We start from the raw sequence: 68,571 nt of genomic DNA, 5'->3' as shown, positions 1-68,571 counted from the left end.
ATCCAATAATTGTAGAGGCTGAGTGTGTATATAATTGTTTTCTTGTTGTACTATTTATTTTGTAATATTAATTAGAATAGTCAAATCTTGGCTCTTTGAGTCGTACCATTTAATGGTAGTAGCGTCTAATGGTTTGGCTAGTGATGTTCATAAAACATACTAATATAAAGTAAATTATGTACCTAATATAATCTCAGTTAGGTTAATTGTAGACGTCGTGTAAAGTAAACCAGTGGAAAACAAAACCTCATAGATGCATTTATGTAAATGCTGAAGATTCAATATGCGAGACATAATAGAGGAATTATCTTTTAATATGAGCTAATTTAGTATGAGAAATTTAAATTAATTTATATAAAAAATATACATGGAATCTAAATCTTGTTGTTTTATTCAAACTACTTTTAATATTATTATTGCGAAAGTATCCTGTCTGGCTGTCTGGCGAAATACGATAGGTTGCACCAACTAACTTTAACTATAACAGTGTTACTTTAAATTCGGTAAAAGTAGGTACTGTAGTGTTATGTATGACAGTCTACATTGCAGTTATATAAATATTATTTGTTTCCTTATAATTAACTGCAATACACTTTTGAGCACTAGATGGCGCTTTTAGGACTTTCTCCGGTTAAAGTTAAAGCTAAAGGACGCCATATTTAACTATAACCATAACTTTAACTTTAACCACGCCTCTGGTGCAACCCAACCTTAGAAGTTAGATGTATATATTAAGTCTATGGTAATTGGTTATTTAAATTAAGTATTATCAGAGAAGTTAATTAATTACCTAGGGTGGGTTGCACGGGCTGCATCAGAGGCGTAGTTATAGTTAAGGTTATCGTCAAATATGGCGTCCATTATGGACTTTTACTAGGGATTTGACAGTTCATTTGACATTTTTTTATGGTTATAGTCATAAACTTATAATATACTGTCGTAATAGTTATAAGTTAGTTGGTGCTATGGTTGATGCAACCCAGTTGGTGCCATGGCGACTGCGTAAAAACGTTTTTTTTTTGTTTCCCTGTAAAGTGGCCCATTCACTATCCTGCATTGCAGTCCGTCGTGCCGTCCGCCGGGCGCCGGCTTATGTAGGATTGTGTATGGTGTCGCAGCCCGCAGGCCGCCCGCCATGCAGCCTGCAGGCTTGCGACACCATTCACTATCCTGCATAAGCTGGCGGCCTGCCATGCATGGGCCCTTTTAGGGGCCCCAAGCACAGAATAGATCAGTGTTTTTCAATCTTTTTGATTTCACGACCCCTTTACAGATTGAAATATACTGGCTACCCCCTCGTGTCATAGACATCCAAAGAAATAATTTTATTAAAAGGCTACCTACGTTAGGTAAATAAAAATATGAAATATCATCGAACGAACGAGCTTCAAACACATAAGTATTATAAAATATGTTTGCCAAACCGTTCAAATTATAATTTGTAAACGATCAAAATAGTTTGAGTCAAACCAAAATTTACGGGTTTGAGTCAAACCGTTTGACCGTCTCGGGGCCCTTAAGACTTTTACTAGACTTTCGACTTGACGATGATCTGGAAAAACTACTATTTTGTAACCTATTTATTACGACTTCTTTCCCTGCCATAATATTTTACTTGACAAGTTGACACTGGCCATGGTTAAAAAGCCGAGCGCCATAATAAGAAAAAAAATCTGACAGACGTCAAAGACCAAAGTTCAAACCTTAATTTATTTCTCTTCTGTCATGGCTGTATGGGCAATGCTCCCTTTGCCTGTCCCGATCGGGACGAATTAACAAAAAAAATAAATCTCTTCTGTCATTTTCTAATTTCGTTGCCGCAGCCGATGTCAAATTGTATTGATTTTTAATTTTCTGTTATTGTCGTAAAATACATTGCGAAATGTAAAACATAAATTCATCAAGCCATGACAGCAAACGGAAATGGTGGTAACTACGCACCATTAAAACAAGGCCTCTCCGACTCCGAATCTGAGGACGATCAGAAACTAAACAATGCAAAAACTATGGGCTCCGATAGCTGCAACAATTTAGATTTCAACAGTGGTCTACAGTCGTCGAAGAATTACAGCATGAGCGACATGGACGAGTACAACACGAACGCGAATACCGTGGAGAGCACCATGGATAACGTGAGTTTCCTGCAGTCGGACATGTCTACGAAAATGTCATTTCCCCGCCGCTGCGCATTTATTGCGTCTATCTTGGTTTGTTTTTTCACGGTCATAATTTTCTTGTGGTGCATACCCTGCTCGAACGTGGGCAGCTGCTCCAGTAACGAGTGGCAGGAGAAAACCGTGAGCTGGGAAAACCCTTACGATGAGATCGAACTGTCGGGCGCCGTGCAGGTCGTGGACGGGGCTCTCCCTCACACAAAAAATCTCATTTTTATATATCGAGGCAACCACATGAAGGAGGAGAAGTCAAACAGTAATGATAATGTTAACGGTGTTATTTTAATTGTGGGTAGCACAGGGAAAGTCGGATGGTACACCAGGGAGTCAAGAATACCCACAGAAATCAATTGTAATCTGATAGATGTGAACAGGGACAAGCAGAAGGACTGTATTGTGTCTGGCACTGAGGGCTTGTTCGCTGCCCTCAACCCCCTATCGGGTACTTACTACTGGTACATACACAAGCAGGGGAAAATTTATAGTAATATTGTATCAATAGACTTCCCCATTGTCATCAAGGATACAGATAAGGATCAAGTGAATGATCTCCTCACAGTGGCGTCTATCCATCCTAGTACAAACCACAATTCCTTGCTCGCAATCTCAGGAGCTACGGGCAGCATCATCGGAGAACCTATTCTCCTAGAAAACTGTGGAATGGTTAAACTGCTTAGTGACTCTGATCCCATAACATACATGTGCAAAAATGGAACATTGGAGGAATTTCACAGAATACCCTATAGCCTATTGTACAAGAAATTATTTAAATTGGACCAACCCACAAACCAAACTGTATCCACACCGAAAATCACTAAAAGAGTGAATGTAAATTTGAAGAAAAACATTGGAAATACAAGGGAAATATTCACAAATGGGCCCGGAAAGCTAGTTGTGGAAAATTCAGGTGAGTGTCCCAATTCCTGTAGAGTGAGCCTAAAGTTGATGCTGGAGAAAAATGGTACCACAAATGCAGCCTGGGAGTATTCTGCCAATCACATATTTGCCATGCGACCCAGCTCTTTCGCATTTGCAAACACCATACGGGGTTTTGTGCTGAAACTATGACAGTGGAACAGTGCACACCTGGCAAAGGGTGCACTTAAAATTGATGAGGTGAGATACAATGTTCAAAATCAGAGCCCGAAGAATTCATATGATACTTTCTACCGACCTACGATGAACGTAGCCTCCATATCGTCCTTTATAAAGTATCAGAATTTTACTGCTCATGATATCTCCGAAAGAATTGTGTTAGTGTCATTTGATAAACTTCAAGCATATGTTCATGTTAATGTAAGCCAAACAGATGTTGTTCAAATATGTAATAGAGGGATAGTTGAGGAAGGATCGACATTACCTTTATGCCAACCAGATTTGGAGTATCAAGAGAAATCTTTGATGATTGCAGATATTGATGGTGACAACTCGCATGAACTCATATCCTATTTCAGTACATTTGTGGCTCCGGAGTCGTATACTCCAAAAAAGACAAACTCTTACGATAATTGGCGTCTCGTGTCTGTTGTGAAAGTAATCCGCCTGGAATCTGAAATACCAAAGTTATTTATTTCTGAAAATTAAATTTATCTCTGTACGTTTTATAGTATTGTCACGTTAAATCATGCCATATAACCATGCATGTATGTAGCCTTACCATAACATATAATATGTCATAGCAAATGTAAAAGCTTGTTCCATTTTTATAAATCAATTTTATGATATCCATTATCCAATCCTAATTATTCAAATTCATATCATTATGGGACATTTATCTAGAAGGAAAATTATATTCATTACATTGTCATCCATTAAACCGTCACCTAAGTGTTCAATGGTAAAATGTAATCTTTGAGGAAAATTGGTCTTAATAATGTTATTACTGTAGAATAGTACTTTTTATATCTAGATAGTAAATAGATATTAAAACTATTTATTTCCTTAGTTAAGTGCAATGAAGTTTTGTGATTTTTTTTATAAATTATTACTTATTTATAGATTTAAAGAAGCTTTTTGTGTCATATAATTTTTTTGACCTAAACATACTTTCTGCAATAACACTTATTACTTATATCTACTGACCGAAGAGTTTTTAAGTACATATTAATTTTATTTATGAACTTGCACAATAGACAAAAATATATCAGTAAGTATTTATTTTATTTAATAATTAAGAGAATATTATTTATTAACACAATATTTTATTATTAATAGAAAAATATTCGTGTTTGTCTAATTGTCTAACAATATAAAATTGCGGTTAAAAATCTTAAGGAATCTCATGTATGAAATCTAACAATATTTTTATTAACACCTAGACTTCAGAATTCAGATAGAAAATAATTATGTGTATTTTTGTCTGTAGCATATTCTCAGTAATCTGATTGGCAGCTTTGTATTATAACAAAAAAAAACTTAAGTATTTTTGTTATACTTAATACAAACCATAATAATTACGATTGCTGTAAACATGAACTTGATCCCATTTGATGTTAAAAACGATCAAAACGCTGAAAATGCCTCCTATTTTGAGCGTCTTGATCTTAACATCAAATGGAACGCGGGGATAGTGCATATTCTTTGTCATCTTAAAGTGTCAATTCTATTGTTATTTGTTATGCCTATTTTGCCTGATGAAATGTATAAATATTGTGCCTTAATTTTGGCAGTAGAGTAGGTTTGATTAGTTGTAAAAAAATGTATACTCTTTAAACTTGCGTTTTGTTTACCTGTTCTGTCTTTAAAGCTTAAAAGTGAACTAATAAAACAGTCATGTTCAGAAATTTTATAAATTCGCACTACCACTCTCAGAGACGAATACGGAATATCAATTACTTAAAGGGGCGACTAACCCAAAGTTTTCCATTTTATAATTCATTTTTAAACCTACTTGAAAATAAGCCCCGAATTGTTTCATTTTCTAAAATTAGATACTACATTATATTTCCAAGAATTCGATCTGAGCAAAAGCACGATATCATAAAATTTTCTCGATAGAAAAAAATCACAAAGATACATCTAATTTTCACGAATTTTTTATTAATTGCCATAACCGTGCATTGAACTAAGTTAATATTTTAACACATTGTATAAAATTCTATCATTGACAAATCGACCTAGCGGATTTTTAAAATGTTGTATATTTTTCGATTTATTGAGAAAAAACTAATTTGGCGATGAATCCGCGTCGTCCTTTTTCACCTGGCATATGAAAGACTGGCGTGAGTGTGAAGAGAAAAGGACGATGTTTGATTTTTTGGGTTAGTCGCCGTCCTAGTTAATTTCAATTTAATGAAGATTACACTATGCATTGTCTGTGTAACTCTTCATTTAAGCATTGAAGTTTAATCATCGTTAAATGTTTCCGAGAGTAGCCGTTAATATAGAAGTAAAAAATATAATAAAATTATGGTGCGAGTCACTACTTAAGTCACACTGTGCAGAGTCAGAGTGTGAGAGTGCAGAGAGAGAGAGTTTTTCGCCAAAGCATAATATTATTCATTTCTATTTTGTTGTTCTTTAATTTAAGTACACATTTCTAATATAAAAATATGGAAGCGTGGAACAGGGAATGCGCGCGTTTTATAGCAGAGTACGAAAGCATATTCACTATGCTGTAGTCCAGCTATCCCCAACCCGCGGCCCGCGGGTCGCAACACGCATGGGGCCCACCGGAACTTTGTCTGTGGCCCGCGTGGTGTTAAACCATTTTGAAATTAACGCCCACCAGCAAAATAATGTAAGGTCGTCGTTAAAGCCGTGAATTTTTTTCCACTTTTAAAATCGTTAATTTTGAAGAACGTTATTTTTTAACTCTAAAAAATGTTCGTTGCGGCCCGCAAGCCCAAGATCAAAACACGTTTGTGGCCCGTGTGAAAAATAGGGTTGGGGACCACTGCTGTAGTCCAAAAACATGCCGCATGGCGACAATTCCTCTCTGCCCCAGAAACCGTGAGTTGAGCCTATAACATAATATTTAGCAAATCACTCATAAAAAATATTATGAGCATTTACCTGTTATTATCAATAGTTAATTTGAGTTTATTGATGCAATTTATTTTTGACGAAAATAGAAAACCTGTTTTTAAGAATGCTTTATTAAAAAAATAATTTTATTTAATAACAGTTTTAACAAAAAACGTTTTTGACAGAAGTAGCTTTAACAATGGCTTATTTATATTATAAAAAAGAAAAATAACCAACTTATAGTCCGTCAAGAAAGTGAAGAAATTAAAAAGTGGCGTCTTCGTAGTGTCATCCCTTTTTTCTTAGATTGATTTGAAAGAGATGACACTACGAATTACGGTGTTGCCACTTTTTAATTTCTTCACTTTATTGACAGACTATACTATACACTCAATGAGGGTCAATACACTCAGTTGTATTTTTTAAACTTAAAAAAAGAACATACACAATATTAAAATCAAGATACCAATGTGTAAACTTACTGCACTAGTACTTTCATAGGATTTTTACTTTAAAGTACATAAATACACTATAATTTTAATATAAAATGTTTTACTATAAGTACCTAAGTAAATAAAGTAAAAACTTTAAATTTCTCATATCACCTATATATATCTTGTTTCAGTGTTGCTTGTTTAAAATAACGATTGTGTTTTTAACAATCTTAACTATCATTATTTTAAAATTCAGCAACAGTTGAGATATTTGAGAGATATATTTCTATCACAGCAAAGTTAATCCTCACAACGCGCCATGCAGCACAATAGAATTTTTTGTACACGAAGCCGGAAGGTTTGCCACCTTCGTGTGCCAAAATCTTTTCTTTTCTCTTCTTATTAAGTTTGTGCCTTTATATTAGACGCTAAAAATCAAGTACTTAATTTCAGCTAAATTGATATGAAAAATCAGGTGCCTTACTCCCGAAACTGATATCAACTTGATACGAGTCTGATTTCGATTTTGTTTTTGATGTCATTGTAACGCGTAGGAATTCCGGAACAAAATCGTATCAAAATCGAGATGTTGCCATGGCGTCTTGTCAACGTCGTTATGGCAACGTTGTATTGTTATTTAAAATTATTAGAAGGTTACGAAAAATATGAAATACTAGCTGTTGCCCGCGACTTCGTCCGCGTCAACATAGTATAATAACAAAGATGGATAGTCCGCTAACAAATATGAAAAAAGTAAAATATAACCTCCTCCTTTTTGGAAGTCGGTTAAAAAGTAGCCTAAGTTACACCTTACCTTACTACATCAGCTATCTACCAAAAAAAGTCCCGGCAAAATAGCTCCAGCCGTTTCAGAGATTAGCCGGAACAGACAGACAGACAGATATTACAGACAAAAATTGTAAAAAAATTTGTTTTGGTGTATGTACCTACATACATTCATATGCATGTAGTAAATAACGGTTGTTTCAATATTACAAACAGACACTCCAATTTTATTTATATGTGTAGGTATAGAAGATGTTACATATTAACAAAGATTATGTAATGATTGTATTTTTTCGTCATACCATAAAAATACATTTCTTTAGAACTTTAGATAGATGTGCCCATTTTCTACTTTAGTGGGTTTAAAATGGTTATTCTCGTTAAGGAACATCTTGACATTAAACAAATATGTAAATTCTCTTTTGTAGTTACACTTAACATTGTCATAAGTATACATATTCTAGTATAAAATTTGTATCCCTGCATGCCGACATTAAAAGTTACTTTTGTTTGGAAAATAATGGTCCGTTCGACGCACCTTACTTATTTATACGTGGGAGAGCCGTATAAATAAGTAAGGTGAGACCGAAAGAGATCGGAGAAATACCACGTTCTCACAGAAAACCGGCGTGAAACAGCGCTTGCGCTGTGTTTCGCCGAGGAAGTTTACCGAAGGCCCAATTCAGTTCCTTATCCTCCCCTATTCCCTTCCCTTTCCTTCCCATCCCTACCCTCCCCTATTACCCTATTCCCTCTTAAAAGGCCGGCAACGTACCTGCAGCTCTTCTGATGCTGCGAGTGTCCATGGGCGACGGAAGTTGCTTTCCATCAGGTGACCCGTTTGCTCGTTTGTCCCCTTCTTTCATAAAAAAAACCTAAGTATAAAATATAAATGTTGTTGAGATTCCTGGAAGAAAATCCAGGAATCACAAAAGGGTACATGCGGGCGAGCCAAGCTAAGCACGATACCAAACTTAAATGGGACCGTATAGCTGTAGAGCTTAACTCCATTGGAGGTGCCATCAATCACATTAAAAAAGCTTGTAGGCGAGCTATATTATTTTGTTAAAATAAAATAAAATTTTGTTATCAGCAAAAAATGAAACGACACCATAGCAATCGATACCACAGTGACCCTAAAAACGTTTACAATACCTAACTCGGCAACAATCGATCTCAATCTATGTCGATGCCTCTGTTGCTACCGTGAAATTTGACGTTGTACACGATCTGAAAGTCGATTCTCAGACAATTTTGTTTGTCGCGAGCACCTAAGATTTCGATTTGGGGAATGTTTCGATGCTGATTAGTTCGAAAATGAGCCACAGCCCGATTGTGCGCTAGCATAGCTGTCAGGAATAGCAAAATCCATTGAGGTTGATTAGTTTCAAACCGATCCGCAGCACGATCGTGCGCTATTTTAGATGTCTAAAAGTGTCAAAAACCGTTGAAATCGAAAATCGGAATCGATATCAGTTTCGGGAGTAAGGCCCCTGAAGAAAAACACAGCTCTACTGCATCTCTTTGATTGAGCATAACAAAGAAATTTTAAAATATTAATAAAAATTCATCTTAGAGCGAAATTCCTCATTCGTCATATTGAAATGCAAGCTATAGTTTCAAGCATTGAACGCTGCAGTTCTATAGTCTGGCCGTGGAGCGCGTAGCAATTCGCACTATCACAGATTTCGATTCATAGGCAGGTGGCTGACCTACGTAATTTGGTCGCGTTATGTCAAACCCAGCCGACAGATCACAGCTAATGTTGAATTGACAAATCCCAACCAAATGACGTATAGTCTGTCAAGAAAGACATGACAGGCGGGAAAATTTTTAAATGAAATGAACTTTATTAATTCGTGATAAAAATGTGCAAGGTGTACAATGTACAAAATGTACAATATTTAAAATGTAATAAGCGTTCTCTGTGAAAATACAAAGAAAAAAATACACCTTTTAAGCGTGATTACGTTTAAGAAAAAAATTCCGCCTGTCATGACTTTCTTGACAGGATATAGGTCCGTCAACTGCCTATGAATCAATTCATCTACTACTCATACTCTCTTTCATTTGTTAATGTTATCGTGTATACTATGCAATGAAAAAGACTACGGATAATAAAAACTAAGGAAACGTAACTCTCATACTTCAACCGTTTTGAATTTGGTTCCTTTTCGCACACTAAAATATGGCAATAGCAACGATACACACTCAAATTTACGAAATAAAGCCGTTAACATTAATTGTCACTTCTATATATAATTTTACAAAATTGTGTATCGAATACATGCATAAAGTATGCATGTATTCGGACTCGTGGACAAATTTTTTGACACAGTTACTCTTCATTAGTTTTCATTATTCGTAGGAAAAATGTATATTTTTGGGCGCTAATAAAAGGAGGTAAATTTCTAGGCAGTAAGTAGGAGTGGTTTAATTGTACTAAGTTCGAACCCTTGAATAAAGTATCTAGAAACCTTTGACCGAATTCAGATAATTAAATTTACGGGTAATACTTTTAAGACTTTTTTTACACGTACACAACAGCCGTATTCTACGAAATGAAGATTCAGTATGACTGAAATCGGTTTTAGTGTTTACTATGAAAATTGTAGTATTATTTTATTAAAGTTTACGCACTCAATCCAGTTCGAATTAGGATATGACGTATGAAACCGCTATCTAATCTAACTGTGGAATATTTTGCGAATGAAAGAGAAATATTAACAAGTCAATGCGACCGCAAGTCCCTATTTTCCATTTGTAGCACTAGAGCGCATAATGCGGCATAGGTAATACTTCAAGTTAAAGGTTTCAACTACAGCAACGCTTCGCACAATAGAGCACTTTCAAACAAACTACTACCCATCCTAACTGTCACGCGTTTATCGTTCTCACACTCACTCGGTTCTGTGAGTGAGAGCGTGACAGTTGACAGCGGCCAACTTAAGTAGTAGTAATTCACGTTCCAATTAGCAGTAGCACACTGACTGCCGCGCTCAGAGATTGAACTGTTATTAAATGAAGAGTTTGACATAAGCCCCATAATATTGTTACGGACCTACGACATATAGTGCCATCTAGCGTCAAACCAGCGAAACTTATCGAGTGAACACAGACACCATGAATCCCCTACTCGATTCTAGATGGCGTTAGGTGCGCGTGCGCGTTAGGTCACTATCAGTGACACTGCGTGGTAAAAAGAGACGTGTGATACATGACAGCAGAATCAATTATTTTCATCTGTTTGACGTCCAGTTAGCACTTATCGGCACGTTGACAATTTAATCTCTTAGGAAGACGCTTGTGTAAGTGTATACGTAAACAAATTTTTACACACACACGTAAATCAATTTCGGTTTCGTTTGACAGCTCGAGATTGTTGCTCTATTCCGCTAGGTATATTAACTTTATGGTTAGTACATGAATGCTTAACATCTGTCAAACTCTTTATTTACAGTTGAGTAATTATTATTCGTTTCTGAGTGCGGCAGTGAGTCGCATTATGCTCTGAACAAAAATAGCCCCTATTTACAGTATGTTAAGGCACAATAATCTTCTGCGTCTCGTAGTTCTCTGGCAGGATGGAGTACGGTTTGGGTTTGACGTGTGGATTGGTGAGCAACTGCTCGGCGATGCTAAAGCCCGATTCGTCGTATAACTCCACTGTCAGCTCGTCGAAATCCCGCGCCCTGAAGCAGAAATTGACACTTTTCAGACATTTTGCAGATGAAGGGGAAGTTTTTCTTAGTCTCTTTGGTGGGGTGAGGAGAGTAGATCGCGATCAGATTATGACACGTTACGGTAGCTATTGTACCTTTTAGGTACACATTATACCACCCAAAAAGGCAAAGTTACGTCATTTGGTTGGGTTATAATATCAAGCCCGACTGAGAGATTACGATTCACGAGCAATTCGCACAAGTCACAATCCGACCAAACAGCGCTGCTACCGAATCAATTTCTTGGATGAAACAAATGAGTTGAATACCCTTCTACAGTTTTGCCGTAGTCTATGTATACAGTACTCACACGACGCGCGCGTCCAGCCGCTTCTCCTTAGCCAGGTGGTCGAGGGCGTCGCGCGCGGCGGCGGTGGCGTCGGGCGAGGGGGGCTCGACGGTGACGCCGGCCAGCGTGCAGCACACCGCCTGCGCCGCCAGCGAGCACCACCGCGGCGCGAGCGCGCGCACGCACTCCCACCGCACCCACACGCGGTTGCCGTAGTCTATGTATAGCACCTGGAACGTATACGTATTAAGAGAAGTGTTATACGTTCGACTTTTATACGTGGGAGAGCCATGCTTCGGCACGAATGGGCCTGCTCGACCAGAGAAATACCACGTTCTCACAGAAAACCGGCGTGAAATAGCGCTTGCGCTGTGTTTCGTCGAGTGAGTGAGTTTACCGGAGGCCCAATCCCCTTCCCTATTCCCTCCTCTACCCTCCCCTATTCCTTTCCCTTCCCTACCCTCCCCTATTCCCTTCCCGTCCTTACCCTTCCCTATAACCCTATTCCCTCTTAAAAGGCCGGCAACGCACTTGCAGCTCTCCGATGCTGCGAGTGTCCATGGGCGACGGAAGTTGCTTTCCATCATGTGACCCGTTTGCTCGTTTGTCCCCTTATTTCATAAAAAAAAAACAAAATAAAACTAATATTTCCCATACAACAATCATAATTTTTTTGGCCTTTAATTTTGCTCGATATCAATAATGACAACAGGCAGGCAATTCAGAACTCTAGCTATAACGGTTCTTGAGATACAGCCTGAAGACAGACAGACGGACAGACAACGAAGTCTTAGTAATAGGGTCCCGTTTTTACCTTTAGGGTACGGAACCCTAAAAAGGTGACTTGATAAGTAATGGAATTGAAGAAACTCTTCGAAATTTACAACGACAACCAAAGGAGATACAGTGGTGGGAATGTGTGGTGGCCAGTGGGCCAATGCCCATATAGAAATTACATTGTGGGTAAGTAAGTAAACAACTTCGAGCGTTATTTTGTTCTGGTTTAATTGTAGATTATGAATCTGAGAATAAGAGGTAGGTTAAAGAGGGATAGATGCCTACATTAAATCCCGTCTTCTGAAGTCTATCCTCTATCTCCGTCACATGTTCCTTTCCCCTGTCCGGTTGCCCCCATCCCCTGTCCACGCCAAGCGGTCTTCGAAGAAAGGATTTTTCAAAACGATAAGTATCTGAGGTTCAAGTTTCCTGATTTTCTAAATCTCGATTTTAATAACATACATACACGCAGACGAAGTTGCGGGCAACAGCTATTTCATAAAAAAAGACTTGTCTGTATGTGTGTGAGTTAAGCGGGGAATTGACTACCGGGCCGCCCGCTACGGGCCGCCCGTCACGGGCAGGTCTGTCGCATGTCTGCTCGTCAATTCCTAGGTACGGGCACAGACATGCCCATTGGCCCGTGCCCGCAGCCTGCCCGCGAGATCGCATTTTTCCCGCGCGGGCACGGACAAGTCTGTACATGCATGGTCGCGACGGGCGGCCCGTCGTCATTCGCGCCATGGAGAGAGACTGGAGTGCACTTAAAATATTATTTTAAAACATATTATTATAAACAATACAAACACTAAACTTCGGAATGAAGGAACAAAAACAATTTTGACATTCGTTTATTTCCATTTACCGGTCGTATCCTTGTTTGTAGAAAGTTAAAAGCAAGGATTACATGAACACCGATCTACGTAATGCCGCTAATACAGCGAACTTATTGAAAAATCCAAAGAAATCAATGACGATGCTAATCTATCATTTGTTACAAAGAAGATTGAGTCCATGAGTCCACGACCGAGCTGTAGCCCTCTATCTATTCGACTGACTTGCCTGTTCTGTGTGTGTTCAATAGGGGCAAGCGGCAGACTTGTGCCAGACCGGGCGGCCCGCGGGCAGCTCGGTAGTGAATTCCCCGCTTTAGTGTCTTTGTCGCATCGTAGCATCCAAAAGGAAATTCGATCTAGTTTTTTAGACACGCACCGAGCGGCGGCGTCCACCTCAGAGCTATACATTTAAAGCCCAATATGACGGATGACAGGACCGACGAGAGATCAGGCGCTGGACAGACTTTTCAATTATCTTTCGTGTCACACAAAAAAAAGAGAAAATAATATGTCCTGAATTGTCCTAACCAAACCTTGGGAATGGCATATTATTTCCAACGCCAAGAGCCACGCTCTATACCACTAGAACTTGCAAGGTTTCAGGGCCCTGATTCTTAACACGCCATTCGAATTCGATTCGGAAACTTTACCTCACAACGCTCGCCGCTTGGTATTGACCAATAAAAAAATATATATAATAATATCTATGGACGCTTCACACCACGTCAGTCTGGCCCCGTGCTAAGTACCTAAAGGACTTGTGTTATAGGTACCAAACAAGGGAAATATATTTAATACTTTTATACTATACATATATTTAAAATTTTTATTATATCATACACATATTTAATACACATCCAGACCCGGGGACATTGAAAACTTTTTGTTCCGTCGGCGGGATTCGAACCCGCGGACCCCCGGCTTGAGCTGCCAACGCGCTCACCACTGAGCCACAGAGGTCGTCAACAACACCAATGACCGAATGGATTCGGAAACTTCATCATGCGGCATGGTTTCCGAGTTGGAGTCGAACGGAAATCGTTAATCACCCTGCTGGTTTCAATGATCTATCACGTTACCTCAATGTTCTGGTCTCCGGGCGAGGGGGATATGACGCGGGCGCGGTACCACTGCTCGTCGGGTGGGTACAGAGCCGCCACCAGCTCGCCCGGAGCTGGGGCCAACTGAAATGGAATTATGTAAATTAACTACATAAATGTAAGAAATGACAATGAAAATAGTAAAATGTTATGAGGGTAATTATTATCAAAGAATGTTACATCTCTTCGGACGATGCACCATGCACGATGCACGATGCACCATTTGGTATAGCTACAATGTTATTTCGAAGATGAAAAATAGATGATGAGTTTGGTAACAACAACATTAGAATTTAATATGTAACATAAGATTGGCGATGTATATATATACGTGGGAGAGCCATGCTTCGGCACGAATGGGCCGGCTCGACCGGAGAAATACCACGTTCTCACAGCCCCACCCTCCCCTATTCCCTTCCCTTCCTTACCCTCCCCTGTTACCCTATTCCCTCTTAAAAGGCCGGCAACGCACTTGCAGCTCTTCTGATGCTGCGAGTGTCCATGGGCGACGGAAGTTGCTTTCCATCAGGTGACCCGTTTGCTCGTTTGCCCCCTTATTTCGTTAAAAAATAAATAAATCGAAACGATCTATCGCAATACTCACAGTGAGCGGCTTCATGGCGGTGCGAGATGCGGGGCTGTTCATGTCCTGTACCAGCTGTTCCAGCGTCGCCGGCGGCAGCACCTCACCGAAACGCGGCGGGGTTAGCTCTGAAACATATTATGGGGTTTTTGGAGTTATGTGGGTTCCAGCTTCTATAGAACCTTTATGTGACTACCGTAAGTCGTATTTCGTTACAATCAATCTTGTAACGAACGGATCAGATTGATGAAAAATTGATGATTGATGAGAAATTGATGTCTAACCTACGTATAACATAGTCATGTCACCAGGACTTGGAGCCCAAATCTATAACATTATTATTAAAACAAAGTACTTGTTGTCTAAAATATATTTATAATTAACCTAAATAAGCAATTTTCTGGATATATTTTCTTTTTCAAAACTTTAAAATGGCTGCAGTTTCTGAACCCACCGCTAGTAAAATAATAAACGCTCTTAGTTAGCTGTTATGGAGTCCTACTAGGACTCCATAACGCTCGAGTGACTACAAAATTAGCACCATCCCCTCCCCTACTATAAACAATAATTTGAGTTCAAAACAAATTGGAAAGATGTAGCTAGGTATTTATAGATTTATGTATTTATAGTATTGGCAAGCAATTTATAAGCAGAATAATTATTAGATATCATATGAAAACAGTCTTAAAGCATAGTTTCTAATAGCCACAAAATGTGTGGGATTTGATATTAGTATTCGCTAGCGAAGCAATGACTTATGTCAAATCACATACATTTTTATAGGGTTTACGATAATCGCTTGCTACTTGTCTACTAGGGGGTTAGTTTAATGGAAAAGACAGAAGTAAAGAAACAATTATTCTTAATCAGAAAAACAAACTTACTTTTGTAACAATATAAAAGGAAAGGATAACAAAAATGGAAGAAACAAATATTAAATCTCCTTTACAAAATAATTATGCAAATATTGATTTTAACGGCTGGTCCCATTTTTATTTCTGTAAGCCATAGAGAAAAATATAATATGAAATATAATATAATAAAATAGAACATGTGAATATTGTGAAAAAAGCAAAATAGCAAAAATTAAATTATACTCTTCTGCAATAAGCTAATTAAGCCGTATGAAACTAGCACAAGCACTAGCAGATGTCAAATGAAACCGCATAGATCAGAAAGAATAGACCTAATATCTTACCCAAATAGTGTCAAAATAGTAGTATTATTTCTGACTTCTGAGTCTGGTATGAAGCTATAATATACATAATAATTATGTAATACTAAAGCTGCCTTCACATTAAGTCGCGAGTAGTGCGGCAGACGCGCGACTGCTATACTAAAACGAGCCGCGCGGCTCGCGACCTAATGTGAAGGCAGTCTTAATGAAGTATATAGCTTCATACTAGACCAAACTGTGCCTGAAATGCACAAGTTTTAACGATACATGTGTACCAGGTTTAGTATATGTCATTGGTAGAAACTTAAACAAAAGTACTAGAAGGCAGAAACACGCTTCACCAAAGTTAGGACCACATTTCACCCAAGATAGGACTTACGCGTCACCAAAATTCGGAACACACTTCACTTCCGTTAATCACAGTTCACCACCGTTAATCAAACTTAAGCCGTCCCCACACTTCACTGTTCACCACACTTAACCGTTCACAAGTCACCACACTTTCCCGTTCACCAGTCACCACACTTCACCATTCACCACTGCCACGCACCTGGCTGGTCCTCCTGCATCTGGACGTACAGGGTGTTGTAGAAGGCGACGTGTGTGACGAGCACGCGCACCCAGCAGCCCGGCGCCGGCAGCAGCGGCGTCGGCACGTGGACCGGCACGGAGACGCGGTCTAGCGTCCACCCGTCTGTAGAGACAAACAGTTTTAGTTGTCAGTTACAGTAGGTATATTACTAATATTATAAATCAAGTGTGTCTGTATGTCTGTTAGCTCTTCACGCTTAAACGGAATAAGGTGAAAATTGGTCAGGTATACTTTGACGAACAGGAAAGGACATATTATTATGTAAACTCACAGACATAGATCAAAATAGATACCGCATGTGTAAGAACTTCGCGTGCCATATCGCGTTCCCAAACGACGAGCAATGCTCGTCTTTCGAAAGTCTGTTCTTTAGTCTGCTATCGGAATCGGACGTCAATCGGAATTTTAAAAATGCCTAAATGCCTCATTGTGCCGTATTGAGCTGTAGGAATTCGAAAAGAAACGTTAGCCTTGATAATGGACACGTTTCTTATCATCAGTACGTCACACTAGGTAGGAAAAAAGTGGCACGCTCGTTTTCATACAAATGGATTGGCATGCGGTATCTATCTTGATCTATATCTGTGCGTAAACTCTATAATATGTAGTTATTATACGCGTTAGCTCCGAACATCGCTACAATCGCAGCTGTCGGCGCTCTTCTGTCCCACTCACACGCACGGAAACATTCGCGGCGCGGTACGAGGAACGCCGCGAGCCCCACTACCATACCTACAACCGCCGTGGTTCATACTTTGAAATTCTATAATATCAAGTTAAAAATATTGTAAAACTGGAATACAGTTAGCAAAAAAAAAGTGTAGTTTTTAATTTTTTATATCTTATGTTTGACCGAACAGTTATATGTACAATGTTACGAAATAGAAATCGTTTATTTGCTGAAATAAGGTACAATATGATGCTAAAGTTATTTCATCAAGCTCTCTTATTTTGCCTTTGGGTGGCGTGCAAATTTTATACAGTCATTCAAATTATAGTTTATCTACTTATACTAATACGTCCTATACTATTATGTCATTGTCTATCAAGCCATTTTCTAACAACATCAGACTAGGATAAAATAGTATAATAAGTACTATATAACAACTGCATAAAGTGTTAAAAAAAAATAAAGATATTAGTAAGGTAGCTTATGTTCACATCAACATATTTACCCGGATGCATCAGTACATGTCTCTTCTTGCACCTTGTTCCCTTGAAGCAAGTCTTCTCCGGACCTCCCTTGTAGTGCATGCATATGTCCATCTCGTCTCTGTTACGGTACCCCTGTTGACATTTGATTAATTGTACTAAAACGATTTTTACTTTTGTGGCGGGTACCCACAATTCGTCCAACAATCCTACATCGCGCTATCGAAGTTTCGGAGAACGGCAAGATATATACCACGTCTGAAATGACGTCAGTGGGCTTCGGCCTGACCGAGTATGCTATCTCGCTCGGTCGGAAGATCTTCCTTTTCGGCCGCCTCTAACAACGTTAAACTTTAATTATAATTTATCTAACTATAATAAAAATGGCCTTTGTATCAATTGTGAATGATTTATTAAGTATTATCCCAAGCAAATGAGAGCTCCTCAAATATCGCTTGTGACAGGTAATTTTAAATATCCAAGAACATAGTACGATATTCTCACAAGTATGTACAGCCCAGTCCAGAGGTATACAGCACTGTTCATGCCATATACATATATGCTAGGGACCAATCACCAATCAACTTTTCTCACTAGGGTGATTAAAAAAAATCAAATCAGACTTAAAAGTTTCTTTTGGGTGTAACAGTTTCACTTTGACGACCTCTGTGGCTCAGTGGTTGAGCGTGTCGTCAGCGTCCAAGCCGGGGGTTACGTTTTCAAATCCAGCCGACGGAACAAAATGTTTCCTATGTTCCTGGGTCTTGGATGTGTATTAAATATGTGTATGATATAATAAAAATCTTAAATATATGTAAACTCTTAAAGTATTAAATATATTTCCATTGTCTGGTACCAGACTGACGTGGTATGAAGCATCCATAGATATTATACAGGGTGTAATAAGACCACTTCCGATAACTTTGGGGTATGATTATACTACATTTTCTGATTACGAATATGTATTTTTTTTTTAATTTTTTTTTAATTTTTTAAATTTTTTATTCTTTATTTTTTTATAATTAATATATATTTTAAAATATTTTTTTAAATTTTATTATTTTTACCCCAATAAGCATTTGCAAGCGCGCGGTCAACGTTCTCGTGTTCCGAGTAGGTACAAACCCGAGAACGTTGACCGCGTTAATCAGCTGTTAGCTCCGCCCTACGCACGCTAAGTCGAAAGGTCGTATGCGACGAATGACGATACACTACGAGTTACGACTTACGACAGAACACACAGAAACCCTAATGTATGTCTTTTCAATTTCAAACCCATGAAGGTCACCATGACGTGGAACTTAGAACTCTGACCTCTGACCTCTCATCTAAGCTACTTGCAGTGTTAAGAGTTTAATGGTAGCTCATGTAGAAAAATGTAAGTAACTGTCTGTGCATGTGTAACAACTTACGACAGTATGGCAAACTTCTAAGATTATTAGACTCGTTAAAAAGTTTATCGTAAGTAACGAAACCTATGCGGATGAACTGTTTATCCGCAATCGTCACTTATCAATCGAAATAACAGATGATACACGAAAAAACCTCATACATAAAACTGGCAATTAACTTACGTGAAAAATGTTGAGTTCAAGTGTTCTTACTTCTTTATGCATTTTGAAAATAGTCCTTAACACCAAGCAATAAGACCAGTCACCACCAAGAACGTCAAAAAAACTTCTCGTTAACGAAATGTATCACAATTCACACCACAAAGTATTTTATTACAACTGAAATAATAATCAATTATTAACACTTTACACAATACTACCACGTTTTGATACTTGAAGTAATTGTTAAAAAATCAAACTTATCTCCTAACAACTCTAACAACCTATTACCTCAATGCTCAAATGGCTACTAAATTAAAAAATCTATTTTAATTTTTGAAATAATGTTCGTCGTGTATCGACTTTCGGAAGTAGTCAAAAGACACCGACAAAAGGCGGCTTGCTTTGATCGCGGCGCCGACAAAGCGCGCCGCTCTGCAGGTGCCGACGCACGTGTCGCTAATCCATTTCAAGGACAATCTAAGTGTTGTACCCTATAAATTCAATACTATTTAGTCGATATTTAAATTACCATTAAATAATAAAAATAATTATAACTATTATTTAGTAGATCTCATCTCATTTTTTAAATTCGATACCTACATTATCGTGATAAAGTGATTGTTATACCGTGGTACGCGTTATGCGCGTCTAAAATACTTTAATACCTAATTAATTAAATAACTTTTAATTATTGTCGCTTTTCTTAATATTGAGTAAATATTTGTTTATTTTTAGTTTGACAGTAATCAATACGTACTCGTATGTAAAACAATTAATACGATTTATCGATAAAAAAATTATCGACTACTCAAAATATTCACATTGCACAGGGATACATCCCTATTATTTTACAAAGTTTTTTCTTCAATTTTGTTCAGTCGGCTGTCTAACACGCGCCGTGCTGGTGTAGGTACTGTGACGTTTTTGTTTAAGTTTTGTAATTTTACGTTTAGATGTTGTCATATTATTGCTTGTTTTGTGTATTGTTAACTTTTTTTTTTATGTTTGTAATTAATAACGGGCCGTGACAAGATACGTCCGATGAATGTGCGATGCTTTAAGGAACAGGTGAACATCGTCGTCGATAGACGATAGTGCGGTTTAAACAGTGCAATAAAAAGTGTTTAAAGAATTGGAATGTCTCCTGTAATTACTTTTGTTAAGTGTTGAATAACTCTGCAATCTCATAGACATAATATATACCTAAAGACCAACAAAGAGTGCGAGAGAGAAGAAAATCCTTTATGGAATTATAACAAGATGAAAAGAGAGAGGCAGTCTAATGAAAATTGTAACAACTTTTATTTGACAGGTCGTCAAAAGTCGTCAATCGTTTTTATGCCCTTTCGGTATTTGCAATTTATTATTTAAATCGTATGTTATTTTCAACAAATACTATTATATATAACAATAATAACTTGTGCTGTGAGTGATTGCAGTGTAAATCATAGGAATAATCCTGAAAAATATACATTTCACCCGTAATTAATCTTCATGTCCTAATTGCTACGATGTGTTTATTTTTGCTATATTCTGGTCTTTAGTTCTCTGTTTCAAATAAAATATTGTGAATCCTCCCTTTTACTTTCATATTTTGCGTAACTAAAGGTACTATTGTTCCTATATTACACAAATTTTGAAGAAAAATTTTTCATCAAAATTTCTTACATATACGCTAGTGCTTGAATCAAATTTATCGATATGCTTATCGATATTTTACAATAACATAAATCTAAAATAAAAATCATTTACCTTTATATTTATCACCTTAAGCCCGGCCGCACATTATATGAAATTTCTGATCAGAAAAATTCGGACGCCCGGCGGAACGCACTCTGAACAGAGTACATTTTGTTGTACATTTTGTTGTAGACCCATCATACTAAAAGAATTTCTGACGTGTCAAAATGTATGAGCGGGGCGGGGCGTCCGAATTTTAATGATCACAAATTCGGATAATGTGCGGCCGGACTAAAAGGACATATTATCTTATTTTAACTAATAGTATATTATAATATAGCTAATATAATATAACTACTATAATATAGAGTGACTCTAAAACTAGAGGAAGGTTTATATTTATATATCATAATCATTTGTTTTACAGATTCCCTCAAGATCCTCTAATAAGAGGAAAATGGCTGAAATTAATTGGGCGTGTTGGTTGGAATCCCAAGAAAAATTCAACAATATGTAGCAAACATTTCAATGAAAATTTTTAAAGAAAAATTAGAATAAATACTATTTTGGTTAAAGGAGCTATCCCAACTTTATTTGTGCCAGTAAGTTTGACATACTGTTGCACTTGTTACTGAAGCAATTATTAAAAATAAGCAATTATAAGCAATTAATGCTTTTTAGTTCATTTAAGATTATACTTATATGAACTAAAAAGTATTAAATAATCCTTATTCTGTACTCAATCTTCATAATTTTGAAGTCGGTACCAGTCCTAAGTATATAAGTTGCTGTTATACCTATTCTGTCAGAGAACTGGCGATTAGGTTAGCTGGTACCGATTGCAAAATAATGAAGATTGAGAACAGAATTATACTGAGTACAGAATAAGAATTATTTAATACTTTTTAGTTCATTTAAGTATAATATTACTATTGTCATTGCCTTGGAAGTTGGTTTTAATTTTTCGTTTAAAAATAATAATTTTACTCATTTTAGCTGTCCTTAACGTTTTCTATACTTACAGTTGGTGTTTTAAAAAATCAAAATCAAAATTGCTTTATTTCTGAACAAATCTAAAATAAAATATATTTTCAGAATACATGGTGCCTACTACCGGTTCGGTAACTAAGCCGACGAGAAGAACCGGCGTAAGAAACTCGCACGCCCACTTTTTACCAAAAAAAGTGAGAAAAAAAAATAATCTTTTAAAACAAAATTTACAATGCTGTAACTAAAAATTATACAATGTAAACATAGATAGATACATAATAATTGTAAGTCATGTAGAAGTAGCCTTGCAAGCAGTCATTCAGCATTCTACTCCCAAGATGTGCCATCAATTATGAAATCATTTTGACTTTGGCACAAAACGTTCTTTGACTACTTTTTTAAATTTATTAATCGAAAGATTTTGAACGTTTTCTGGGACCATATGTTCCCATTTGAATATCAAGGAGTCACTTCGATTTCTCATTGTTTCCATCACCAGACCACCACTTTTGTGAACATGATACCTACTCGGAACAATACAATGTACAGCAAAAGAAAAAATTTGAAAATCGGTTCATAAACGGCGGAGTAATCGTTGAACATACATAAAAATATATCCACAGGCGAACGTCTAGACTCCTCCTGTTTGGAAGTCGGTTCAAAATAATTGTAATAAAATATTATGATATTTTATAATATGTATTTAATTTAAGAATAAAATATAATATACTATGTGTGTTGTTTACTTTCAATGTAAGGACTGATTTACCAGAAAGATTTTACCTGAGTAATAAATAAGTAACTTTATAATGTGTTAAGTGTAAATTATTTACCCCTATAAGAACCTCATGTCATAACATATCCGACGATTGAAAAATCATTCCAAAAGAAAATGTGTATCTACTTTTCAATCGTCACCTTTTTTTGCCAATTAAAATTTATGATACCTAATTTGAAATACAAATCTATCAAAGTTGCATATTATTTATTTCTTATAGAAACTCAGGTAAAATAACTCGAACGGACTAAACTATCGATAGCAAAATACTATACTATCGATAGTAAAATATACATCACTAGCACACGCACACATTGACAGATCAAAAATGGTCACGCATTTTCGAGTTGTCAGGGGGTCTTTACGACAGTATATATATTATGTCTATGTGCAATCTACATCGAGTTAGATGGATCATGGAGCACAGTTCGAACTGCATTTCATAAAAGCAGACAGCTGATCACAGGTCAGTGAACATGTTATCACGTATGTTTTCCATTGATAGGTATTGATAGGTGCAGTAGGTAACTGTGTATGTATTTTTACAGATGTGTAAATCGGATGATGATCGGATGTGAATTATGATTTCTTTTCCTTTTTGGCCGGAAGTAAAAACTGAGTATTTTTGAGTAAAAACCTGAGAAACGGTAATTAATAAATTGTAACATTTTGTTAAATCGTGAAAACTATTGTAATTTAATAATCATTACAATATTGGTGGTTTATTCACTACCTACGGGCTAGGGTATAGGGCACACCACGATCAGCTGTTTTGTCTTAACTCATGACTAGCGCATAGCCGCGCGCGCGGTTTTCGGCGCGGGCGGCGCGGGGGGGCCGTCTCGGCCCGGGGTTTCATTCATTGGCGGCGGGCGATATTATCGCTCATTAACTGCACGCATTATACATTGCGTGTTGAAAATTTTGACTATTTTAAAAACTGGCGATTACATGAAAATTTCTTGCACCAATGGATATATTTCATGCCCTATAATAACCCCACGAAGTTATCGGAAGCGGTCTTTTGACACCCTGTATTATATTATTATTTATTACTTAACAAAATATTGCTATTGCTGTATTTGTCCACGAGTGAAAGGGATAGCGATATGTGTTTGTAAAATCTTGGACATGGACAGTTTACCGTGACAGCCTCTACGGGATCTTCATACTCGGGGCAGGCGGTGATGTCGAAGTTTCTGTCATCTAGCTCAGCCTTTACGCGAATTCTTGGGGGACCTGAATTAGTGATAAAAAATTAATTATATTAACTCAGGAATTGATTCATAGGCAGTTGGTGGGACCTACGTAATTTGGTTGGGGTACCTAATGTCAAATCAATGTTAGACAGTGTTCGTCTAACGCCGCAGCCGCACATGCGTCTATCGTACGAAGCTTCGTGCTATGAGACGATACTATTGGACGATGCACGCAGATCGTCTAATGGTATCGTTTTAAGCACGAAGCACTACGCAGATGCGGCCCGGACATAACATTGATTTGACATTAGGCCAAAATATATGCCTTATGATAATATTATAGTACGCCAAGAAATGATTATGCCAAAGTATTAATATGAGAAAAGAAGTTACGCGAAGTGATATTAAGACAAAATAATATGATATTATGCGAAAAACATAAAACACCTTTCAGCATGGTCAGCGGTCACCATAGAGTTAGACACAGATTGACAAGAAAATCTGTCACTTTATTCTTAAAATAGTCCTTTCTTCGCAGCCTAACGAAGCAACCAATCGACTTGATTTTTGGCATAGACTTAGTTGAAAGGATGGAGAGTAACATCTAAGGCCACATTTGGGCCTCTATCATGAGCTCTTAAGAGGATTCCACACCGCCATTTTTTCCATACAAACGTTGTCCCCTGTTTCCTCCCTGGATAATGCTAGTATTGTTATAATTTTTTTCCTGAATATCTACGGCCACTAATACAATGTCCCTATGTTTTCTTTTTTTTCATAATTTAATTATTAAATAAGATATGAACGTTCAAAAACCCAAAAAAATGGCCAGATTTTCCACTGTGTTCAAACGTCCAGAAAACAGATTTGGCTAGATTATACAAAAAAAAGCAAAACATAGGAACACAGCTCAAGCCTTTTTTTAATCTTTAATGAAAAAAGTACTTAAATCGGTTAAGTTTTGGAGAAGGAATCAGGGGACAACGAATCGTTGATTTTCTGGATTTTCTGCAGTTGTCTCTATCGCGTTCTGCGGTATAGGCTTGAGGTAAGGGAGACAGCTATAGATATTACACGTACTTTTTTTTCATTTCTCTAGCCGCTGTGGTATCCTCTTAAATCCATTCACTTTACGTGCTTATACTTACTGTATAAGGACGTAAAGTGAATGGATTTAAGAGCTCATGATAGAGGCCCAGGGCCTCTATCATGAGCTCTTAAATCCATCTGGTCCATCTGGTCTTGGAAAAACATCATGTTTCCAAAGGAGTTTTGCAAGAATATTCGTATTTTACGCGATTTTCGAATTCCAAGCGAGTGAAGCCGCGGGCAAAAGCTTGTAAATAATAATAGTTTATGACTCACTTTTATGATCACGTTCCTCCTGCGTGACCAAGTCGTTGAGACATTCTCCTGTAGACAATCTGACGTATACTCCCAGAGATTCCGATGAGCTGCAACATGTAACACATTGCATATTGTACTATTAAAGAAGTTGATTCTTAGTCGTAGGTTACACGTTCAGTTTCGCATCAATATGATCCATCAATCTGGTAAATATTGACGCGCTGAACGTCTAAACCACGGATCGATAGACTATTAATTTTTTTATTATGTACTTTTTAGCCATCAATCTGGTGTCAATCTCAGATTGGTGGACTGAACTGATGCCAGATTGAGAGGGTAACCTACGACATAGTCAGATGGCGGACTTAGGCTGTTTACATACACGCCGCGGCGGTGCCGCTCCATTACTCATCCTTGTGTTTCTATTGGCCCTTACACACGGCGGCGCCGCGGCGAAGTCGATTCTTTACCGCAGCGGCGCCGCGTGTAAACACGCTTACGTAGTTTGGTCGAATTATGTCAAACCACCGTGTTACGGTACCGGCGCCGCCATCGTGTTACGGTGCGGTACCGTACCGTATCACGGTGGCGGCGTCGTGCTGTAACACGGTGCGGCACCGTCTCACGGTGCCGCGTACGGTGCGCCGACCCGCGTCCCTATTCAGTCGATATTTGCGCTCGAACGAAAGTGCTTTAAATCTGGATATGGATCGCGAAGGATTATTCTATTGTTGTTACAGACGAAGATTGAAAAAGAATCAGAAACGGAGAAAAAATATTTTTACTATTTTTTGCTCTATGTACCTATAGTCAATACCAATAATGATAACAGATAGGCACTTGAAATGTTCACAAAATACTGAATTGTATTTATACTTTAAAAATTGATGGTAACATTAAAATAAACTTAATAATTATGGGGGCTCCCATTCAAAAAACATAATTTTTTGGTTATATTTCTCTATAAGAATGGTACGGAACCCTTCGTGAGCGAGCCTAACTCGCACTTGGCCTATTTTTATCTGTTCCAGATTAGTGCCTCGTTTAATTGTTCGGAAGTTTCACCCAGAATAGGGGCGCGCGGTGCACCGTTTGCGGCACCGTGACATGGTGCGGCGTCGTGCCGTAACACGGTGACGGCACCGCGCCGTGTCTGATGGGGACGCGGCCTTAGTGTTTCGTTGCTATTGCCATATTTTAGTTTGCAAAAAGGAAACAAATTCAAAACGGAAGTATGGGAGTTACGTTTCGTTAGTTTTTATTATTCGTAGATAGTACAGCAAACTAAAGCAGGCTTAACAAGTTTCGAACCTGCGAAACAAAAACTATTAGGTTTTACTATTAAAGTCTTAAATATATTTTTTTATATCAGTATGTGTAGTAAAACTTTAACTCCTTAGACTGGCCATAGACGGACCACAAGTTGTAGTGGGTCCTGCTCTAGAGCGGTCGCGTTGAAATTTGTAGCAACCGCTCAAGAACTGCTCGAGCGGTCCAAGTATGGCGGATATGAATTTAGTATGGAAACTGCAGATCGCAGTGCGGCGACCGCATCTTGCAGTCGAGACGAGAATATGCGGTTGCCGCACGGGCTATGGCCGGCCTTACTGATAAAGGTCTTTACACTGTAAATAGCTATTCGAGGTTCGCTGTTATTGTCTGTCATGTGACTTTTGTGACTTTTTCAATGTGCCAGAATAGCAAACTTTTATAGTTATACTAGCTGTCCCGGCAAACGTTTCTTTGCCATATTAAGTATTTCGCCCGTATTATTTTATTGAAGTGACTAAATATTAGTATGTCACCATGGCAACGTCTATCGCTATCCCGTCGCACAAACAATGGTCGCCGTCAGTCTCGAGTTGTAATAATTTACTTACTATTATTTATTCAACAAATGCACTGATCAATATAAAAAGTACCGAGTAGCGATTCTCAGACCCACTGAATATGCATATAAAATTTGGTTAAAATCAGTAAAGCCGTTTCGGAGGAGTACGCGGCCTAACATTGTGACACGAGAATTTTATATATAAGATATGGTTATACAGGGTGTAATTAATCCTTCCTGCCAAATTTTTTCCAGGGCTTAGGTATCATTAGGAGAGTCCAATAAACCAAAAAAAAATTGTTATTTTTTAATGACATATTTTATCCCACTTAAAATCGTTGCAGAACGGTCACTCGCGGCGGTGGATGAGAGGGGGTGACTAGGGGAGAGGCGCGCGCGCGGGGGCACATCATGCGCGGGCGACGCGTCGTGTCCATTAATTGTAGTGATTTATAGGATAACTTTCGGAAGCTATTTCTCAACACTATGTATCAAAATTTGGCAGGAAGGTTTAATTGCACCCTGTATGTACTCTGTGAAAATATTTTTAGTATATTGGTATAAAAAATACTCACTTATCATCAATCGTTATAGTGCATTGGCAGTGCACATATTCCTTTATTATATTCGCTATCTTCTCAGCTGACTCAGATTCGTAGCTGGTGTCTATCTGTATATCATAAAAAAAACATATTAAATTATAACTGTGTAAAAATATTATTATTTAGGGGTTTGGCATGTGAAAGAGTGATATGGTATTTTTGCATTGTTTTCCTTAAATTGTGTTAACTGGGTTTTTAATGTGTAATATTTGTGGAATATTGACAATTAGATATTCGTCATCATGCAAGCATGGGCAAGTGTCATACAACTTCCAGAAACGTCCTATTTTGTGTTCCCTCCAAACTCCGTCAAAAGTTTCAGTAAAGCGTCTATCACTATAACTGAATCGACCGACTTGACTTCTTGACTGCATCGACTTTTATTTAGACATTGACTAGTCACTAGACATTAGGCCTAAGCCAGGCCTATCCCACTTGCACGTTTAGGCATCGACCTGTAAGTACCACCCGCGGGTAGCACATCATAAGGGACTCACAAGCGAGCGGTGACGCACGCGCAAGATTTTTCGTCGCGTATCTACTGATCATAGAGGAATTTAATTAATGATACTGATTTAACCGCTGTGAAAAAATCGTTATAAATCCTATAAAAATGAACAATTAAAAAAGGTCAATGAAATACGTACTTGAATACAAAAATTAGATAAAAACTATACGAACATAGCAAATAAACTAATTTCATACAAAAAAATACACAAACTAAACAGAAAATATAAACACAAGTTACTATGTTTAAATTGTCAAAGTTTCCTTCACTATAATCGAATATAAAACTACTATAAAATATAGGTTGGGTTACTAAAATTTGATATTACTATAAAAAGGTTCGCTACTCGTACCAATAGTAATTAAAAAAGATTAATTTGTTTCCTAAAAAGCGAAAACCTTGATTTCGTAAGAAAAGGTACGCGTTATGCGATAGAAAGGGAGCTGCCAAGTAGGTAAATATAATTGGTAGGCAATTTATAGTATTGTTACGGTACATGGTATACGGACACGTGGTGCGCAAGTACATACTCGAACCTTCTAAAAAGGTCCAATGTTTGTTTACGTGTTTACCCTTTATTTGTTAGCGTGTTTGAATTTAGACCTTATGACTGAGTCCATAAGGTCTAAATTAAATTCAACCTACTGCACTATCGCAAGGACGGCAGTTTTATTGTGGCACATTCCCGAGCCTACTAGAAATTTCCCACGGTTGTTTACTTGTTTACGTGAAATCGGGAAATTTCTGGAATTCGTCTCGCCATATAAAAAGAGCCGCAGGCACGCCCGGCAATTCAGTTCGGTTCGAGCGATCATCAAGGCGATTTCGGAGTGAACACAAGTGATCAATAGTGAGTGAACCAGTGAAACCTGCGACTTGGCTACGACCTAGGACAGTGATAGTGCTTAGTGATTGGACCTAGTGATTAGTGTTTGGACTTAGTGCTAAGTGTTGTGACCTAGTGTTTAGTGCAGTGTTAATAAAGTCTTCAAGAGAGTCACCAGGTCTTTCTCTCCAAATCCTCGAACCCTAGCACGTAACAACTGGTGTCGGAAGTGAGATTTGGAGATGCCATTGACTCCGAGAGAGGACTTCAAGGGGAGTGTCAGGACAAGGGCGCAGCGAGCTGCTGCCATTGACTCCGAGAGAGGAGTTGCGGAGGCCACACCCACTGGGGACCAAGCTCCGCCCACTGAGGGACAGGCCCCACCTACTGGCCCCGCCCACCAGGCTCCGCCCACTGACCACGCCCACCAGGCTCCGCCCACTTTGGGCGAAGCCCCGCCCACTGGCTCCGCCCACCAGGCCACGCCCACTCTGGCCACACCCACTGGCTCCGCCCACCAGGCCACGCCCACTCAGACCACGCCCACTGGCCCCGCCCACCAGGCTCCACCTACTCAAGTCCTGCCTGCTCAGGCCCCGTCGACCAGCTCCATCCATCCAGCCACACCCGTTGTTTCTACGGCCCCTCAAATGACTCCTCAATTAGAAAGCATAATTGAGTTAATTCACGCTTTGCAAGATTCTCAAAGGGCAATGATGGAGTCACAAGACCGCAAGCTCGGCGCTTTGCAAGAATTTCAGAAGGCTGAAATCAGAGCGATTCGAGAATCACAAGAGCAGCAAAAAGACCTCCAAGAAAAAGCACTTGGAGCTATAAAGGATGTTAGTGACACGGTGACTAAGCTTCGTAAAGATGTCGACGTAATGGACGAACGCGTTACCGGGTTAGGAGTGGATGTGGAAAATGTGAAAACCGGCCTCACTGAACTACAGAAGAAAGTAGTGCGCCTGGAAACCACAGGAATCGCGGCGTCTAGTGGAGCTTCCGTAGTGGTACAAGGACCAAGAGTTAAAGTGCCACCATACGACGGTACTACTTCCTGGAACGCTTATCGTCAGCAATTCCAGACGGTTGCTTCTGCCAACGGATGGACTGACGAACAATGCCTGACCGCTCTCACTGTCGCGCTCAGAGGGCAAGCCTTGTCAGTCCTGGAAGCACATACAGGAAATGGGTTCAAAGACCTGATGGAAGCCCTTGAATCCAGATACGGGGAGCGACACCTGGAGCACGTGTTCCGTGCTCAACTTCGTGACAGAGTCCAACGCTCAGGAGAAGGATTACAACAATGGGCGTTGGAAATTGAAAAACTCGTCAAGAAGGCACACCCAGGAGCTGACGCCAAGATGGTCGACACGAATATTGTGCAAGCATTTGTCGACGGAATCAGGGATCTGGAGGTCAGAGCTGCGGTGAGGCTTCGTCACCACACCTCGCTTAAGGAAGCATTGGCGCATGCTTTGGAAGTCGAGGCTGTTCGCCGTGACATACGACAGACCCATAAGATCCACGAGGTCTCTGAGGAAGTCAAGGAGGTCAAGGCTCCCACGAAGAAAAGTTTTGGAGCCATGTGCTACAAGTGCGGCGAGAGGGGCCATCTTCAGCTCAACTGCCCGCAGAAGGAGACCCAGATGGCAAGAATGAAAAGGCTCGAGGAACAAATGGAGGAGCTGAAGAAGCAAGGGGCTTCGTCCCCTGTCCGGGAGCAGGGAAACGAATAAAAGCCAGGACTAAGGGGCGAGTGCTGGCTGACGCGGAGGAAGCCCCAATAACGGTTGTCTCCCAAGCAAGTAGCGGGAATAGTCTGGTGATTCAGGGGACTATTAACGGGATGGACTGCAAAATGACTCTAGACACAGGAGCCTCTAGAACAATAGTGAACCCAAATTTGATAAAAGCCGCAAGGAGGCACAAGAGGAGAATTAACTGTCGGCTTCTTACCGCCTCCGGTCAGCCAATACCCGTCCTGGGAGAAATGTCAGTTACGATTAATGTGGGGGAGTCCTCATACCCTCATGACGTTATCGTGGCTGAGATTATGGATGATTGCATCTTGGGTTTGGATTTCATGAAGAAGCACAACTGCAGAATTAATGTCGCTGACGGAGTTTTCAAGTGTGGTGAAGAAGAAATTTTCATCCTTGGAGGCGCCTGCGGGAAAGTTGAATGTGTAAAGAAAGTCATAATACCTGGACGTGCGGAAGCTCGGGTGCTGGTGAAACTACCGCCAGCTGGAAAGAAGAAGTTGAATAGATGCGTGTTGATCGAAGACACACCTACCAAGACATCAGCGCAAAAACTGATGACGGCGAGAACCCTTGTTAGTGGAAGCAGTAACGCTGTGGTCAGGGTTTTGAATCTTGCTGATCGCGAGATCTGCTTGAACAAAGGTGACGTCATTGGAAAGTGCGAGGAAGTTGTCTGGATGAGAAAGTGTAGTTAGATCACAGGCTCAGACTCAGCAAACACCAGCAACTATGGAATAGTGACTGAACTACTCGATGACTGCAAGAGTAATCTGACTTATTCGCAGGGCATGAAAGCTAAGAAGTTTTTACAACGCCACGCGAATATCTTCTCCAGTCAGGAAGGCGACCTTGGAAGAACGTCGATGGTTCAGCACAGGATAGATACCGGAAGCGAGAACCCAATTCGTCAACGAGCAAGACGGATACCCATTGCAAAGGAAAAAGAAGTTGAAGGCCTTTTGGAGGACATGAGAAGGCATAAGATCATTGAACCGTCTGCAAGTCCGTGGTGCTCACCGGTTGTATTAGTGAAGAAGAAAGATGGCAGTACAAGATTTTGTGTGGACTACAGACGTCTCAATGATGTCACCAAGAAGGACAGTTATCCATTACCTCGAATTGACGACACTCTGGATACCTTGAGTGGCATGAAATGGTTCTCGACCCTGGACCTGAAATCTGGATACTGGCAGGTGGAAATTCATCCAAAAGACAAAGAGAAGACAGCTTTCTCCACCGGTAAAGGTTTATGGCAGTTTAACGTCATGCCCTTTGGATTGTGCAACGCACCTGCCACATTTGAGCGACTCATGGAGTGTGTACTGGCAGGCTTAGTTGGAGAGGCTTGCTTAGTCTACTTGGACGACGTCATCATTGTTGGCCGCGACTTCGAAGACCATTTGCGAAACTTAGAACGAGTTTTCGCCAAAATAGAGGGAGCCAAATTAAAGTTGAATCCGAAAAAGTGTCGTTTATTCAGGAGTAAGGTGAACTATCTCGGCCATGTTATCTCCAGTGATGGAATTCAGACGGACCCGGAGAAACTAGAAGCAGTCCAAAATTGGCCAACCCCTAAGAACAAAACCGAAGTGCGGGCATTTCTTGGCCTATGCTCCTACTACAGGCGTTTTGTTAAGGGATTCTCAGAGATAGCCAAGCCATTACATCGACTGACAGAAGATAAACGACAGTTTATTTGGGACGAGACTTCCGAAGATTCTTTTCAGAAACTAAAGAAACATCTGTGTGAAACACCAATCCTGGGGTATCCACAACCTGAAGGTCAGTTTATAGTCGACACGGACGCAAGCAACACGGCCATTGGAGGGGTGTTATCTCAAAAACAGGGTGAAAGAGAAGTTGTAATTGCATATTTCAGCAAATCTTTATCTAAGCCAGAGAGAAACTACTGTGTGACAAGAAGAGAACTCTTGGCTGTCGTAAAGACGCTACAACATTTCAGCAAGTATCTCATCGGCAGACACTTTTTACTGCGAACTGATCACGCAGCCTTGAAGTGGCTACTACAATTCAAGAACCCAGAAGGCCAAGTAGCTCGATGGATTGAACAACTCCAGGAGTATGACTTCAAGACGGAACACCGCAGCGGAAAGGCACATGGGAATGCCGACGCACTTTCGCGAAGGCCGTGTTCGGAAAACTGCAAACATTGTGTTAAGCAGGAATCTAATGAAGTAACATTAAAGTTAACGAAAACAAGTCCTTTGGGCCCATGGGAGAATGATGCTATGAGGGAGGCTCAAGAAACAGATGACGACCTTCGGCATATCATCACATGGAAGAAACGGGGTGATGAAAAACCAATCTGGAGTGAGGTTGCACCCACTGGCGCTGTCACTAAGGCGTACTGGGCGCAATGGGACAGTCTGATACTTCAAAACGGAATACTCTACCGGAAATGGGAGAAGACCAACGGCAGAGAGTTCCATCTTCAGATAGTTGTCCCAAGTACGAGAGTACCGGATGTTCTCCGTGAAATGCATGATGGCGTATCAGGAGGTCATCTAGGAGTAAAGAGGACGTTAACAAAAGTGCGAGAACGATTCTACTGGTTGCATTGTCGAGACGATGTACAGGATTGGTGCCGCAAATGTACTACTTGCGCTGCAGTGAAGGGACCACAGACAAGAAGCCGTGGGAGCCTGCGCTTGTATAACGTTGGCGCACCGTGGGAACGAATCGCAGTTGACGTAGCTGGGCCATTTCCTGTAACGGAATCAGGAAACAAGTATTTTATGGTTGTCATGGATTACTTCACCAAATGGCCAGAAGTGTTCGCCATACCAAACCAGGAAGCTACAACAGTTGCTTCTAAGCTAGTCGAAGAAGTAATATCTCGCTTTGGTGTGCCTCTAGAAATCCATTCCGATCAGGGCAGGAATTTCGAATCGCAGGTCTTCCAGGAAGTGTGCAGAATTTTGGGAATGCATAAAACGAGGACCACCGCGTACCATCCACAGTCTGATGGAATGGTTGAGAGATTTAACCAGACCCTTGAGAGGCATTTGGCGAAATTGGTAGATGACAAACAAAAGGACTGGGACAAGTATATACCACTCTTCCTTCTGTCGTACCGTACCGCCGAGCATGAGAGCATAAAAGCTACCCCGGCGTATGTCAATTACGGTAGAGAACTACGAGTACCAGTAGACCTTTTGACAGGAGGATCACCGGAAGAACCAAAGACCGTACCAGATTATGTCTGCGATTTAAGGGAAAAGATGCGCTATATACACGCCATGGTTCGGGAAAATGGGTTACAGTCAAGTGAGAACATGAAGACCAGATACGACCGGAAATCGAATACAAGCGGCTTCGAAGAAGGGTCACTGGTGTGGCTGCATAACCCAACTCGCCGAAAAGGCAAATCTCCAAAGTTGCAGACCAAGTGGGACGGCCCATACAAAGTGGTTACCCGATTGAATGATGTGACTTACAGGATTCAAAAGCAACCAAGAGGGACATTCAAAGTGGTACACATAGACCGTCTGGCGCGATACCATGGCAGTAACAATGATGCTCGGGACGAGCATCTCTAAGAGGGGAGTAGTGTTACGGTACATGGTATACGGACACGTGGTGCGCAAGTACATACTCGAACCTTCTAAAAAGGTCCAATGTTTGTTTACGTGTTTACCCTTTATTTGTTAGCGTGTTTGAATTTAGACCTTATGACTGAGTCCATAAGGTCTAAATTAAATTCAACCTACTGCACTATCGCAAGGACGGCAGTTTTATTGTGGCACATTCCCGAGCCTACTAGAAATTTCCCACGGTTGTTTACTTGTTTACGTGAAATCGGGAAATTTCTGGAATTCGTCTCGCCATATAAAAAGAGCCGCAGGCACGCCCGGCAATTCAGTTCGGTTCGAGCGATCATCAAGGCGATTTCGGAGTGAACACAAGTGATCAATAGTGAGTGAACCAGTGAAACCTGCGACTTGGCTACGACCTAGGACAGTGATAGTGCTTAGTGATTGGACCTAGTGATTAGTGTTTGGACTTAGTGCTAAGTGTTGTGACCTAGTGTTTAGTGCAGTGTTAATAAAGTCTTCAAGAGAGTCACCAGGTCTTTCTCTCCAAATCCTCGAACCCTAGCACGTAACAGTATCGTAGCATGAGACGTTATTTTTTTAAACGGGTTTCGGGAGTGAGATTTCTGTTGTTAAACTATTCTGTGCCTAAGCCTAACGATATAGAAAAAAGATGGTGAAAATTGTTTTCCCGCCATTTACTTGACACTGGCCATAGTTGAATAGCCGAGCGCCATAACAAGAAAAAACCGGCCAAGTGCGAGTTGGACTCGCCCATGAAGGGTTCCGCAGCAGCAATAAGGTTTATTTTTATGAAATTAAAAGGGTTTTGATTTATTGAAAGTTTATTTAAGGTTTTAATGAAAGTTTATTTAAGGTTTACCATTTATGACGTATAAAAAAAACTACTTGATAGATTTCGTTCAAACCAATTTTCGTTGGTAGTTTTTGTAGTACTTACATCATATCTTTTTTTTAGACTTATCATGCCCCTACTTTAGAAGTTAGAGGGGGGGGGGGGACACACATTTTACCACTTTGGAAGAGCCTCTCTCACAAACTATTCAGGTTAGAAAAAGATGATATTAGAAACCTCAATATGATTTTTGAATATCTATCCATAGATACCCCACACGTATAGGTTAGATGAAAAAAAAAATTGTTACAGTTATACCTATGGGGACTCCTAACATTTTTAATAATTTTTCCATTTTTGTATCAATATCTTAATGCGGTTTACAGACTACATCTACTTACCAATTTTCAATAGTATGGCTCTTACAGTTTCGGAGAAAAGTGGCTGTGACATACGGACGGACAGACAGACAGACATGACGAATCTATAAGGGTTCCGTTTTTTGCCATTTGGCTACGGAACCCTAAAAAGGAGTTTTGTCGGGAATGTGAAAGAGTGATGTTGTGTTTTTGTATTATTTACCTAAAATTGTGTTAATGGAGTTTTTAATATTATGTAATATTGGTAGCATATTAGATATTTTTTTTACGTGGTTGGTAGTTTATACGTGGGAGAGCCATTCTTCGGCACGAATGGGCCGGCTCGACCGGATAAATACCACGTTCTCACAGAAAACCGGCGTGAAACAGCGCTTGCGCTGTGTTTCGCCGAGTGAGTAAGTTTACCGGAGGCCCAATCCCCTAACCCCTACCCTATTCCCTTCCCTACCCTCAACTATTCCCTTCCCTACCCTCCCCTATTACCCTATTCCCTCTTAAAAGGCCGGCAACGCACTTGCAGCTCTTCTGATGCTGCGAGTGTCCATGGGCGACGGAAGTTGCTTTCCATCAGGTGACCCGTTTGCTCGTTTGCTCCCTTATTTCATAAAAAAAAAAAAGATATTCGTTATCATGCACAAGTGTAGGAAAGTGATGCAATATCCAGAAACGAGCTATTTTGTGTTCCCTCCAAAACTCCATCGAAAGTTTAGTCAAGCGTCTACCACTTTACTGAATCGACCGACTTGAGTCCTTGACTGTATTGACTTTTTACTTCGACTCTGACTAGACATTTGACCTGACGATATAAAGAAACGATGCTGGAAATTGTATGCATCAATACTGTTTTCCCGCGATTTATAATACTTGACACTGGCCATGTTTATATAGCCGAAGTGCCATAATAAGAAGAAAAAAGAAGAAGGAGAAGAACTGACAAACTCACTCCCGCTAGATGACAGCAGCGCGCGTGCGGCGGCGTGCGGCGGAAGCGCGCGTGCAGCGGCTGTATGTCCCTCACACGCGGGGAGCGTACCTCGCCAGTATCCATTAGGAATACCTCGCCGGTGCTGCCGTCCTGTGACACAATTAAAGTGAACTTTATTTACTACAAAGTACTGCTGCCGCCTGGGCTGCCTGTTCCAATTTTGAATAGCTTATTTAAAAATGGATTATTAAATACGACCAGTGAAACCGAAATTTTTAAAGCAGCTATTTAAATTGGAACTAAAACATTAAAATGTCATGTCACAGTGCCCGCTTGCTAAAAACGATTGAACCGTTTTTTTTTTCATCTTCTTTATTACGGAATGTTGATTAAAGTGCAACATTATTGAACAGTGTAATAATAAAGTGATTTTTTACATGTCAATACCATTCCCAACTGGGAATATCGCTTTATTAAGAACTGATTATCCAAATTTTGTTTTTATCAAATTAAAGCTAGCAACTCCTTTTAGCATTTTTCTCTACCTCTTATAGTTTTTTTTAAACATTACTTTTTATTTACCTCAAATTCAAAATTGAACGGGGTGTCAAGCAGGGTGATCCTATCTCTCCACGCCTATTTACGAGCGCCTTAGAAGAGGTTTTCAAGAAAGTCTCAACAGGTTGGGGAGACATAAGGGTATTGTTATCGACAAGAAAAGGCTGACAAACCTTCCTTCGCCAATGGCATATTTCTGTTTGCCACTTCTGCACAAAACCTGCAGTCCATGCTGCAAGACCTGAGCAGGGCAAGCCACGAGACGGGACTTCGGATGAATCGATCAAAGACCAAACTCATGACCAACAGCAAGAAACGTAAGGTCGTGACTCGTGGTAGATGGGTATGAGTTGCATTATGTTGACGAGTACGTATATTTAGGCCAAATAACATCATTTAATATTATTAAAGACAAAGAAGTACACCAAAGAATTGAGAAGGCATGGAAAAGCTTTTGGTCGACAAAATAACTAATGAAAGGGGTCCTTCCACTAATTTGCCTAAAACGTAAACTCGTCGACACGTGCATCTTGCCTATCCTAACTTACGGTGCTCAGTCTTGGACTTTGACCAACTTACAGAAGTCCCGGCTCGGAGTTAATCAAAGAGTTATAGAGCGCAGTATTTTAGGTGTCAAAAGGATTGACCGTATTCGAAACACCGCTCTGCGCTTCAAGACAAGAATAATGGATGTGGGTAGAAAAGCTGCTGGTCTAATTTAAAGTGGAGCTGGACAGGGCACGTCACCCGAATGCACCCGGTCAGATGGGCGCGTCTAGTTACAGAGTGGCTACCGAAAGGTCGGCGAAACAGAGGCAGACCCAAGAAAATGTGGCGCGACGAACTAGACGCTGTTGATGAAGAGTGGCCAAAGTCTGCAAAGCATAGAGACATATGGAAGGACAGAGGGGAGGCCTTTGCCCATCAGTGGGACACAATTGGCTATAGGGAAGATGCGATATTTTTATTTTTGTGTTTATTTTAAAGAACTCCATGTAGAATAGACCACTAGTATATTAAAAAAATTAAAACACTGGAATTTATTGCAAAATGCGGTTTAAAATTGTCAATTTATATTTTGGCGCTAAAAAGGATCTATAGTCTGTATGACGTCACTACTGTTTGACAATTATTATTGACAATGGCCTCACCTGATCGTACCTCTCAAAAAGTTGTCATGCCCCGCGTTCCATTTAGCGTTAAAAACGATCAAAACGCTCAAAATGGAGGCATTTTGATCGTTTTTAACGCTAAATGGAACGCGGGGATAGCATGTGTCACGTCACTGAAAGCTGATTGGTGTTTTGAAATCCGTTCCGTTTGAAGTTACTTTTAATTCGTAATTTTTGTAAAAATACAATATTTTATAAAATATTAACCTTGCAGTGGCCCTTCTTTTATATTTTTTAAACGTTTTTATAGCAAAATTTTCATAAATATTATATTTGCATGTTGATATTATATTAGATTTTATTTACCTCACTGAGCTTAATCATAAGGCCTCTGTAATATAATTTAGTGTCCTCGTCGTAACAGGCGCAGTATGTTAGATTAATTACGTCTTCCATTTTCATCTGAATGGTGTTCTCTTTGTAGAACTCCGTCATTTCTTTCAGAAATCTAAAAAAAAATTGAAATAAACCCTTTTAGTACAATGTACTGTCATTTGATATTATTAGCCAACATTCATTATTATTGAATTATTGCTGCAAATCAAATAAATACATGTAATTTGAGAAAAGGGAGGTTATTATGGGAATTAACATAAATCATCGCAATCGCCAAGCCATTTAGCTATGTCTTATGTCAAACCCATTTTAATTAAAATAAACCCAAAACGTTTGAGACATCTAACTTCGATTTCTGATACAATTCAACATGACTAATAAAATAAAGCTACTATCAGAGAAGTTGATTCCTAGGCAGATGGCAGACCTAAGTAATTTCACATCCGACCGATCACAGCTAACATTGAATTGACATAAGAGCCTGTCCACACCATAAAGTTAATATACCTAGCGGATTAGAGAAACAAAGGCCTGAGGAAGAGAGATATCACTATCAGTAACACTGCGTGGTAAAAAGAGACGTGTGATACATGACAGCAGCACTGTTTTTTTGACGTCGTTTTTTTGACGACGGTTGACAATTTAGAAATCATGTTCAATCATGTTTGTGTAAGTGTATACGTACACATATTTTTCACACAGATGAAAACCAATTTTGATTTCGTTTGAGAGCTCGAGATTGTTGCTCTATTCCGCTAGGTATATTAACTTTATGGTCCACACGGCGCGTTGCGTCGACGCAGCGCTGCCGTTTGACGTATAGCCGGCCACACGGGCGCTTATTACGAAGCAGTCTTAACGTCAACACCCCCTCCCGCTTCGTCTCGGGGGCTGCTGTCCGCCATATGTGCGTTGCGCGCTGCTGTCACGACGCAGCGCGCCTTGTGAACACCTTGGTTATTTCACTTTTTTTTAAATTAAATAAGGGGGCAAACGAGCAAACGGGTCACCTGATGGTAAGAAACTACCGTCGCCCATGGACACTCGCAACATCAGAAGAGCTGCAGGTGCGTTGCCGGCCTTTTAAGAGGGAATACGCTCTTTTCTTGAAGGTTTGCAGGTCGTATAGGTCCGGAAATACTGCTGGTGACAGATCGTTCCAGAGTTTTACAGTGCGGGGCAGAAAGTTACGCGAAAAACGCACTGTGGAAGACTGACTTTATTTGTATGTAAAACAACGCAACGGCAGCGCTGCGTCGACGCAACGCGCCGTGTAGACAGGCTCTAAGTTAACCAAATGACGTAGGCAGTAGGTCCATCAACTGCCTAGCAATCGATTTCTTCAATGGTACTTACTCATATAGGCCACAGCTATCTATGATGACCCACAACATGGGCCCGTCGGCGTGTGTGATGATCACCGAGTATGTCTGGTCCACCTCCAGCACAGACTGGGCTGGTAGGTTCAATTCATCAGAGTATGCTGAGTCTGAGAACAAGTTATGGACTACTTATATACAGTGTATTAGTGTAAACATCGTTATCCTTGAAACCATCAAATGAGCCCGTCAAAATGAACACCTTTTTCTATGAGAACAATGCTGGGAACAGAGACAACAGAGAGAGAAAGTGAAAATAAATGTTGATATTTCTTTTCAATTCTTTAATATCAAGAAATATTGATATCTTTGGCTTTGCTTTTAAATCAAGTAAGGTGTATTTATTCGTCTAAAGATTTATAAAGTAAACATTGTCTTTTAAATGGCTTAAACTATTTGAAGGAAGAATTTAAAAATCCACAACAGTTACCATCCAAAGTCAATTTCTTAATTCCATCTATTTGACACTGCAACAGTTCTTTTGTTTCGTTGTATGGAAATGGAACACTTTCCGAAGAACATGAGTTACTGGAAAAAGCTATTAGAAGCTGCTCCTCTCTCGGTATCTTCCTCGGTTTATCCTTCTCCGGAGGACAGCTGTTGGCACAGGCTGTGGAAGTGGATGGAGCAGGTTCGCTCAGAGCATCCATCAGATTATATTTTCCGTTGGGTACCGGAGCTTGGATTGGTTTGAGTATGTTTACAAAAGAGTCTTGGACTGGCGGAGTATACTGCATGTTGCTTGGTAAGTCTGAAAATTAAGTAGGTACTAAAATGATAAAAGTATTAAAAGTTCAATACACTGAAATTTTATTTCTATTAATGGAAAATCTAATATTTATTAATTTATTAAAAATCTAAGTTAGGTATGTTAAGTTATAAATATTATAATCATAATCTTTATTTGCTACAATATTATATTATTAGGTCTTAAAATAAAATATTTATGACGACACATAATCTATATATATAAAACTCAAAGGTGACTGACTGACTGATTGACATAGTGATCTATCAACACACAGCCCAAACCACTGGACGGATCGGGCTGAAATTTGGCATGCAGGTAGATGTTATGACGTGGGCATCCGCTAAGAAAGGATTTTGATAAATTCCAACCCTAAGGGGTTCAAATAGGAGATGAAAGTTTGTATATAAGTAATAATACTTCTTAACGCGAGTGCAGCCGAGGGCAAAAACTCGTATATAATAAACAATTTAATGATAATACAGACCTTTGCATCAATGGAGAAAGATTTGCACAGAATTCTCAGAGCAAAGTAAAATTCTTTAAGCAAAGCCGTTAAAATATCAAAATACAAACCGAGTTTTCCAACAGCAAGATTAAAATCCGTCAGTAGATATGTATACTCATCTAACTGTCTCATGGAGCTGAGAAAACGATCCTTCAGTTCTGATGGTTCACAATTAAGACGGTCCACAAAGCCAGATGCCTGCAGAAAATGTGCATAAATAAATATTGGCACTTTGAAGTGCTAATGGAAAACAAAAGGACTGGCATGTGTGCTTAATATCACTTGTGTGCAATTACAAGTGTGCATAAAAGACAGATTCAAGAATGATATTAAATCTACAAGTTTTTACAGTTTACTTATTTTAAGTTGTGGAGTAAAAAAAGCTTAATAACCTAACATTGCATGTTTTTTTTCAGTGTTATTGGCAATTTATGGCATATGTGGGTTTTGTTTTCATATTAAGAAATTCACATATGAAGGTAAGTGTTCAAATTGTTATTTATTTAATAGGTGTATTTAAAAATTTAGTCAGCTTAAATCACACTGAAATGTCATATGAGTTTAAACTTTAATATATAGTATCGCTCGAGAAACTATGTATTACAAGAACGAAGATAAAGTAATCATATGACACTGAAAATGCTCGCCGCTGCGCTGCCATTTCGGTATGATTTGAGCGTTATGGTAGCAGTATTAATATTTATTCATAATAAGTTGCCAGAAAAAATACATTACATTTTGAAGGCAGTAAGCAAAAGTTTTATAGTGCCTACCTGCGATTTAAGTTTTTCTATGTCTTGTATTGCAGTATCGCATTTTTCTAGAAACGTCTGAATTCTAGCTTCTATTTCATGGCGTCTGTGTAAGGCTAAAGTAGCTAAATCTACAAAACTCCTATAAGAAAATGTTATATTGTTATAATTTGTTGATATAGCATAAACTTTAAAACTTGCATGCTTTCTCTTGACAGCAAAAATAATAAAATATTAATGATAACTTACATTTTGGCAACTTGAGTATTTGCTGTTATTTATATTTTACATAAATTCACTTGTTTACTTTTACTTTATCAACTTTCTTTAAATTTGTTTTAATTCACTTTCAGCTGCAGTGGCTGCAGATTAGAATTTTAAGTTTGACTCAAATGACAATTGACATTTTCGCTCTGATAGATGAAATGAACGAAGTTCACTGTGGTTCAAAAGATACTTTATTTTACAAATAGATGGCATTACCACGAAGCTTTTAATCAACCTGGACTTTATTGCCATTCGACAATAGATGGCAGTAGTATACACATGTTATGTTTAGAGTTGGAAGTTAGATTTTTCATAAACTGAATTATATTGCACAATATTATAATAATTATTTAATAGTTTTGTAATTCAGTTTATAATAATTATTATAATTTATATTATAATTACAATATGTGTGCTAGGGTGTAAAACAATATACTTAATAATTAATTATCGGTTGGGCTTGACATAGCTCGACCAAATTACATAATAATTATTATTATATTGCAGTTGCCTGAATCAATTTCTTTGATATAATGTGTCAGACATAGGTATCCAAAATAAATAATAAGTAGGTATTTACTTCTTCTTTCTATTATTCTTTCTAGTTTTTAGACTTTACTCCTAATATTATATTATCAGGACATGATACACTGAGAATTAAAAAGTACCTACGCCTATATATCTTTCAATTACAAAAAGCGAGGCGAAGAAGATGTGAATAATAACTTCAGGAGGCTCGTTCGCAGGACATCCTAATTGGATTCCGGGCTCGAAGCTACAATTAGGAGCGTGTGTGCCCCGCTTAAATTGGAGAATAACGTTATATCTACAGACTAGATGCGCGGCTTCGCCCTCGTAAGTCGTAACTGCACTGGATAGTGGATTTATAAATAGGCCGTATAGGCCGTGGCCTAGGGGCGGCCGCTTCTTAGATACGGCGGATTTAGTGCATTGGGCGGGGGAAATAAAGTGACCTTCACGTATATTTATTACTCTATGCCAGAGACCAGCCATACATATTACTCTATGCCTTCACTCATAGAAAATAATAAATCCGGCACTGCCGCATAAATAGGGTATTTCGCGAGTACCGTTCATTTTCCCGCAAAAAGTAGCCTTTGTCTTTCCCTGTGGTCGACTATATATCTATAGGTACTAATATCATAAAAATGACAAAAACTCCCACTAAAAGTGACAGATTTCTCCGGCTCGACCGGAGAAATACCACGGGCTCACAGAAAACCGGCGTGAAACATTGCTTGCGCTATGTTTTGCCCTGCAGTGAGTGAGTTTACCGGAGGCCCAATCCCCTTACACCCCATTCCCGTCCCTACCCTCCCCTATTTCCCTAACATATTACCCTATTCCCTCTTAAAAGGCCGGCAACGCACCTGCAGCTCTACTGATGTTGCAAGTGTCTTTGGGCGATGGAAGTTGCTTTCCATCACGTGACCCATTTGCTCGTTTGCTCCCTTATTTCACAAAAATATATTATAATTTATAAATGTTGTGAGTTGTGACTTGTTACACGTAGTTTGCTGAATCTTCACTTCAGTTAGGCTTAATTCATGAAGCCCTAAGCGGCCGCATCCAGCCGCGATAACAATAGATAAGCTATTGTGTCTCGTTATTCCACGATCGATGGGATAGTGGGATAACCGGTAAGTAGACTTAGGCGTTGGTGCTCTATGTAATGGTATAGTAGAGTAAACTAGGCCTTTGCATCCGTTGTGGACGATTTATACAGCATCTTCTAGGAGCGAAGTCACCACTCATCAGATACTGTAGTGCCTGGGACATTTTAAATTCATGATTCATGTCCCAGGCACTACACTGTCCGTATGTTGCCCAAGCACATAAGATATTCTCGCAACACAGTCGGCCTAGAATCTAGATGGATCGAACCTGCACAGTCTGCGAATGCGAACAAAGGAAAAAAGAACCGACACAGTGCCGGTCGGAGTGGGAGTTGTTAGGTTTTTTCGTTACGGAATTTCTTGATTTCGAATGCGAACAAAGGAAAAGAGGACCGACACAGTGCCGGTCGGAGTGGGAGTTGTTAGGTTTTTTCGTTACGGAATTTCTTGATACCGAATCAAGAAATCGCCCGCAATAACAGCTATTCAATAGCTTACTTATTGATAGTAGAGCGCAGGGATTTGTTAGCTCTACATGTCGTAGAAAAAAACATAACGTCGTACCGACAATTTAAAAAAAGAATGCGCACAGATAATAAACGCTCGGTATTGCCATACAAAACAAGAAGGAGAATGATTGACGTTTCACATCCAGCGGCGCCCTCGGCAGAAACGACCTATCATTTCCACTGCGTTTAGCATAATTCCAAATACCTGGACAGATACTTAACTTGATCGATGTTAATAGCCTTTATTGATATAGTCTAGATATAGTTTCCTAGGTAGTTAGAGCCGGTAAATCGTGCTAATGTCTCTATTTCACGCGCCCGTACGCTAAATTGGCGGTTGTTATGTTTTGAGTTATCTGGTAATGTGTGTGTGCTATCACTTTTGACGTGTTAATAGTAAGCTTTACGGAATTTGCATGGCGAGCTCGTAAATCCCACTTATGGTAGGATAATTGGTGATTAAATTATTCTTTAAGAATTCTAGTACTTAGTAAACTACTGCATACAGCCACAAAGGAGCCTATCATTAATCATATCCTTTGATGTTTTAACTTCTTACATAGATGTCCTATGCCGTTATTTTAACAGGTCCTTTAAATTTTTGTAATATTTCCCTCGTAGATGTCCCTATAAGTTTCCTAAGAGAGGCCTGATACATTCCTTTGTAATATTTAAGAGGCTTTAGCTTTTAGTTGAAGTTTAGCTTAGTTTAGCTTAGTAGTTTAAACAATTTTGCATCATATTATGTGGCGAATAATGGTTGCATCATATAAGGGTTTCAAACAGCAGATATAATACATATAAATTATAATGATGTATTAAGTGAATAGATGGGTATAAACGTGTTTATGATTTGAAATTTACGCATCTAGGTTGCAAATAAAATAAGAAGGGAAGAAATCTGTCTAAGGGAGATCGCAGACGACAGACTTTTTGTGCGATCGAGTCTGCGGCGCCCATACACGACGCATGGCGCGGCCATGTCGACTGTATTAAGATATCTTTAAAATTGTCATTACAGCTGCTTTAGCGCCGACACGGATCCACAGCTCTTTTCAAGAGTTGCTTAATTACTCAAAATTTACCTTCAGGATGTATACGACCTTTGTGTCATTCGTGTAATGAACATTAATTACACTTTCTCGGATTGGATGCGTTTGATTTGGACCAGAATTAGTAATTATACACGTAATGAACGTACAGCGGTAGCGTCGATCGGACCGTGCTGGCTTTACACCGGCCAGTCGACTCGAAAGAGCGCTGGTACAAATGCTCCGATAAAAAACACAATATACATATTAAAAGGTGCTGAATTACGAGTATAATAATATTGCTGCACATAAAGGTGCTAAAATGATATTAATGTGATACTATAAATTTATTCTTATTAGTAACACTAGACGCCTTTCATGGATAACAATTAATAATAGCTTGACAAATTATAGACTAACCTTGAATGTGCAGTAGCATTTTACATGTTTAGACTATTTCATAAATTAGTTTTACTAATTTATGCAACTTCAATTTCAATAGCCTTATACCTATTAGTAAATTAAACACACATTAGCTGTTCAAATAAATAATCACCTGAAGTTTCACTCAAGGCTGATTATTTCTCAGAACATGTGTATTTTTTGTCTCCGAATAATTTCGAAATATGGCGTGCATTAGGCAAATAAATAATATTAATATTAAAGTTTTTATAAAAGTTAAAATTAAATTGCCCAATATATTTTATGGAACGGTAAAATAATCTTAAATACTTAATTACATAGTATAGTTGTAATCGTTACACAAATATAATATTATTACAATTTACAATTCATAGTGAATAATATATTAAACTTTGTTTACTTAAAACTTATTTACGCAAACGAAAAAAAGCGTGCTGTAATCCGATAGTTTTTTTTTATTAGCCTATAGTGTCTCTCTGTAGAGCAAAGGCCTCCCCCAGGATCTTCCACTGTTCTCGCTCCTGCTCCACCGATAGCCTGGCTGGTATACCTACAGTAATCCGATAGTTACCAGCAGAAATTACAGGTTTATTAACGAAACTGATACAGATTAAATAACGAAACAGCAGAACAGTGAACAGGATATACAATATACATTTTCACCGTGCGGTAGAAGAGAGGGCAATATTACTTTCTCTATGTTTCTATCCATCCGTCTTACGAATTCTCTACTGTCTCTACTGTTCTCTTATGTACTGATTTTTTACATTTTTACCCATCCCAAAAAAAAATGTTCCCAACATGCGCATGCGTACTTTAGGCAGTCAAGTTTACGTTTAACTATTTAAGTAATCTGTGGTCAAGTGATCCCATTGTAAAGGCAGCACGAACCGTACGCTATAATTATTATCAACATTGAGCTGTTTGCCCGTAGCCCATAATTAAAAGATAGTTAGAGAAGCCGACGACGCCTCCGACCGGATTGATGCCTTAATAGAAATGTAACACTTGATTACATCAATAAAGAACATCGCATTATCGCGTTTTTACACCACGCTTGATGGATATGCTCATTTGTAATAAGAACATTTTGTTTTGATTATGCCTCGTGAGCTTTTTGTTAAAAGTCTTGGCCGCGTCTTGGAAATTGTTTTTATGAAACTGTTCTTTGCATCTTTAAAATTAGAATTTTTAAAGATGCTAATCGCCGTACTCCGTTTTGAATTAATTACATTTAACTAATTAATGTTCCACGCTGAGTGCGGCAGTAAGACGTGCAAAACGCAGCTGCAGCTAGATACAGCTAGAGACGAACTTCTTTAGCGACGACGTTATGCACTTTTTTGGGCTGGGTAAAAAATACACGACCTAGGTCGAAAATTAGTGAGGGAGAGTAGGCCGCCGGCCGCGCTGGCGCGGGCGTAGAAGAGGTAGACCGTAGCAATATTACACTTTCTTTCTTATATCCCAGTGTTCTTTTGCCGGTATTGCAATTTGCAATCGTCTTTCTTGTACCCGTTTCTAAGTTTAAGTAAAATATATTTTCTGATGCATCTGCCTACATAGGTACTACTGTAGCTGAATAAAATTTTATTTAATGAAATGTTTGACAGGTAATGTCAGCAGTTTATGCTTAAATGTCAATTTAAATGTTTATTAAATTAATGTTAGTTAATTATGGACATTTTAAAATGAATTATTTCACGTAACTTGTCGGTATGGTACTGATTTTTTGGTATCAATCGATGCAGGGTGTTTTATTCTACTACCTATATATTTCGAATTTAAGTCAGAATCTTTGAATTTATAAATGTTATATACATCCTTAAAAAGAAAGCAGAATTGCCTAAAACCGCAATAGCCAATTTTTTCCATCATAAACCATCGCGGCCATCGCGGCCAATAACCATAGACAACATGTTAACTCGGGAACAAAGCGAGGTTTAGTGCATCTCAGAAGCGTCTTGTTTAAACCGGTCCCGGTGTTTATGGTTTCACAGTGACATGTTAATAAACGCCTACGAGGCCCCGCCCTGTCTGTCTCACCACTCTTTGCACTTCTTTTGTTTTCGCACGTTCCGTTTTTGTAATATAAAGTTGGCGTGTTGAAAGTGATGCTTTCGGTCTTTGCGTCCGCTTCAGTCATCTATGCGTGTATAAAAATGGGGACAAAGCGTGGTCATATACATTATACATATAAGTATATCTCTATTTACCTCTATTTTCTGCAAAATCCACTTTTTACCCAGTTAGGCATTGTTTATGGTAATTTTGGTGTACAAGTGACGTCATATACGTCATTGTTATATAAACATTGGAGTAGTAGACGCTATAAAGTGCGTTCTAACTTCTAAAGTTTTTTTTTTTCTGTCAAAATGTTGTGTTCTCCTTATTCCCAAGTTTTGAAATCTTTTCTTTTTTATATAGGTAGCTATTTTATACAGGATACGTGTTTATCAAAATTCAATATAAACGGTACATTATAACAAAACATCACTATAAAAAATATGTACTTAACCACGTTCCAAATTAAATTACATTTATCTATTGAATGATTAATTCGTATTGAGCTTATGAATGAAATAAATAAGATCTCAAACGTACTGCAATCTATAGTCTATGCCACTTAATAGAGTCATAGAGTATAGAGTGCGGACAAATTACCCGCCATTACAAACTGTCACTGTCAGTTTAAATTAATATGGGAACCACATTCTAGAACGATGGACATGAAATAAAATGATGTGATACAAATAAAACAATTTTGTGTTCTTGTAAAAAATATTTTAAAAACAACAATACTCTCTTAAAAACCCCTCTGGAAGAAAACCCCTCGGCTCATAACTCGGCCATCTTTAGTCCTGGACCCCCGAGTGAGAGGCCAGGATCGTATAGAGATTAGAGGGGGAAAATCCAGGAAGAACAAGCCGAAGAACCCCATATCCAGGACAAACAGTTGCCGAGTTATAAGCACTCAAACTCAATTAAAAACTGTGTAATTAAATTATATTACCCATTAAACTATAATACTTGGTTACTAAGATTTCAATGTCTGTCCATCTGTCTGTCTGTCTCCAGGCTGTAACTCAAGAACCGCTATAGCTAGACTTCTGAAAATTTCACAGATTGTGTACTTATATCTGTTGCCGCTATAACAACAAATACTATAAACAGTATAAACAAAACAAATTAAATATTTAAGGGAGCCCCCATTACAAAAAACATGATTTTTTTGCTATTTTTTGCTCGATATCAATAACGGCAATACATAGGCAATACATCGACGACCTCTGTGGCTCAAGCCGGTGGTCGCGGGTTCGAATCCCGCCGACGGAACAAAAAGTTTTTCAAAAGTTCCTGGGTCTTGGATGTGTATTAAATATATGTATCATATAATAAAAATATTAAATATATGTATATATATTATAGTATAAAAGTATTAAATTTATTTCCGTTGTCTGGTACCCGTAACACAAGTCCTCCAGGTACTTACCACGGGGCCAGACTGACGTGGTGAAGCGTCCACATATATTATAAATTATTATTATTATGGGCACTTAAATTTCACGAAATACTCAGTTTTATTTGTACTTTAATAATTTATGATAAAATATAAATAAATGAAATAATTATGGGGGGGGGGTTCCATACAAAAAACACAATTTTCAGCCTATTTTTGCTCTGTTGACTTGCAAGTCCAGAAAGCGAAATCATTTCTCATACAATATAATATCGAGAAGCTAAATTATTTCTCATAAAATCTGAAGTAAATTTGGAGGACCTACTTACAGCAATCAAAACTCAAAAAGCAGCCACTCCACTGATGATTTCTTCCGCATTGTTAGGTAAAATAATATAATATTAAAATACACTTTAATCTACGACAAACGAAGTGGCAAGTGTTAGAGGTCGGATATACGTCTAAACCGATTTTTAGTAAATCAAACAAATAATTATTATATATTCAGTTCTAACTTCTAAGTTATGTACTAAAACAATTTACATTTTAAAATCTCTGCCAGATTCCATAATCCATACTTCCATATTATATCCATATATCCATATAATATTATAAATGTGAAAGTGTGTCTGTCTGTCTGTCTGTTACCTCTTCACGCCCAAACCGCTGACCCGATTTTGCTGAAATTTGGTATGGAGATACCTACTTTGAGTCCCGAGAAAGGACACAGGATTCTTTCATCCCGGAAAAATGTACGGTTCCCGCGCGATAAACGAATTTTGGCGCAACCGAGTTACGGCCATCATCTAGTAAAGACTAAAATTAGATTACCTAATGTTATTGTATGCAATAACGTCATATTAAACACTTGACCGTTATTTGAAGCATAATAATTGAGATAGGCACTTCCGTTTCCGCAGATTTTACCTCCTTTTCTTTCCTGAATGTTGGTAGCTCTGTCAACCTTGGCGCCATCATCGAGCAGGTAGAGGGAGAATTCCCGCTCGACTATGATCATTGGCGTTTTGTTTTCCGCACCGCACAGTCGTGCTCAGAAGTCATTACGTATTACACCTCCTTATTATATAACTCCCAGTTATATAATTTAAGTATAAAGTGAAATAATTTCAGTGTTGTGTTTTTACCGTTTTTCAAGGTTTTGGTAATTCACGTAAGTTATATTTTTATACATTTTTTCTTTAGAAAAAAATTAACATTTCATATTAATAACGATTTTATCGTTCGTATCGTTACTTTAATAACGAATATAAATTTAAATACTACATTTAAATTTTTAAATATTAATTATCTAGTTAAGTTCTTGTGTTTGTGTTCTTTCCTAGGTTAAGGTAGCTATTAATAATGAATAACGAATGTGAATTTGTTCATGATTCGGTAGTGACACCAGCTAACGTTAGATTTGAAACTACCCACTAATGTAGTTAATAAAAAAGGCCTTGTTCTCGTGCAAGGTCATCTAGTAGTAGTAGTTGAACAAATGATTCGAGCTCGTCATCGACTTCTACTTCACACAGCAAACGTAAATCGAGGCGCCGCCGCCACAAAAAGGGGGGGAGCAAATACAGACAGCGCTATAACCACCCTTTAGCTAAATTAACTCAAGAGGTTAATGAACTTAACAAAAAGGTTAATTATTTTTACGAAAACCGATCTATTTTTCAAGGTCATGCAATTGCATCGACGATAATGTCAGTCGGGAATTGTATAGCAAATCAAATGAAAATGAAACGAGCGTTAACAATTCTTTATAACCGAATCTTGTTATTGAAATTGAAACAAAACTTAAAGAAACGTCCGTTACGAAAACTTCTCTTTTGGGGGTTTTGGCTATATTAAATAAATATTCAACATAATAACGAATGGTCAGAAGTTCGTTATTCTGAAGTTCAAGAATTTTATAATCATATACTAGTTTTGTTGATTTAGAGGTCAATGATGAGCTTAAATATTTAGATATTCAAAAAAAAAAAATCACGTGCACAAATCATACGCGGCATTATTATATTGCGTACTTATGCCGCGCGGAGCATTGAAATCTGCTCTTAAGAAATTGTTACAATGGTCACACGCTTCATGCTTGACCCCTGAAGGTTAAATGAAACCGTTAAGGATTTGTATCACAACGTCAGAGTTACTTCAATTAATTTGTGGTCTGAGCTGGGCTTTGAGATCTGAGGTTTTCAAATGAGACGCAATGCAATTATGAATTTCGTTCATGACCCAGTTCTGGCAATAATTTTATCTAAGTTAATTCCGAGTTGCTGGTGTCACTACTCGAAAAGACTGAGGGAGCTCACAAAACCTTTGTTGCGAAAAGTCAGAATAATGTTGCTGCCGCTGCGCAAGCGGGTTCTAGAGCAACAGATTGACTCGCCGCCCCCCGCAGGGGCAGGCTAAGAGTTATATATCCGCGCAGGGTATGTCTCATGGATGTTGTGCTAGCTCGCACATTTCCCATGCTCACCAGTCTGCGCAAGGCTGTTCTTACAATCGTCCCCCGCAGGGACAAACAATAAATTTTGAACCACGGTCAATGCCTAGCAATGCAAGAAGTTCCTTTCACTCGAGAGGAGCTCGATTGGACAACTGAGGGAACTTCTACGGCAAAAGTACCCGTGAATATGCCGCTTCTCTTTCGGATCTCGGGAATTTCGGGGATCTCGGAAATGCCAAAAAACGTAAGTACTGACAATCAAAAATTCAGAGCGGGTCAAACTTTGAAGTTTTACCGCCGTTTCTCGTTGGCAGCGCCTAGATGCTCCAGGTTATTATTATAAAGATTCTAAAAGGGTACCGCATACCATTCATGGAGAAACCACCTCGGTTCATTCCAAAATTAAACCAAAATCATTTTTCTACCACAGTCTGAAGATATGTATCTCCAAATTCGACAAATGATATTCCAGGGTGTATTAGAAGTTGCCAGCCCCTTGCCAAGTTTTATTTCGACAATGTTTCTGGTCCCTAAGGTCGACGGGTCCTGCCGTCCTATTTTCAATCTTTCCACTCTATTCGATTATGTTTTGACTCAGCCATTCGGGCTTATAAATGTTCAACTAATGCCAGTTTCGTTTTGCAACCCGACGATTGGCTTTGCAAAATATACCTGTCCCAAGCTTATTTTACCTGGCAGTCGCTCCATCGCACTGACGGCTCCTACGTCTGTATACAAGGGACAGTTGCTGGAAATTACTTGCTTATTGTCCGGTCACCTGCTTCCCTGACCAATTGGGTTAAACAAACCCTCAGAGAGCAAGTTCTGCGTATCATCGTTTATTAGGACGATTATCTTATTGCTTGAATTATTGCTTGAACGCCTCCGTGGTCTAGTGGTATAGAGCGCGGCTCTTGACTTGGAGGTCGTGGGTTCGATTCCCGCGTTGGAAACATGTTATTTCCAAGTTTGGTTAGGACAATGCAGGCTGATCACCTGATTGTCTGACAAGTAAGATGATCCATGCGTCGGATGGGCATGTAAAAAGTCGGTCCTGCGCCTGATCTCTCGCTAGTCGTGTCGGTCGTCCGTCCCACTGGGTTATGAGAGTAAAGGAATAGAGAGTGCTCTTGTGTACTGCGCACACACTTGGACATTATAAATTACTCCTGCGTAGCTGGCCTGGTTTCAATGAAACCGGCCACCGTCACCGAAACCGGTGTGGGAGCTATTATTATTATTATCTTATTGCTTATTAAAACAAAATCATGCTACAGAAGCATGTCCACATTTTGCTTCAAAGGCCTCAACAAGACCTGGTATTTCTAGGTGTTCGTTGGAACACGTTTCAAAACGAAAAGCTACTTCCAGGCGAGAAAATGTCTAAAATTAATCAAAAGATTTTACCAGTCCTGAGTCCTGACAAAGAGTCTGGTAGATCTAAAGACCTTGCAGAGCATCCTCGGTCTCCTGAACTTCGCCAGTTTCATAGTACCGAAGGCTACATTACCGAGCTCTCTTGTCTCTTCTCATAGACTTGGATAAGTCCGCATTTCCGGATCGCTGCTCTCTACCGAGACAAGCGACGATCTTCGGTGGTGGTTGCAAAGTCATCATCTATCAACTTCCATTCATTGGGGCCCACCATCGCACTGCTTGGCAACAGATGCGTCGGACCTAGCTTGGGGTGCTCAACTCGACCACCTTTCCTTAACGGGGACATGGTCAGCATAAGAAAATTTCATGCATTACAATTAGAAAGAGCTTCTAGCGCTCTGCTTCTCCGAGGTCAGTAGTCAGCACCAGACTCTCACTCGCTCGACAGTTCTTTGGTAGAGCGACAATCGAACAGCTATAACCTATATTTGGGACGAAGGTCGCACCAGGTCAGATGCCCTGATGGACATAACCATTCAGATTTTTTGAGTTATTGGATCATTCCTAAATCTGTTAACTTCTTGCACGGAGAAGATCAGAAAATGCGGCTTACTTGTGTGACCGATCTATTTGCTTCCGTCGAAGCTCATGTAGTGACTAATTATGTAACTCTCGACTTGACCGATCAAGCAGGTTTATATCACGATGCCTTTTCTCAGGAGTACCCCCTAGCCTAAGTGTTTAATTAATACCCTGTAGTCCTTAATCAGGCTCAAAGAATTTATCTCACCTTAATCAGGCTCAAAGAATTTATCTCCTAGTGGTTCCACGCTGGGAACGAGTATTTTGGCGGGCAGATCTCAAGTCGAGTGCAATAGCAGCACCGTATACGATTCGCGATCTGGAGAAATACACAATCGACATTTCAGCGGTCCCTCTTCCAAAGATCAGGAAATGACCCTGGAAGTATAGAAATGTGGGGGTGGTCGTAAAATTGTAAAATTTCTGAGGCTGAGATGATAACCATTTAAAATTATTGTTATTATCATGGCGACCTTCTACTCTCAAAACTTATAAAGTTGCCTGGTTTAGATGGTTATCCTGGTGTAAGTTTCACAAATGTGATGCTATGATGCTCACAAGCCGACGGCCACAGTCCTTGCAAAATTCTTAGCTTATCTATTTTTAATAGATTAAGCTCTCTTATAACACTATTTTCTTACATAAGTAGATATCTTCCATGTCTGATACAGAGATTTCTGGCCCTTTAAGTTCTTACGGTTTGGTAAAACATGTTAAAATCTATTGCATTGAAAAAGCTTGTACAACATAAATTAAAAACTTATTGAAGTCTTATACTGTTGACGCCAGTTGACGCAAGTAATTTATTTGTATTTTCTAGACATACAGTTATTTTGCTTTTGTTTTCGTCGGGCAGACGTGTACATGATCTTACACACTGTAAGAATAGTGGTTTAAAATTCTTAATGTGATTAATTTATTTAGTCATAACTAAAACGAACAGTTCTGATTCTAGGCAATCTAGCTGGAAGATTTTAAGCAATCGTAGTAATAAGCAACCTTGCTGTTTACTGACTTAAATGCTGTAATCACTTTTTTTTTCATCGCAGGCGTAGCGATTAGCGAAGCTAAATGTGCAATTTATTTACGAGTTTGCGAGGAAAACCATCTGCCGCCTTTAGCTGGCGGTATCAAAACTAACTTGTCTGAGACAACTGCACCACCAGGTAACGTCCGCTCAGCTATGGCTGAAAGTTGGATAGACAATGTATCCATTCATGAAATACTTTTGGGCCGTTATTGAAAATCAGTTTTTGGTGTAATAATTGTGTAAAAAAGTGTTTGAACACTGGATTTTCTATTCCATCACTCTTATATCACCTATATATTCATTTATAAAGTTTTAGAAGTATTCCCACAAGGAATTACTATTTTTATTTATATTGTTATATTTTCTTTTCACATTGGCGTCTTACTTTTATTTTGTCACATTGGCGTACATCATCACCAGGCGATAACAAACACGTCTCAATTATTATGCTTCAAATAACGGTCAAGTGTTTAATAGCAGCGTTTTACCCTGAAATAAAACGCTTATTAAATACTTACCTTATTTGAAGCATAACTTTATTTCTGCCTGGTGTAATTTCGACTCAATGATCATAGTCGAGCGGGAATTCTCCCTCTACCTGCTCGATGATGGCGCCAAGGTTGACAGAGCTACCAACATTCAGGAAAGAAAAGGAGGTAAAATCTGCGGAAACGGAAGTGCCTATCTCAATTATTATGCTTCAAATAAGGTAAGTATTTAATAAGCGTTTTATTTCAGGGTAAAACGCTGCTATTGTGTAATAATTGAGTTGTAGTATCGGCCTGTGCCTAGGTAGAGCCAATGATATTGTACTTATACAGATATGTTACGTCCATACTATTTTTCGGCTTAAATCTCTTCCGAACAATTTTCAAATTCAAAATTGCAGACATTGACAAATTTGACAGATAAGTGAAACAAAAGATACGAAAAACCATTTACATAAAAGAGACAGTTCTATTTTTGAACGTCGAATCGTATCGCTGTCTCTTTCTTCGTCTGAGCTATGACGAAAATTCGATTTTTCGAGATTGTTCGAAAAAATAATTGAAAATGTTAATAATCGAGGTATTTATTGCAATCAAGACATGTGGTAAGAAATTCCATGTGTTTTGTTTACTTTCGAGTCATAATTGGTACATTTTCGAAACACGCACGACGTCATTTTCAATTTATTTAGGTAAGACAAGACGCGGCACGTTCGTGACTGCGCTCGATGCAGACTAAACAACAGACGGCCCAATTGGGCCGTATTTGAAGCTTCACAACGCGCGCGGTGGTAACATATCTGGTTTATAGATGCTGGCGGGAAAGATTCCGAATTATTCCCGTCGAATACTTCGGAAGTATTCCGAAATATTCCGAAACTTTGGGAATATTTCAACTGTCAAAAAAAACGAGGAAAATTGCGCTTGGAAGCTGTAAACTATTTATCTTTAGTTGTGTATCTAAGAATATGTGATGCCGGTTACTAACATTATTAGCCAAGCGGCGAGAAACGGCTTTTTTGGCTTATTATCATTACTAGCGATAAATAGCGGCTGGTAACGGCTTGTTACTTTTCTTTGATAATACCTAATCATATGAGTTCGTTTATTTTTTATGGTTTTTATTCTGATTTACTTACAATAGGATATATTAGTATGGATAGTATGGATATAAGTAAGTAATAAGTAGGTAAGTATAGATCCTCGATCCCATTGGCCATTACTAATTTATAATAAAACTAGATGACGCCCGCAACTCCGTTGCGCCAAAATTCGTTTATCGCGCCGGAACCGTACATTTTTCCGGGATAAAAACTATCCTATGTCCTTTCTCGGAACTCAAAGTATTTCCATGTCAATTTTCAGCAAAATCGGTTCAGCGGTTCGAGCGTGAAGAGGTAACAGACAGACAGGCAAACAGACGCACTTTCGCATTTATAATATTAAACCTAGAAGTAGGTATAGATAAACAATTTATATTTTACTTAAGAACGTAATGTGCCACTGAACAAATAATTCACTCAACCACCACAAACCACAAACAAACACGTATATTTCCATTGAATTATTCCGGCGAAATATTCGACGGAAACATTCGATTGCGGGGTACGAATCTTTCCGCGGGGTGAGGGAAAACTTCTCCGGGGAGCATCTCCCTTCCGCGCCGCCGTCGCCCGCTTACACGACTCGCTCGCCCGTACGAGCGGGCGACGGCGGTGCGGAAGGGAGATGCTCCCCGGAGAAGTTTTCCCTCACCCCGCGGAAAGATTCGTACCCCGCAATCGAATGTTTCCGTCGAATATTTCGCCGTGGCAGTCGGCGCGTGCGAAGCGGTGATAGCGGCCGGCGGGCGACGCTCTATGTGCGGCGGCGATCGATGATTGATGCAAAATACGATTTTTCAGCATAAATAAAAATTCATATTACTTTTTTTTTTATTAAATTCATTTTGAATAATTCAAATTTAAAGAAACTTTCCCAGAAGTATTCCGGAATTATTCGGAATTTTTCAGAAGTTTTGCAACTATAATCTGGTTTGAGTATTTCATCAGTGGGTAGAGCTAATAAAGTAAACTGAAATAATATAAATTGGTAGAGAGACTTTGAAACCCAGAAAATGACAATATAACATAGATTAATATATCACGGCCAAATGCGTGATAAACGAGTTTTTGCGATAGCAAACTTGCAAGTGTCATCCTTTATTAAAATACAGCAATTTTTAGATGATTATGAAAATCGTATACGTATAATTGAGTCTTAAATTGTAAATGATCCTCCGAAAGTCTCACGCACGGCTCTAATTCATCTTTAATGATGTGTTCGCGTGAAATGAAATTGATTCGTCGGCTGTTTGCTCTGATGACATCTCACCTCCACCATAATGACTTTATTAGCAATCATTACGTGTAATGAGGTTTGTGCAAGCTTAATTAATCTTCTGTGCTCAGGTTACAACTCACAAGTTAGGTTTAGTTGGAACTTGTAGCCCGGTTTTAGCATTATCTGCAACGAATTCTTGAGTGGTCAAGTTAGTTGAGTTGACTATGTTTAGGTTTGATAGAAAATATCTTAGTACCTACTAGAAACTTTGAGTTTTTCATACAATATCATTGACTAAAAAATTATAATCAACAGTTTGAGGAATAGTAATACTTACTAGAAAAAGTTACTTCTATGTCAATGTTTGTAAATGTTATTATACGTCCACAACACTACATATAACTCCTAGTAAACCATAAAATCATTAAGTACTTTAAATCTTACTGTACCCAGTTCAAGATAATTTACACGGTGAATTATTATCTACCGTACTTAATAAAATAAATAATACGTACTTAATAGAAAAATATATATTAAAATCTATTATCCTGGCAAACATTTCAGTAATATGCTAACAATTGGATAATAAAATTAGAATAAAGCCATTGATTCGAATGCTAGGTTCGAATTTTCAAATTTGGAACGAGCGCGGCCATCTTCCAAATTGCAGCCATAAACGTGATAATTGGATAATCTCATTGGCCAGTAACTGAAACCAAATTAACCTAGCCGTTTTAATTTCACTGCTTTATTTTTGTTTCATTTCGGGTTTTAATTATTTTTTTTCAATTATTCGATTAAAGCTTTCAATTCTAACTGTCAACCTATTTGCATAGACATACTCCATTTTACCTACTCATGTCTCATATTGTACTTATAACATTTAGTACATTGCTTAATCAAGGCTGTCGTGAAAGGTGGAATTACTTATTAAATATAAGTATATTATTTATGTAAAATTAACAGAAAATAAAAAATATGGGTATTTAATAATCTAATTTATAGTTAACAGAACTCACAAGTTATGTTTCCAGCTAATAAAATCTTAATTTAATTTCGCCGGGACTGCGGTCGTAAAATTAAATATCAGATTAAAAATCTATATCAGTCTAAGCTACTTTAAACACAAAAAGGTGTAAATAAATACGTTCGTGGTTACAGTAATAAATTATAACGCTGGCCGCATTCGAAGAGGTTCGGAAAAAATGAGGCGTTCGAAATTTAATTTATTCAAAATTGAAACGTCACGGCGGACAAAGGAACGACTCACAATGGCGGCGGCCGGTGTTAACACGAAAATTAAATGCTGATATCACAATTAATCAAAGGCCCATATTAATAATTGGCTATTCACTGGCGAGGTGTCAAATTATATAGCTCTATTACCAGAATAGAATAGGGCGTGTTTGCCTGTGTTTATAAAATATTGCCCTATTATGAAAGGAAAGAAAGGTGTCGAGAAAATTTAGGAGCCTAGAACGCGTGCTTTAGAATACTAAATAATACTAGTATCATAGTTATAACTATAGCCCAAGATCCATGTGGATAGACTTAAATTATGTAGTGGAGTGTTCTTTATAAAACTAGTATTCGGATTTACTTTTACAGATTTGAAGTCACTGAAAAATAAATATATCCATACCCTGGTTACAGAAAACGTAAGGCCATTGACCTATCGCTAGTCGCTACTTGTCTCTATCACACGCGCTGTATGCGATATTTACAAAGGGTAGAGTGGGACCGCCATATTTTCGCGTGTGATCGAAAGAAACAACAGTCAACAGCTAAGTATAAGTCACAGGTCAATGGCCGAATTTATCGTCTTATTTAGTAGAATTATAAGATAGGACCATACTTTTTTATAACAAACTGATTGAGCAATAAAAGTGTCATAGTTTCGTAGAAGAAAGTGTAACAAATATTATTTTAAGTATCGTGGACCGTAGGGTTTATAGACTGTGTTATTGCTTATTAGGTACAGTCGTTTCAATCACAAAACACGTTTAATATAGTCGTTTAGAACCTTAGAGATGGGATGAGAAATATCGATATAAGCTGTAGAACTACTACGGTAGTATACTACTACTATACTGTACTCGGCGAAACATAGCGGCAGCGGTCATTGACTCCCTGCCAAGAAAATTGTCATTTTCTATATAAACCGCGATTGACAATGGACTATGTTCTAGTTTAAGTAATGAATTCAATACTAAACTTATTATGTTTCAAACTTTTTATACTTTTACACCACTTTCGTGTTTCTATAAGATTGATTTTAGCCTGCCGTCTTTTTAGTACGTCAACGGCATCTGCCTTCATTTTCCCCGACCGGATGTATTCTATACAATTGTATCACTAAAATCAATTTCCCGCAAATCAAATCATTTATATTTACATTTTACATTTTGTAATCACGAAATATCTATTGATACCGAGATGATTAAATATATAAATAAGGTTTAACGTAAATTATTATTTAAACTAAACAAAGCTTATACTAGGAACATCTGACACTTGATTGGCAATCGCGGTTTATATAGAAAATGACAAGTTTTTGACTGGGAGTCAATGACAGCTACCGCCATGTTTCGCCGAGTACAGTATAGTAGACACAAGTCTTATTTTATAACTACAGCACTCAGAGACGAATGTGAATTACTTAACTGTAATTAAATAAAAATATTGACATAAGCCCGGTACATTATCTGTCAAAGTCTTTATTAATTGAAGTTTAATCGTCATTAAAGTGCGGCCGTAAGCCTTCCTTTTTTCTTGCTGGTATTCAAGAAATGAAGACGTAAATGGTATTCAAAGGAAAAAGTAGAGGTCGCCAATAAAAAAAAAGCCGAACAGAACTGGAGCAGCAGGCATACTAGCTGGCATAGACAGGAGGCGCACTGAACTTAGCATGGTTTGCATTCTCAGTGCTGTCAGAAGTAAAAACTCATTTGTTTGAAAGGATATTTCATATTACTTCCTCTTCTAATTCTACGCTGCGCCGCTGTTGCGATCTGCCTTTTCTTCACAAATTGTCCGAAATTTCTGATACGAAACAGTTGAACGTCCGCGCTGTCTCTTAGGTCCCACTCGCGCGCGAACCGCACGCGACGCCGCGGAATTTCCGCGAAACGTGAGTGTGGATCCGGTTCGCATATTTTTCGCACTTCGCGGCTGGTTCCCCGACCGCATCCCCACTCGCGCGCAAACCGTGCGCGACGCCGCGGCGCGGCGCCGCGAAATTCCTGCGAAGCATGAGTGAGAGATCGCGAGAGAGATATGTTTCGCACTTCGCGGCCCGTTCCCCGATTGTTGTCGGTTTTCTGTCCCGCGACAAAGAGATTTTTTTAAATCTTTATTTTAATAAAGGTGCGCCGCGGTGCGCGGCGCGCTGTCGCGCGCGAGTGTGGATCGGCAGTTACATTTTGTACTGACTACTGAGCCGAGTGAGCTCGAACTCGCCGGAAGGATATTTCGGATAGTGTGCGGGGTGGCGGTCCGGCGAAATTTAACTGTTTCTGATCAGAATTCGGACAATGTGCGACCGGGCTAAAGAGGCCCATTCACGGCAGGACTGCACGGCAGTCTGCAGTGAATGGGCCTCACTGATTGGTTCACACTTGTTGTTGCCAGCCGAAAACACCGAATGTGAACCAATCAGTGAGACCCATTCACGGCAGGACTACCGTGCAGTCCTGCCGCGAATGGGCCCTTTAAGCGAGTTTAACTTTTTTATCTATCCTATTAATCTTTTCTTCAATAGGCGAAGAAATCTTACTGCAGTCTTTTCACGCTAGAGACAGCACCAGCATAGACATTTTTTTTTTTTTTGTTAATTCGTCCCGGTCGGGACAGGCAAAGGGAGCGTTGCCCATACAGCCATTTCTATGTTTTCTCTATTTAATGAATGATAGTGAAGGCCGAAGCCAATTCTTTTATATTAACCATCTGAAATAGAGTTTTCATCAGGCCGAAGCCAATTCTTTGATATAAATAATATGAATAATAAGTTTTTTCATCAGGCCGAAGCCATTTCTCATGTTTTGATAGTATTGTTTTGTTTAATACTGTCCCTTCTTCAATTTGACATATTGTCGTCATTGGTCATTGTCTTCATTGTCTTGACTCTTGACAGATGCCTAAAAAGGCTAAAAAGTCTGCTAATAAACAGTTCAAAGTTATGTACACTATATAATATTTTATTACTAAAACTAAGAAAAACGAGATGAAAAGCAAATATAAAAGAGAATTATTTACAACCACAAAGTACTTATATATAATTAGGAAATTTACACCACATAACCGTTACAGATAACTATCTCTGTGTTACTATATACAATCTCAAGGTATATAGGTAATGACTGGTACCTATTTAATTATATATCACCAATGGTAGAAAGGACGTACTCATATATTGGCTTATAACAATCGGGTGTTTTCAGAAGCTGCTGAAGGGAGTGCGGGATGGCTTCAGCAGTTTTAAAGATATCCATCAAGTGATTAATAAAAATAAATCTTTGAAGAGTAAAACTGTTACAAGTAAAGAAAATGTGATCCAAGGTTTGTTCAGAATGATTACAGTAATTACAAACGGGTGAAGACAATATATTCAATCTATGAAGATGAGCATTAAATCGACAGTGACCAAGTCTAAGACGGCAAATAGTAGAATAAAATTTCCTGTTATGAAATGAAACACCTTTAGTAAACCATGGGACTGACAACTCCTGTTTAATCTTAGAATACCATTTTCCTTTGGTTTCCATGGTCTGTTTCCAAAAATTTGTAAATTCGATTTTAAAGGTTTCTTTTATTTTGACTAAAACGTCAGATTCTGGAAGACATATGTTTTTAATACAATGCTCCTGAGAACAAGTAGTTATAGCTCTTGCTAAAAAATCGGCTTGTTCATTTCCCTTAACACCAATATGTGACGGTGACCAGACTAAAACTATATTTTTTTTGTTTAATGTTGTTAATTTTGTATATTTTTCTCTAATATCATGGATAATATAGTTAGTTGTAGCACAAAATTTGGGGTTATTTAAGTTTTGAAGAACGCTAAGACTATCGGACACTATAATCCATTTATCATAAACTTGAGTTTCAATATACTCTAATGCAGACAGAACTGCTAAACACTCAGCAGTAAAAATACTTGTTAAATTTGGAAGCCTAATACCATATCCTTTCTTATCCTGTTTAATATATATGGCTGCTGATACCGCCTCAGAAGTCTTTGAACCATCAGTATAGACTTGTTGATAACCAACTAGGTTACTTAGTAAAAGGTAGACATCTTCTTTGCACTTCAAAGAATTATCAATTACAATTTTTAGTGGAAAATATTTAGAGCTAAATGTGCTCATATAGCAAGGCCATAAGTCACTTTCATATAAGTTATAGTCTTGCTTTATTTTTACAATTTCAGGTAGGTAATGTAATAAAATAGAGGAAGAAGAACCACTCTGCAATTTTACAAGAAGAGGATGATTTTTAATGGATGAAATTCTCAACAAAAACCTGTATATTAAATATTTAAAGCGAATTTTCAAAGGAGGGATGTTACATTCAACCTGCATTGATATTATGGGTGTGGAACACATCGCACCAAGCACAATCCGTAAGCACCTATTTTGAACTTTATCTAGTCTATCAACAAAATGTGGAATAGAAGCAAAGCATACATAACCATATTCAAAATGGCTTCTTACAATAGCCTTGTAAAGAATTAATAAAATTTTTGGATCAGCTCCCCAATATGTGCCTGCTAAAGACTTTAATATATTGCAAGCCTTTAAAGCCCTGTTTGCTAAGTAATCAATATATTTATTAAATTTGAAGGAGTTCTGAAAAATCACACCTAAGAATCTAACAGTTTTGTCAACTGCTAACATACTATCTCCATATTGTAGGACAATGTTTGTTGTTTTGCTAGGTTTTTTTGAAAAAACTAAAACTTTGCTTTTTTCAGAGCTGATGTCCAAGCCCAGATCATCATAATAGGCCTTAAGGCCGAGGAGAGCAACTCTGAGATTTTCAATAGCTGCAGACAACTTGTCTGCAGTACAATATATAGTTAAGTCATCTACAAACTGTAGGTTAGTAATGTTTTGACCTAAGACAATATTTAACTTATGTATATACAAAATAAATAGTAAAGGACTGAGAATTCCACCTTGACTTATTCCTTTGTAGGAATACCTTGGACCAGTCAGTTTATTTTCAAATTTCACATATAATTTACGACCACTAAGAAAATGATACACCCAATTTACCAATTTTTCAGGTAATTGTAAAGAAGTTAAAATAGTTGAAAGTTTTTCCAAATTGACATTATTATATGCGCCAACAACATCAAAGAAAATACCAACCAATATTGAATTACAAGACAGAGCATTGTGAATGTCCAAACAAAAATGACTCAAGCTCTCTCTAGCCGAACGGCCACGCCGAAAACCGAACTGATTACTAGGTAAAATATGATTTCTTTCTATAAAAAATTCCAATCGCTGTTTAATAAGCTGTTCAAATATTTTGCCAACACAAGAACTTAAAGTTATAGGTCTATATGAATCTGCAACATTTATATCCTTTCCGGGTTTTAATATTGGAACGAGACAATCTGTTTTCCACTGTTCAGGAATCATGGAATGGCACCACAATGAATTTAATAGATTAAGGAACAACTTCATATTTTTGGTGTCTAACAATTTAAACATTTTGTAAGATAAACAATCTAGACCACAAGCAGAATCTTTACGAGATTTTATGGCTGCTTTCAGCTCTTCAAATGTAAAACTATCTACTAAAAAAGAATTTGGAGATGTTGTCACATTGGAATTACTGTTCTTATAATTATTTGGTACTGTATCTGGAGTATATTTATTTAAAAACTGTAATATCCATTCACTATCAATGAAACTACTTCTAGGTGTATAACTTCGGTTGAATTTTTTTATTTTCATCCAAATTTGGCTCATAGGAGTTAATCTACTAACAGATTTACAAAAGTTTTCCCAAGAAAGTCTTCGCTCTTGTTTCAATACACGTTTTTTATGCGCCTGAAGACGCTTAAATTCGACAAAAGTTTCAATACAAGAATTCGCTTTAAACCGCGCATAAGCTTGACGACAATCATGTACAGCCTTGGAACATTTTTCATTCCACCATACTAATGGAATTTTAACTTTTTTTTTAACGTTACTACAGGCAGAACTTTGAGAAACAGAATTAGCAGTTGGGGTGCAGAACTTAGGCTTATTCAAACCGTTGATAAATGTGCCACATTTATCAACAGTTTGAATTATAAGCGCACAGAATCTATTATAACTGTCGATTAAATCGCATGTTTCAATTTGAAATTCTTTTAATTTCTGATTAACAGTTTTTTCATACAAATCCCAATTTACTGTTTTCAGATTCGTGTGAAGAGGAAAACTTTCAATTGTCTGTGACAAGTTACTATGGGGAGAGAATGATGGAGAAAGATTCAATGTTGTCAGAGTTGGTAAATGATAACTACCTAACGAGTCTGAAGAAACTTGCCATTCACAAAATAATGCTAACGACGCCGAAACAAAAGTCAAATCTAGTGCATTTGGCTTCCATCTATGCGACCCTACAGTGGTTGGACGTCCATCATTCAAGAGAACCAAATCATTCTCATCAGCGACATCAACAATATCTCTCCCTCGCGCGTCAACTTTGCCGCAACCCCATAAAGTATGATGCGCGTTAAAGTCTCCAGCCAAAATTATCGGTTTCGGAATAGTGTGTATTAAATCATTAAATTTTTTCTTATTAAATTCAGGAGTACAGCTTCCTGGGCTGTAAAAACTTACAATCGAAATTTGTTTCTGAAAAATTTGAATCTGAACAACAATATTTTGTAAAGAATCATCATAAAATGTATTAATTTTGTTATAGACTATAGTGTTATGAATTAATATGGCTACTCCATTGTGATTATTACCACAGTCATTTCTCACAATAGAGTATCCTTTCATGTTAAATGTGATATGTGGTTTGAGCCACGTTTCACTAATTATACAAATGTGGATGGAATTATCTAATAGAAATTTTTGTAGTTCATATTTATTACTTGGCAAGCTTTGACTGTTCCATTGCATAATATTTACTTGGGCAGAGAATGTGAAAGATTATTATTTTTTTCTTTTATAGTTTCTTTTATTGTTTCTGAAAGAAGCTGTGAGTTTATGCTTGCATTTTGAGTCTTGTTCAGAGTAATAGCTTTAATTAAACATTCTGTGAGTAACGTAAGTGCGTTTTTATTTGAGAGAAGTACATTTAATAAGTCTTTACTATTTGTGTTTTCATTCAATGAAGGGAAATTTTGTAATTTATTATTAAAAAGGTCTGCATATGATGTAGTTGTATACTTTTTTTTATTTTCTTCTATTTTCATTTTTTTAACTCTACATTCTCCAGATATAGATAAATGGCTACCTTTGCAATGTACGCAAACAGCTCTATCTGGGCTTTGAGTACAGTTTTTATAATTGTGAGCCTCGGCACATATCGAGCAACGCTCTGCATTCTTACAAAACTTTGCTAAATGCCCGTATCTTAAACATTTATAACACTGTTTCACTGGTGGAATATATGTCGTAACAGGAAATCGCCACATATTTATTAAAACATATTCAGGCAATGATGTAGAGCACGAAAATGTAATTGCCACTGATTGCGTTGGTTGCAGCTCAAAGCTGTTGTTAACCTTAGCTTTTCTCATTATTCTACGTACACATATTACCCTTTTTGTACTACTCGAAATTGCTTTATAAATTTTTTGATTGGACATTTCGGTCGGTACGGAGTTGATGACACCAGTCAACTCCGTGCTACCAGCTGGAATGCTTGCTTTTAAATTTTGGTCTCGTAAAAAAGTAGTATTTTCAAGAAATGCGTTAGCTAAGTTCGGCCGATTAAAATAGACTCCAACTTTGAATTTATTAATTTTTCTCAAGAAAGATATTCCCTTAATCGATTGTTGGAAAATACGACTTAAACCCATGAGGTCGCGAGTACCTATAGGAGTTTCACCTGTGCTTTCCACGAAGACTACAAATTCAAATCCAGCTGCGCTGTCCTCTGGATAGCGACGGCTGTAATCATTTACTCTATAAGGAGCATATTTGCTAAATTCCTCTGTGGGCTCAGACTGTTCAGAGCTACTCGACTCAGCCTGATCATCCACCGGACTAGACGATATTGGTCTCTTCTTCTTCCGTTTGGACGGCCGCTGAGACATCGCGGCGCGCCTGGTCCCGTGAAGGGACTTTTATATAATTAAAAAACTTACCAACAATACGAAGAAATAATTATATACAATTAAAAAATATATACAATACGACAAATATCCTACAATTATGCAACTTTTAACAATAAAAATCAAATTAAATTTTCAGTGCTGAAAAATTTTCTACTTTTCCCGCCACTCCCGAAAATCGAATCCCCAGCATAGACAGTAAACAAAACGTTTTGTTCGACGTTTGATAACGTTTCTTTCAATATTCTGATATGACGTGTGAAACAAGTCGGATGATTTGCTTTATGTGCTAGAAGTGTCCTCTGCTTTGACCTTTGCGTAATATTCCATATTTAAAAAAAAAAAGTTAATAACGTAACCTTTTAAAATTTTTATTTTTAGGAAACGTAAACCATCGACATCTGCCCCGCTCTACGCCGCGCTCGACACAGGGCTATACAGGTGATTATTTATGGCCCATATATTTTTGGGATTAGTGGACGAAATTATTTCATATCGAGCCCGCTCGTATTAAATTTATTTTTTCGTTAACTGCCTCTATAGAACCGCTACCGTCTTGTTGGTATTAAAATTTTAATTTATTCCGTGCTTTACATATTCGTGGCAGTGTGTAAAGTAAATCAATTTTTATAGCCTGTTTATTTACAGTATATCGCATGTTTAATCTGAGCTTATAACTACGCAATACTGTATATTATTGGATCACTTTTGCCATGATATATTTTACTAGATAACTCCGTTGCGCCAAAACTCGTTTATCACGCGGGAACCGTACATTTTTTTTGGAATAAAAAGTATCCTATGTCCTTTCCCGGGACTCAAAGTATCTTCATGCAAAATTTTCGCAAAATCGGTTCAGCGAACAGGTAACAGACAGACAGACGGACAGACAGACAGACACACTTTCGCATTTATAATATTAGTATGGATACATCCAAAACAAAATGATGACACATTAAGAGCTCACCTGACTCTAAAAATCAAACATCGTCCTTCTCTCTTCACACTCACGCCCGTCTTTCATATGCCAGGTGAAAAAGGACGGCGCGGAATCATCGCCGAGTTAGTTTTACTTGAATAAAAGACGAACTATAACGATTATGAAAAAAGGGTTTTGAGCAAATTTAGGTTTTATCAATACCTTTTTAGATATTAAAAAAAATTAAAGAAAAGACAGCAAACTTCGAAGATCCAAGCAAAAATGTGTCTAAAACAAGGTTTTTTGTAAAAAAGAAACTATCGAGCATTTTTTGAGTAATCGTGTTTTCGTCTTGAACATTTAATCTTTATGAACTAAAGTTACTAGTGTCAAAAAATCAGTTTTCTAGACCTTACGGATTTTGAGATCTAGGTTAATGTATGTAGTCAAGTTAGGGTCATATGGGCTCTTAAGTACTAATATAAGCGCAAACTCATTTGCCTCAATCGATGATGAAAACAAAACAAAATGTTGCCAACTTCCAAAATTAATTCCGATCATTAAAATATTTCAATAATCTCATTTAGAGTTTAATTAATTTACAAATGAGGTTTGAATAAATAATATTTGGAATGATTTGTGGCATGACACAAGTTTTTAGACATTTCAACAGCCGTGTCAAAAGTATTCATAAATAGTATACTTTATTGCATCTTCTGATTTAAGTCAGATCATTAATTGATTTAAGTCGTCGACGAACAAGTTTTTTTTGTAAAAACATGATATTCTATTGTATTATCGTATTTGTGAATTTTTAAATGGACATTAGTACATCCGTAGTAGGCGAAAAGGTGTTAGTGGAAAATCTATAAGAAATTGGGAGCTCCATTTTGATGATATTTGAAATTGTATAATTATAGTTCTTCGGAAAATCTATTTTTAA

The 68,571-nt window shown here is 38.3% G+C and overlaps 2 protein-coding genes and 1 long non-coding RNA gene across 4 annotated transcripts; 2 read left to right on the top strand and 1 right to left on the bottom strand.

Annotated features, from left to right (window-relative positions):
• The first annotated feature begins 1,786 nt into the window (after positions 1–1,786).
• LOC121732640 lies at positions 1,787–3,376 on the top strand. The gene has a single exon (XM_042122591.1). The coding sequence runs from the start codon at positions 1,908–1,910 to the stop codon at positions 3,240–3,242; it is 1,335 nt and encodes a 444-aa protein (XP_041978525.1). The 5' UTR covers positions 1,787–1,907; the 3' UTR covers positions 3,243–3,376.
• A 7,433-nt stretch (positions 3,377–10,809) lies between these two features.
• LOC121732639 (tudor domain-containing protein 1-like) lies at positions 10,810–42,209 on the bottom strand. Its single transcript, XM_042122590.1, has 16 exons — positions 42,089–42,209; positions 41,861–41,981; positions 41,156–41,285; positions 40,262–40,582; positions 39,809–39,941; positions 38,423–38,564; positions 36,405–36,536; positions 27,542–27,636; positions 25,154–25,242; positions 23,734–23,828; positions 17,612–17,723; positions 16,395–16,538; positions 14,689–14,795; positions 14,064–14,168; positions 11,393–11,601; positions 10,810–11,052 (listed from the first exon to the last, which is right to left on the bottom strand). Coding segments are annotated over exons 1-16 (2,088 nt in total). The 5' UTR covers positions 42,091–42,209; the 3' UTR covers positions 10,810–10,901.
• Positions 42,210–61,714: 19,505 nt separating this feature from the next.
• On the top strand, positions 61,715–64,864 carry LOC121732599. Of its 2 annotated transcripts, none has more exons than XR_006036403.1 (6): positions 61,715–61,781; positions 61,860–61,977; positions 62,849–63,040; positions 63,392–63,518; positions 63,707–63,892; positions 64,839–64,864. It is a non-coding gene; the product is annotated as an uncharacterized LOC121732599 (long non-coding RNA). The 2 variants fall into 2 exon arrangements; XR_006036404.1 differs by having other exon boundaries at positions 61,731–61,781; positions 61,863–61,977.
• Positions 64,865–68,571: the final 3,707 nt, after the last annotated feature.

Source organism: Aricia agestis, chromosome 12 (assembly GCF_905147365.1).
Source record: "Aricia agestis chromosome 12, ilAriAges1.1, whole genome shotgun sequence".
Lineage (NCBI taxonomy): Eukaryota > Metazoa > Arthropoda > Insecta > Lepidoptera > Lycaenidae > Aricia > Aricia agestis.
The sequence above is the reverse complement of the archived record's forward strand: the minus strand, read 5'-3'. Positions and strand labels throughout refer to the sequence as shown.

Excerpts from the sequence above, each read along its gene's own strand:
- LOC121732640 (XM_042122591.1), top strand. The coding sequence starts at position 1,908 with ATGACAGCAAACGGAAATGGTGGTAACTACGCACCATTAAAACAAGGC.
- LOC121732639 (XM_042122590.1), bottom strand. Across the intron at positions 40,583-41,155 it reads TCTTGCTGTTGGAAAACTCG|ACTTACCAAGCAACATGCAG; the intron begins GTTTGTATTTTG and ends CTTAATTTTCAG. Across the intron at positions 38,565-39,808 it reads GATAGCTGTGGCCTATATGA|ATTTCTGAAAGAAATGACGG; the intron begins GTAAGTACCATT and ends ATTTTTTTTTAG.